This window comes from Manihot esculenta, chromosome 9, assembly GCF_001659605.2.
Source record: "Manihot esculenta cultivar AM560-2 chromosome 9, M.esculenta_v8, whole genome shotgun sequence".
NCBI classification, from domain to species: Eukaryota; Viridiplantae; Streptophyta; class Magnoliopsida; order Malpighiales; family Euphorbiaceae; genus Manihot; species Manihot esculenta.
In genome coordinates, this window is record NC_035169.2 from 29,684,674 (window position 1) to 29,756,584 (window position 71,911).

Consider the following 71,911-nt stretch of genomic DNA (forward strand, 5'->3'; position numbering starts at 1 on the left):
AATCGAACCACCCCTTTCATCGGAGACACCTTGAGCAATACTAGATCCCCCTCCTGAAACTCTACCTGTTTCCTGCGGATGTCTGCATAACTCTTCTGCCTGCTAGTAGCAGTCTTTATCCTTTCTCTGATCATGGGCACCACTCTGCTGGTGATCTCTACAAGCTCAGGCCCTGCTAAGGACCTCTCTCCAACCTCTTCCCAGCAAACAGGTGACCTGCACTTCCTCCCATACAAAGCTTCATATGGAGCCATCCCAATGCTAGCATGATAGCTGTTATTGTAGGCGAACTCCACCAAGGGTAGATGTTGCCTCCAAGAACCGCCAAAATCTAGCACACACATCCTGAGCATATCCTCTATTGTCTGGATGGTCCTCTCTGACTGTCCATCAGTCTGGGGGTGGAAGGCAGTACTAAAATCCAGCCTGGTACCCATAGCATTCTGCAGACTCCGCCAAAACCTGGAGGTGAACTGGGGCCCTCTATCTGACACTATAGAAACTGGGACCCCATGCAGCCTGACAACTTCATCAACATACACCTGCGCTAACTTATCCACAGAGTAATTGCTCCTAACAGGGATGAAGTGAGCAGATTTGGTGAGTCTGTCCACGATCACCCATATGGAGTCTAGTCTGTTGGATGTTGCCGGTAACCCCACTACAAAATCCATAGCGATATTCTCCCATTTCCACTCTGGAATCGGCAGTGGGTTAAGCATTCCAGCCGGCTTCTGATGTTCCAGCTTCACCCTCTGACATATTTCGCAGGCTGACACGAACTGTGCCACTTCCCTCTTCATAGCTGGCCACCAATACACTCCCTTCAGATCCTGGTACATCTTGGTGGCTCCAGGGTGAACACTGTACCTTGCATTATGAGCCTCTCTCATAATGTCTCCTTTTTGCCCGATGTCATCTGGTACACATAGTCTATTCCCATAGCGGAGGATCCCCTTACTATCGAACCTGAACTCACTGTTTTTGCCTGACTGAACAGTCCTGGCAATCTTCACTAACTCTGGGTCCTCGTGCTGTTTCTGAGCCACCTGCTCCAGAAACACGGGGGTTACTTTCATCTGTGCAATCAAAGCACCTGTACCAGACAACTCCATCTGTAGACCCTCCTCAATGAGCTTATAAAATTCCTTCACCACCGGTCTCCTCTCTGCCGTGATGTGGGATAGACTGCCAAGTGATTTCCGGCTTAAGGCATCAGCTACTACATTAGCCTTACCCGGATGGTACTGGATCTTGCAATCATAGTCACTCAACAGTTCTACCCATCTCCTCTGCCTCAAGTTCAGCTCTCTCTGGTTCAAGATGTGCTGTAGGCTCTTATGATCTGTGAAGATCTCACATTTTACCCCATAGAGGTAATGCCTCCACATCTTGAGGGCAAAGATAACTGCTGCCATTTCCAGGTCGTGTGTGGGGTAATTCAACTCATGCCTCTTCAGCTGTCTAGAAGCATAAGCGATCACCTTACCATTCTGCATCAACACACAACCCAGGCCTACTCTGGATGCATCACAGAACACTGTGAAATCCTCATTGCTGTTTGGCAGAGCTAACACTGGTGCTGAAGTCAACCTCTTCTTGAGCTCCTCAAAGCTTTCTTCACACTGATCGGTCCACTCGAATCTCTGATTCTTTCTGGTTAATCTGGTTAAAGGAGCTGCAATCTTAGAAAAGTCCTGAACGAACCTCCTGTAGTAGCCAGCCAAACCCAAGAAGCTTCTGATCTCTGTCACTGAGGTGGGTCTTGGCCAGTTAGTCACAGCTTCAACCTTCTTGGGGTCCACTTCTATCCCATTCTCTGACACTATATGCCCCAAGAATGATATGCTCCTTAACCAGAACTCACACTTGGAGAACTTGGCATACAAGCCATGTTCCCTCAAGGTCTGTAATATTATCCTCAGATGATGGGCATGCTCCTCTGCATTCCTGGAATACACTAGGATATCATCTATAAAGACAATAACGAAGTGATCCAGGCATGGTCTGAATACTCTGTTCATGAGGTCCATGAATGCTGCAGGGGCGTTAGTTAACCCAAACGGCATTACAAGGAACTCATAGTGCCCATATCTGGTCCTGAAAGCTGTCTTTGGTGTGTCTTCTTCCCTTATCCTCAGCTGATGGTACCCTGATCTCAGATCTATCTTGGAGAAACAACCCGCTCCTGCTAGCTGGTCGAATAGATCATCGATCCTTGGCAATGGGTACTTGTTCTTGGTAGTGACCTTGTTCAACTGCCTGTAGTCGATACAAAGTCTGAGGGATCCATCCTTCTTTCTCACAAAAAGCACTGGAGCACCCCAAGGTGAGGTACTCGGTCGGATGAAGCCCTTATCTACCAGATCTTGCAATTGTTCTTTCAGTTCCTTCAATTCTGCTGGTGCCATCCTGTAGGGAGGGATAGAGATTGGTCTAGTTCCAGGTATCAATTCAATCTCGAACTCTATCTCCCTGGCAGGTGGTAGTCCTGGAAGCTCTTCTGGAAAGACATCCAGAAATTCTCTGACAACTGGCACTGAGGCTGGCTCCCTGACCTGACTATCTAGCTCTCTCACGTGAGCTACATACCCCTGACATCCCTTCCTAAGCAGCCTACGAGCCTGTAGGGCCGATATCAGACCTCTAGGCGTACCCCTCTTGTCTCCTCTGAAGACAACCTCTGACCCGTTCTGATCTCTGAACCTGACTACCTTGTCCCTGCAGTCCAAGGTAGCACCATGGGTAGATAGCCAATCCATCCCTAGAATGACGTCAAAATCTGTCAAATCTAGAACCACAAGGTCGGCGGAGAGGCATCTTCCCTCAACAAACACTGGACAGTACCGGCAGACTGACTCTGCCGCCGTCGGGTCACACTTGGGTCCACTGACCCATAGGGGACACTCTAACCCAGAGACCATCAACCCTAGCCTCTCAACTGCCCTCGGAGAAATAAAGGAATGAGATGCACCCGGGTCCATTAATGCATACACATCAGAACACCCAATGATGAGATTACCTGACACCACGGTGTTGGATGTGTTCGCCTCCTGCTGAGTCATTGTGAAGATCCTGGCTGGAGCTGATGGACCTTCACCTCGAGAACCAGAAGAAGAGGCTGCCCCTCTCCCTCTACCTCTGCCACTGCCCTGTGTTGTGGCTGGAGCTGCTGGTTGTGCCACACTACCCGAAGCTGTCTGTTGGGGCTGGCCCATGAAAGGTGCTCTAGGACAATCCCGAGCTATGTGTCCCTCCTGGCCACATCTGAAACATGCATTGGTCCCCCATCGACACACTCCCTTGTGTGGCCTCCCACACCTTTGGCATTCTGCACCATCTGAGCCTGAACTCGAGCCACCGCCAAATCCTAGACCGGATTTCAGCTTGTTCCAGAACTTGTTCTTCTTGGGCTTCTTAGTGCTACTCCATCTCTTACTACCTGAACTCTGAGTAGAGGGTCCTGGCCCTCCTCTGCCTGGGGTCTTAACCCCAGAAGACTGGGTCACTGACTGCTTCACTGACCCCTCAACTATGGCACTGGCCTCCATTCTTCGAGCCATATCTACCACCGTGTGAAAACTCTCCCTCTCAGCTGATTGAATCAATGAGGAGTACCTGGACTGTAATTTCATGACATATCTCCTGGCCTTCTTCACATCTGTATCTAGAGCTTGCCCTGAGAAGGGTAACAGCTCCAGAAATCTGTCTGTGTACTCCTCTATGCTCATGTCTTCTGTCTGTCTCAGTTGTTCAAACTCAATCATCTTCAACTCTCTGGAACTATCTGGAAATGCCCATCCAGCAAACTCATTGGCAAATTCCTCCCATGTCATACTGTCTAGTCTCGGGTCCACATAGCACTTGAACCATTCCTTTGCCTTTTTGCACTTCAGGGTGAACCCTGCCATCTCAATGGCTCTTCTATCATCTGCCCCTAGCTCATCAGTGATCGTCTTCACTGCTCTCAGGTATTCAAAGGGATCATCCCCTGACTTATATTTAGGAGCATCCAGCTTAAGGTAAGCTGTCATTTTCACCTTACTCCCACTGGCTGAGCTAGGTCTAGGAGGTTGAGTAACTGGGGCTACTGGTTCTGTAGGAGGTGGAGGTGGGGATGCAGCATTCCCCGAAGTGGGGTTTGCTGGGTGAGGATGGAAGGATGAGGGTGGATAGGCTGGGTACTGTGGGTACGGTGGATAGAAAGGTGGATAAGGCATGTGAGTAGGGTAGGGATTAAAGCTGGAGTAATCCGACGTACTTCCCATCGGATACCCGGGACTCTGTGCATAGGGTGGGTAATAGGGTGGAAAACCATACCCCGAGGCCTGAGTGCCTCCTTGTGACTCCCCTGTCCCTTCTTCTGACATGCCAACATCCAGATTCCCATCCCTTCTCTGATCTTCTTCCATAACCTCCCTCACATCTGAAGAACTTCCTCCTCTTTCTGTCCCCCTTCTGCTAGTATCAAAAGACCTTCTAGGGTCCCTTGATACTCTTTCTCTGTTTGTTCTGCATGACATTGCCCTAGACAATGTGGGAGGACGGGCGCTCGTGCCCTCATCCTCTGGTGGGACTCCTGTCAATCGTGCAGATCGACGAGTTCCTCTCATTCTGTTTCTGAAAAACAGCACATAACTCGCAAGCATTAGCATCATATGGTTCACGTGGAGTCACATGAACCTACATCACATACATGGCAAACATAGCATATCATTTATGCGCATGCATATAGTCATGGCATATCACATCATCATAGCAAGACAGGACTCTACATCCTATCCTAGTGGACATGACCTTTCCTATTGTGCTTGACCTTCTATAACCTCTATGAGCCCGACACTGTAGGTCCGACCATATGAACCTAGGGCTCTGATACCACTCTGTAACGCCCCGGAAATCCGGGCCGCTACCGGCGCTAGGATCCAGATCGGCATAAGGCCGCCGGGACCCGTAGCAAGCCTAACATGTACCTGTAAACCTGTTTAATCCCATACATGATCAACCATCATACATAAAAATTAAAACTTTTCTTTTATACATGTGATCAATCACCAACTCAACCTGTGCATGCACTATGTTCATCATATACATAAACATTAATCCCTCTGTGGGATTTCATCAAAGCCTCAATGGGCAATATATAACCTGTGTTGAGTTGGTTCACATATACATCATGTGTTGAGTTAGTTTTGCATAAACATCATATCATAAGATCATGTACATAAAATAAAAGGGATTAGCGATACATTATGGTCAAGCACAACTCTATCCTCAATAACATAGTTACATAAACATAACTGTTCAAACTTTACTTCACATTCTTATCATTTGTCATGTCCACATACTCTAGCTATTACATACATATGACTTTTCTCTTCTTTTCTTCTCTATCAATCCCGTACCTGCAAACCTGGGGTTAGGGGAGAGGGGTGAGCTAGATGCCCAGTGAGTAGAACTATAAAAAAAAAATATTTAAAACATGCTATAATGAAATGCATCATTGCACAAACATTTCACATCATGGAAGGACCGACCCAAAAATCCCTCAGCTCCATGCCCGGCCCTATTATGGGCACCACAGGACTTCGTATTGCCCGGCCCTATTATGGGCACCACAGGACTTCGTATCGCCCGGCCCTATTATGGGCACCACAGGACTTCGTATATCGGAGCTATTGCCCGGCCCTATTATGGGCACCACAGGACTTCGTATACAGGACTAGAGAGTCGTGCAATGTCCCTCCTCATCAACCACAATATAATAATGCAATGTAGCATATTCGTGATTCTAATGCAAACATCCTATATTATAGTCATGATGCATGAAACATGATAAAATATTCACTTTCTTAATTTAAAAGATTAAGTATAGTTCCACTCACCTCTGGCTGACTCTGTCAAACTCTCAGCAGCTGGCTCACTGCTGGGGTCCTTGGTTCCTCGGGTCCGAACCTACACAGGTGGACTCCAATGAGGGACCAAACACATATAAACATATCTCTAATATATCCCCCAAAAACCCCCTAAAACATCATAAAAACATCACAGAAAATATGCATGAAATGGCTGAACAGGGCACCTTCGGCGGCCGAAAGTCCTGGACAGAGACGAAACTCAGCTAGGTTCGGCGGCACCTTCGGCGGCCGAAAGTGCCAGACAGAGACGAAAGTCTCTTTTCGGGGGCACCTTCGGCAGCCGAAAGCTGCCTTCACAAGAGGGGTTCGGCGGCCGAAACTCCCTTCGGCTGCCGAACCTGGTTTCTGCCAAACGGCAGAAACTTGGTTCAAATGAACCTCCTGCCTCCCAAAACCATAGATCATGCATATTTCTCAACCAAAACACACATACAAGTTCCTAGGGGTCTCAAACATGCATATACCCCATCTACAACACTTCATACACACACAATCAAGCTACATTGCTCAAACATCAACAAAACCCATAAACTCAACATATGTCCTAACATGCATTTCTACCCATAGATCTTACTTAAAACTTGTTTAAAACATAAAAAGGGTTCAAGATCAACCCTTACCTCTTGAAGAAACGAGAGGAAAGCGATCCTAGCTTGGAGATGGAGAGATCAAGCTCTTTGAACCTCCAAGCACTCAAAACTTGCTCAAAGCTCACAAATCTTCAAAACAAAGTTATAACTTGTTAAAACCATGAAAGATCTAGAGGAAACACTCAAGATCGAGGGAGGAACGGTGGAGACTCACCTTGGCCGACAATGGGAGAGAAAAAGCTCGCCCGTGCGGACCAAGGGGACCCTTTTATAGTGGCTGGCCAGGCCACGTTCGGGGGCCGAATGTGCCTCCGCATCCATGCAATGTTCGGCGGCCGAACATAAGGTTCGGCGGCCGAACCTGCACTTCCCTCATTTAGACTTTCGGGGGCCTAACGTGCCTCCCAAAGTCCATGCATGTTCGGCGGCCGAAAGTGAGTTTCGGCGGCCGAACCTGAGTTTTTCCTTAAAGAATTTTCATGCAAAAACCTATTTAAAATCATACTTAAAACATTAAAATACATGAAAACATTTTATAAAAACATGCTTTTACCCTTCTAGAGGTTTCCGACACCCAAATTCCACCGGACGGTAGGAATTCCGATACCGGAGTCTAGCCGGGTATTACAAAAGGAAAGGTTGAGACAAAAGATGAATCAGACGAGGCTCAAAAAAGCATCGACTAAAAGCTAGTACGAGCCGTGCAAAGGTATCAAAAGGAGCAGGAAGAAAATTTTGGCCTAGATGGTGCCTCGCCTCTCTCGGAAGAGATTTTAGCAGAAACTTTCCCAGCCAGGTTCAACCTGCCTAACTTGGACAAGTATGACGGAACAACAGATCCTATAAGACATTTGGCAATCTTCAGGATAACCATATAGTTTTTGGATGTCAATGACTTTGTATTATGCCAAGTGTTTCTATCAACACTCACAGGTTTGGATAAAAAATGATACTAACATCTGGGCCCAAGTTTGATCCAAAACTTTACACAGTTTGCTACATTATCGAAATCAAGATTTATAACTTGTATACCTCCTAAAAAACTTTCCTCCAACCTACAGAAGATCTGGCAAGGAGAGGGCAAGTCTTTAAGAAGTTTTATCTCACGGTTCAATGTTGAAGCCATACAAGTAGAAGAACTAAATCATGAGATAGCGTGTGAGGCATTGTAAAAAGGGACGTGCAACATCAAATTCATGGATTTCTTAATTAAGAATCTAACCGCTACATATCAACAGTTGATAGACAAAGCTCAAAAGTACATCAGGCTAGATGATGAAGTCCAAGTGTTAAAGGAAGACAAGAGAACAAATCAAAAGCAAAGTCAAAACCTTGAAAGGCGAGAACATGAAGGAGATAACAAGAGTTATCCCATCTCCCGAAAGAGGGAGGACCAAAGTAAGTATAAGAGTTATACTCTATTAAATGACTCATGGACTCGTATTTTGATGTAGATTGGAAAAAATGATAAAGAAATCAGGTGGTCACCCAAGCTCAACTCCGAGAAAACAGAGAAACGAGACAAGACCAAGTACTGTCATTTCCACGAAGATCACAGTCATACAATAGAAGAATATCGACAGCTAAAAGATGAGATCGAGAGGTTGATTAGGGACGACACTCTTTAAAAATTCACTAGGAAGGGCAGGGAAGAAATGAGACCTGAGCCCGAGGAAATAATTCCTGAAATCACCCTTGACCGAGAACCTGTAGGAGTCATACATGTAATAACAGAGGAAACTAGGGATGATCAAGAAAAATAAACTGATTGTAGATATAATTGCTAGTGTGGTAAGTTGGACAAGGTCTAAAAAAGGATCTTTTAAAGTTTCGAAGATCATTCAGAGATCACTCGCCCATAAATCATATCAGTCGATCAAACCAAAGGACCGAGTGATTCCCTACTCACGATATATTTGTAAATATTATCGTTAATAAAGTTAATGAGGTATTTTCACATGTTGTGTTCTTCAATAAATAGGATCGGTGAGATGGCATTCCTCATAAAGGAAAGAGATAAAAAAAAACACTAAAGAAGGCCACGAGGCAGGTTCCACCAGGCCAGGTCACAAGGCGAATTCTGCCAGACCATCCGAGCATTACTCTCACTTAACAAGACCACAAGGCGGGTTCTGTCAGGCCAGATCATAAGACGAGTTCTGCCAGATCATTCGAGCATTGGTCCCACTAAACAAGGTCACAATGTGAGTTTTGCCAGTCCAAGTCATAAGGCGGATTCTTCCAGACTATCCGAGCATTTGTCCCACTCAACAAGGCCACAAGACGGGTTCTGCCAAGGCAGGTCACAATGCGGGTTTCTCCAGACCATCCGGGCATTAGTTCCACTAAATAAGGCCACAAGGTAGATTCCGCTAGGCCAAGTCACAAAGCGAGTTCTACCAGACCATTCGGGCGTTGGTCCCATTAAACAAGGCCACAAGGCGGTTTCCACTAGGCCAGGTCACAAGGTGGGTTCCGCCAGACCATCTAGGCGATGGTCCCACTAAACAAGGTCACAGAGCGAGTTCCACTAGACCAGGTCATAAGGCAGGTTCTGCCAGACCATCTGAGCATTGGTTCCACTAAGCAAGGCCACAAGGCAGGTTCCGCTAGACCATTCAGGTGTTGGTCCCACTACCATCCGGACATTGGTCCCACGATCATCCAAGCTTTGATCTCACTAAACAAGACCATAAAGTGAGTTCCGCCAGGCCAGGTCACAAGGCGGGTTTCGTTAGACCATTCGGCATTGGTCTTACTAAATAAGGTCATAAGGTGGATTTGGCCAGGCGAGATCATAAGGCGAGTTCCGCCAAACCACATTCAGGGTGTTGGTCCCACTACTCAAGTCACCTTGACAGTCACGAAGTAGATATACCATCCATAAAAATCGAGGGTGTCAGATTATTAAGGTGAGTCTTATAATCAAAGTTGCAAGACAAATGACTGGGTGGAAATGCCATATTACAAAAATTTCTCAAGACAAGAATCCACCAGGCCACATGCCCAGGTAATAATCCTGTTTTACAAAATTTTTCAAATTATGTTATATCTATCAAAGCAAATGTGCCTTAGCCCCCTCTTTAGACAAAAAATGAAGGACACTAGATTTATAGTTTGGTTGAAAGGTAGTCCCATGGCTAATTGATTAAATCATTGATAACAAATAAATAAACGACTAAGAGTAGATATATAAAAGATCACAAGGAGGTAAGGTGGATTTCAGTAAAGTTTCTATTACATCAGAATATTTCAAAAGAAAAAGCATTAGCTGAGACCCGGTTGAGAGGGTTGTCTTCAGCCTCTCGACTTCATCCTCTAGGAAAATATGGTCTATCCAGAAAAATTCTCATAAAGGACCATTTCTCCAATCGTTTTCCTAGCTTGACCTTTGAAATCAATATTCCACAATCCAATCCCTCCCTAGGGTCGTGGAGCTGAAAGTCATTATAGTCAAACTGGCTGTAGTCTTTAGTGCTAAGCGGTATGCTTGTACCTTCATGAAGACCCGCCTTCAACTGCTTTTCGAAAACTATAATGATATCCTTCATACAGATCTGACTATTCTCACAAAAAGAAAAGAAAATACCTCATTCATATTTCCCATAGATAACAATCATAAATAAAAGGAGTAAGGAGGGTTCTTATACAATGGCATAACCGGCAAAACTTTAAATACGACTCAAAAAATAAGGCAAACATCGTGACCAAGGAAAGACAAAACGATGCAAGCAGTAAAGGCCAAATAAAAAAAATCAAAAAGACAAACTGTCACCTTCAAATATGAAGAATCAAATACCAGCGGGGGACTTCTAATATTACATAATAATCGCCTAAAATAAGCCATAAGCTGGCACCACAAAATAGGTCCACGTGGCAAGGGTCTGACAAGTAGGTAACGTGATCCAGTCTACGGAAAGGAAGACTTGGACACTGCAAACACTCGGTTAATCATCAAAAGCTCATTTTTCCCTCGACAGGGCGATTCTTGGTATCAAGTTACCATTAAGTAGGGGCAACGCAGCGTATCTTCATTACGTCTGTAATTGTGGGATTTTCCTTCCATCAGTAGGTGATGTTCACTATCAAACAACTGACCACATCACTACCAATTTATCAGCAAATACCATATTTATCTCTACTTTCTTACAGTGTAAAGAGGGAGGAATTATAGAGGTAAAGATACATTATTCTTCCACACAAATATTCTCAAATTCTTCATTTACTATTTTCTCCAGCTTACTGATTTAAACATCAAAGTGACTGTCGTGAGCACCCATCACCACCTCACATTTTCTTTTTTGCAGGTTTAGCTAATCACAACATAATTCCATTCCGTCCATGTGATCATTTTATTTCCAACAGTATGTTTCTTTAGACTTTTTTTTTCTGTTTAGAATTCAGCTTTTTGAATTGGGTCACCTTTACTTTTTTTTTTAATTGTATTTATGATGCATGATTTTATAGTTTATTATCTAAGTGTGGTCTTTGAAAATTTATGTGGTCTTTGAAAATTTTTCCATAAATTTTAAAATTATATTTTGTGTTATTAAATTTGGCTTAATGGTTTCCTAATCTGCCATTTTTAGCAAAATTAGAGTCATATAGTATGTTTTGAAGTTTTTAATTATCTTAATCTATTTCAAACTTTATCTATTTCTGTTTGTATGATGAGAACCTATTTTGAATTTAATTTCAGTTTATTTTACAGAAAATATTTATTATTAAAATATTTTTTAATTTTTTAATATTTCAAATACTCAAAAATTTTAATTTATAAAAAAAAATTTTCAAATATAATTTTTCTCAACAAACTAAGTTTTAGTGAAATAATAATCTGAAAATGACTAATATTTCTTTTGGGATGGCAGAAGAGGTAGCAAGTTCTTGTATTTTATTTATTTTTTCTTCATATTTTATTTCATTTGGTTTGTTTTTTTTTATTTAGTATTTGATTTATCACTTATTCATCTAATACAATTAGACAATTAATATTGAAATTAGGATTGACTTTGTTAAAAATTAAAGTTACATAATAGTGCATATTTAGTTCCCTTTAAATTATAATGACACATGGACCGACATTGAAAATTTTAGAAATAAATGAACTTGACTTAGTAAATTGAAAGGTAATGGTATTTTCGGAGATATTAAAATTAGAATTGCAGTAATGGTTATAAAATTTAGAGAGTACATGATAGACCTCTTCTAAAAAATGAAAGGGTATTTATATCCGGATTTATATATAATACACCTGTGATATGTTCTTTTTAAGGAGGATAAGAGCACTTTTAGACATTCTTTTCAAGCCATTCATTTATAATAAATAGTCCATTTAATGTAAACTTAAATTGAGTAATGTTTTTTCTTAATACACGCTATGTCAGAATTATGACCGCATATGTATTAGATAGTTTTATGATTATCGAAAGAGTATGTCCAAACTCTCTAATTTTGAGTTTTTTAAAGATTGAATTGATTAGATCTCTTTGAGTTCTAATGCAATAAAGTCAAATATTTTATTTATTTTGATATTGTGATTACTTTTTAGGCTAAATGAGGTATTCATGTGTCTTAATCTGATTTGAGTAAGAAGTACAATTCAAAGGTTATCGATAAATCGTGTCGATTTTCAATTCCATGTAATACCCATTTTAAAAAACTCTATAAAACTACCTTTAATTTCAGGAACTTAATTAGCAAGTTATATGAATATGAAGTTTTATTTGTTTATATAAATAAGGCGTGTATAATATTTAGTTTGCATAAACATACGTTAAGGAAATTAGTAAAAAAATAACAATAAGACACAATTTAGTAATCATTAAATAGAAGCTGACATTTATTTTAAGATAAATCTAGTGGGAGAGGATATTTAACACCTTTCATATTTCTGAAATAAGGAATAAATAATTAATTTTATTAAATAAATAAAATTGTAGAAAAAATAATTTTAATTTGAATAAAAAGGAGAATTAAATAAACTAGTACGTGATGGGTTGTTATTATCCAGTAGGGGGTACTCGTGGCAGTAAAATATTGGGAGTCAAGTGTAGGCCCCACTCGTCCTGCCGATTGTTTAACGTGGCGCGTATCTGCCGACATGACTATGGACCAAAAACAGAACTGGAAATGAAAGATTAGCAGAGGGAGAGAGAGAGAGAAACAAACTCTTTTTATTTTTATTTTTATTTTTTATTTTCCTTCCTTTTATTATTATTATTTTTGTCTTATAAATTGGTGAGTGACGGTTTCGTTTCTCTCTATACACACCAAACGCTCCATCTTCACGTGTCGCTCTCTGGCTTTTTCTGTCTTCTGCTTCTTCTTCTTCTTCTCCTCCTCATTGCTTAAGCTCTGTTTGTTTCGGCAAAACTTCTTACTTGCATCCCCGTGCTTTTTATCTTTGAGAGGTTGGTGCTGGTATTTGATTTCAGTGTATAAATACATACACACATATAAGTATTGCAAGAGAGATTGAGAGGTTTAAGGAAGGGTGAGAAATGGAGGAAAAGAAGCAGGTGGCCTCGTCTTCCTCCTTCACTTCTGAACTTTTTGGCTCCAAGGATTCTACATCTTCTACTGGGATTTTTGGCTCTATATTTGCACCTCCCTCTAAGGTATTAATTTAATCCTTTTTTTTCTTTGAATCTTCTAGGACTTGGAAGTTTTTTCTTTAAAGAAAAAGAAATTTCTTGCATTCTTTTGATTTTGGTGGCATGTTCTTCGTTTATTAATTTTCAATTGTAATAGAGATGAATTCTATAAATCATTTTTTGCTTGAATTTTTTTTTTTTTTGGGTTATTCTTTTGATTGCTATTAATTACTGAGGTTTATCTGGTCCTTGGTTAAGGAATGATCAGAGCAGCTGAAGATAAGTCTGATAATGAGATGTCACATGATTTTTACGTTCTATAAATGAATAGACTATTTCTTTGGTTTTCTTCCAATTTTTTTGTTCTGCTCAGCTGCCCAGCCACTCTGCTGTGTTATCTACCTTTGGGCTAGTTGTTTATTGTATGATAGAGAGGAAAACAGAGAGAGAGAGAGAGAGAGAGGGCTAAGGTCTGAAATTTCTCACGTTGATGTTGGTTCAGGTGTTGGGGAGAGGTTTGCTGCGATCTGAAGTGTTAGGAAAGAAGCAAGGTTCTGTTAATGAAGCTTGGAACACCAAACCTGGAACTCCAGGTTTGAATAGTAGATCTAGCTTATAACTTTGTTTTGTTTCCTTGTATCTTTATTGCTATTTCTAAGTTATAAATATATTGCTGATTCATTCACTAATCACTATTACTTCAGTATATTCGTGAAGGGAACTTTTTTCTTATATTCTCACTTGCAATTATATTAATGTCTAAGTTCACAGCTGTGGTATGCCACATTCGTTTTTTTTTTTTTATAATTAAATTATTCAGCACAAGGTAGTGCTATCGCTAATCCACCCTTTCAAGTCCAAAGAGTTCCTGCATGAAGGGAAGCATTAGGATATGCTTTGTATGATGACCGACTCTAGGCTTTTGGCATGAAGGGCATGGTACAAAGCATGTTATATCACTGCCTTCATTGTTAGAAGTTTAAGTTTATAGATTAAATTCTAATAATAATGGGATTATATGTTATTTCCTGTTTTAATCAGTATTTCATTAATAGATTTTGATTTATTTACTCCGATGAAGTGGAGAACACTTCAGCTTAAAACTGTGATCCTTACCTAATTTTAATCCCCAATATATGAACCACTTTATTGATGCACAGAGTATTTCCAATTGGTTCTTTTTTTTTCTTCCCTCTTGGTTTTGCATTAGGTAGCCTAGTTGGTGATTTATCTATCATATCACCTTATTATTAAGGGGAATTTTTCTTTCCAAGAATCAAACTTAACATAATTATCAGAGCCTACCAGACAAAGCCTTTTGCTGCTAAATTTATACTTGGGCTACTTGGCATTCTTTCTTTTGGAAAATAACTAACAATTATTACCATCTTTCTTTGTATTGCAAATTTCTAATATTGCCACAATTACAAATATATGAAAGAAAAAGGTATTGACAATAAACATTTTTTTTTCATCTTTTTTAAAAGATCTTCAGTTTAGTGTCTGAAATTCTCTTCTACTCATTCTGCTGTATTTTCAGATGACAGTTCTAAAAGCAATCATGGTGAAGGTCAGAACGTGCCAAGTAGAGATACAAATTCCTTCTATCAGGAGCAAAGAGTACAGCCATGCCACCTCAGTTCATCTATCTATTATGGTGGTCAAGACATTTATCATCATCCCCAGAACAGCCAGAACTCTAATATGACCTCAATGGTGAGTATAAATCAGCAGAAGCTAACTGTTTATAATATCATGAAACAATAGACTGGAAGCAACCTATGTGCCCAGCACAAGTCATCTTAATAAATGGATAACTGGAAAGCAGCTGTGCTTTTTCCTCTTAAGGAACTGCAAATGAAACTTTAGTTTGATTTTTTTTTTTCCTTTTTCACAAACATTATTCGAGATGCAAACTTTTTCTCATCTAGCAGAGATTTTATCATTTATTGTGTTTACTAATTGTGTAGATTAGTTTAACATCAGGCTAGATGTAGGCAAGAAACTTTGTAATTGGGAGCAACTATGCCTTTTTATACCTGGTACTGGTAGACGAGAAAGATTATTGGATGCATTGTTAATATTGGTCTGCTGAGCAATGTTGGCTCGTTGTCTTGAAACTGAGTAATTTTCTGATAGTTTCTATTCGTTCATCAGTTCAAGAAAGATGGGACAGAAGACGACTCTGGGAGTGCTTCAAGAGGAAACTGGTGGCAGGGTATGATTATGTGATTAGCATATAGCTATATGAAGAGGCAGTTAGAGGAAGTTCTTGTACTTACATCTTTGTTACGCTTTTTTATTTAATCTGCAGGGTCTCTCTATTATTAAGATCTCACCTGCCATGACATATACTCAACTAGGTATTTTTTTCTTCAGAGATTTTGAAAAAGGTCTGATTCTTCCTTTTCTTTTTATGTATGCATAGGGTACATTTACGCTTGAGATTCACATGTATAAGTAATGATGCTCCTCTTTTTTTGGCTTACTTTAGTTATAGAGATTGCATATTTAGAAGTTTTATTGAGTTCCTGTCATTGTTAGGACAGCTATATGCCTTTTATTTTTCCCCCTTTTAAATTATTGATGAACTTTATGATGATCTCTTACCATATTTCATTGGTTGGACTTTCCTAGAGTAACTGGTCCAACAATTCCTCCAGATCTAATACTCTGGTTTTGTTTAATCACTTGATTGCGCATGATTATTAACAAAATGGAAAAAGGGCAACTGATGAGGTAGTGTGATTTAGAGCACTAAGAAGCACATTGAATCCCATTGAGCATTTTTTTCTAATTTTATATATGAGATATTCTCTTCTTTAAACTAGTATATTTCCTATGGGATTTCATTAGCCCCTCTTCCATCCAATGTGTTGGATAAAATTTTCCATCTCTTCTTTGCAGGTAAATAGGCAACATATAGGGTAGCACCTCAGTCATATCTTTTTCTTATATGAAGAAATCAAGCATCAGGCGGATCATAGCAGATAGCAGTTTGTTTTCCTAAAGCTAAAGATATACTAGTATGAAAAATTAACATGCCTGTGTTTTGTAATATCTGAGACGTTTTGCTTCAGAGCTTATAAGGATGGATAAATTCTCTGCACTCCTCTTCTCACCCTTCTCTTGCTTGTTCTATAAGTAAGTATTACTTGAGATTTTGGATAGTTTAGTTGTGGTAACTTCTTATACATACACCTTCATAGTGAACTTAACTGTTCCTCTCCTCAGTTTCTTATATAGGAGGAACATCCATTTTCCAGTATGTCATTCAATAAGTTTCTTCTTATTGCAATAATCTTTTTAGCTCTTATATATCAGAAAGATATTTTCCTTAACTAGAGGTCTCAAGTTTAAGCCAGAATACAAAGGACCTTTAAATCTTGAGAGGTAATGCATTACCCCTTGTGCAGTGGAAAGATTTAGCTGGAATTGCATCAAATTAACAATTATACTCTTGCATATAGTTAATAATTGATTCATATTTGGTGCATTTACGCTCTTCCACGTACCCTTAGTACTCATCCATTGATTTGATGCAATTTTTATAGCCTTAGCCATCATGTGATGTGAGTGGTCAAACATTCTGGTCAGTAAGATATTCATCCATGAAAGCTCCCAATCTTCTTTTCACAAGGTCTGCCTCATTTCAGGGCCACCCATCAGGAACTGGTTAGGACTGGACAAGAACTTGACAAAGTGGGGTGTGGTCCAGTTATGTATCTTGCTACGTGTCACACTTTGTTTCGTCTTCAAACCGTAATGTCAACTTCTCATCCTAGCTTAACATCAAATGTCTTTGCATATATTCCCTATTCGAAAATGCGACCCACAGATTTTATTCAGTCCTTGTCCATGGTGTTGTGGATGATTCCTTTCTATGTTCGTTAGAGGCTTGGCAGTTAAACAAGATTTCTAAGCTGACTACAAAGATTCTGCAGTCACACTTCTGGTAAAGCTGAATCCGACTTCCACATTTTGCCAACACATATTAAGGGTTTAAATAAATTGGGTTGCCCCTCGTTAGATTTTTTCTCACACAAATCTCTCTCTTATTCATTCATGTAATTGAAATGTGCAAAAATCTCACTCCTATTCAATAATAAACTCCACAAATTAAAATAATTAAACTAACATATAACTAAACTAACATTTATTATCTATACATAATTTATTCATTAAAAAAAAATAACCGTTTCACTAGCATTTTATTGAGATACTTTATGAATAAACGAATTAACCGACAAGTACATAAATTATTCAGTTTTTTAGGCAAAACGCGTCTAGAAGTAATAATTTAAAATTCATATTTGGAAGCAAATTTATTAGAGCTCAACCAATTTAATAAACAATTCATAAAAACAGAAAAACTCTCTCAAGTAATATTTTATAAATTAAAAAAATAGAATTCAATTGAAAGTAGCTCTCTACATGCGTAGCTTGTGTTGCTTTTTCTATCTTTAGATAAAAATTAAAAAAGAAAAAGGACAACCTTATCCATTATTTAAGTTTTTTTATAAAAAATCTACACTCGCATATATTTTGGAAAAGAATTAAAATTAAATATATTAATTTCATGAATCGACATTTTTAGTATAATCCTTTAAAATATTCTTTTTTTACTTTGTTATAAATCTAACCTGATAAAAATGCACATCTCGACAAAAAAAAATGCATTACTAGATATTTTTTAGTTAGAATAATAATGTTATCTTCATTTATTTATCATTCAAATTAAGCTTTTATTAGGTACATTTAAGACTTACTGGAATTATTATTAAAAAAAATTTATTATTTAGTTTTTATTATTATTAACAATTCTACATTTTTAAAAATTTATTAAAATCATTCGTATTTTTTATTAACAAAATAATTATTCTATCTTTACCGGAAAAATTTTATTTTATTCTCAAAAAATTTTCTTATTTCTCAATATCACTATTATTACTAAATCAGTCTCTAAATTTTTATAAATTTATTAAAATATTTTTATCTTTTTTTTTCATCAATAAACTAAATTTTCTTTCAAGAAAATTTAAAAAAAAAGAATAATTTAATTTTTTTACTGTATTTTTAATAAATTTTTTGAGTAAATAATTTATTAATAATGATAATATTTAAAAAAAATTAAAAATAAAATAAAATTTATGTTGTTTAAAAATTATTCAAATAAATGAAATAATTTGAGAGAGCATGGTATCTTATAGTTATTAAATAAGAAATAGGAAATGTTATTTACAAATGCGTAATATTTGGGAGTAGTTTAAGTTTAGTCCCATCACCAAATTGTGTTGTTGTCTTTGTTTATAAGTGAGTAATATGTAGGGGTATCTTAGTCCATTCCTTGTTTAGTTGTGGGCTCAGTTTGTTGAGTTGGGGGAAATGGGCACTCCCAAAAACAAAATCACCATATAAATAAAGTGCACAGTAAAGCCAGGCTGATAGCTTTAATTTTATTGAAAGGACAACACTATTACACCATAACAGCAACCTAGTTGCTACTTCACATGCCACAACCGGCTATCAGCTACTTCTTCTTGGGCTTGTTCTGCAGTATGTCCGCTCATGGAAGTGTATAATCTGAAAAAAAAAAAAAATTTAAAAGAATTCATTCGTTGATATTGAGTAGGACTATGCGAGCAAAAAATTGAATACTAACCTCCACACTTGTAGCCGACGGGACGGTTAGGAATGTTGCATCGCTTGGGGATGGTAACGGCAATTTCAGGCTTGATTCCAGAAGCCTTGGCAGTGTTTGAAAGCATTACAGCACAAAGACAGCTTGGATTTTGGCCTATTTTCTTCACTTGAAGGCAGCAACTACTTGACACAGGAGCATTCTCATCTTGAGCTGCCTCTGCACAAGGAGCTAGCTTAAGTGCTTCATTGTCTGGAGAAGATTTTCCACATTCGCCTGCTCCATCAACCCCTGCAGCTATGATCACAACCACAACTAAACCCACAAAGGACAACAGCTTCAGTGGATTCTCCATTTATGTATGAGAATCCTCTATGCTAATTTGGAATGCAAAATACTCACTCCATTGATACCTTTTATACTGCAAGAAGAGCTTCAATGGTGCTTGCAACTTCTGCCCACTAATCATAATGGAGGGAGCACTAAAGAAGATGCATATATATTATTGCAGCACTTGCTTTAGAAAATTTGCAGTTGTGGTTTGGTCTTATCAAGGTTGGTGTATCCACTAAAAAAAACCATCCCATTCTTCCAATTTTATCCAGATGTCTTTGTGACAATGTGCAGTTTGAAAAAGCCAATTCTCGAGATCTATTTGCTTCTTTTAGGATAATTCTTGATTAAATTAGATCTATATGAACTCGTAATATAAATACAAATAGTAAATATTTGATGGCTCATTCCAATATGTCTCTGGATCATTACATGATACCTTTTACCAATTTGTTCAATCTTTTAATTGCTGATTTTAAAATTTTAAATGTCTTCTTTTCCCCTTTTTTTTTGAGTTCTAAATGAGCAATCGCTCAGATGAAATGTTCTATGTATTAAAAGTAAGGCCTATTACATCTGGGGATGCCATATTGCCATGTAGGAATATGAAGCAATCAACTCATTATGATTACAGACATCTCCTTACAGAGAACTAAAAACAACCTCCTAATTACCCATATATATCAGATAATCCAATCTCTGAAGCTCATTCCTCCACAGCTAAATCTTCTACTGGTGACCCAATTGAGCTTACTGCTTCCTTTATAAACTCCATTGATTCAACTACACTTTGAGATGCTGATGCTTTTCGACTCATGTAATCTGTTCCTTCAGCTGCATTGCGACAATCCTTGCCTTTTGCGTCGATACTCAGATAATCTGTCAAGACTTTCTTCACTCCCAGACCTCTTTGCTGAGGAATTTTTCTGCCAGTCATTGTGAAAGAAGATCTGTCTCCCTTTGCAGGGCTAACTAGATGCCCCGGTGAAAAGCTGGGCGTGGTGTATGCTGTTTTATATGGAGTGCTTGAGACTGGCACTGAGTATGGAATTGAAACACTTTTCTGAGCAATCACACTAACTTTAGAGATTGATGAGAATTGATCTGAATGCTTAGTCAAATCATCCACATATAGCAGATCATCGATCCGCGCGACAATGTTGAATGCCAAACTTTCCAAAACTCTCGAGTAGCTCTCCAAAATGGACTTTCCAACATCCTAGATGAAAGTAAACTTGGTTGATCAATTATGACATTCAAATTGTAAGCTATTCATAAAAATAAAAATTTTAAGGAATGGGACAGGGAATCCAGATTAACCTTGTTATATTGGATTTTGCTCATATCTAAAGTCGTCTGTGGAAGGCCAGGGAACCACTGCTTCAAGCAAAGCAGAAGGCTTTCCGCCCGATCAGCAAGCAATTCTCTCTTCTCTGCGTCCATCACAAGCTCCTTTACTAATTCCCACGATGACTTTGAAGCGGACCGAGTTGCGTTATTGGCAGGTTTAGCACTGGTTCTTTTGCGCCACACGTAGATCGAGGCCTCAACTCTGTTAGCAAGTTCTATAGCCTGATGTTCTGAGGATATATCGAGGCAATCAAACAGACATTCCGGAGAAAACTGATCCGATGAAATATATCGATAAATGAGGTCTCCTAAGCTGGCTTTTCCATTCTGAAACCAAGTTTGGGGCAAGAATGAATTTTAACAAGTATTATTTTATTATTGTAACACCAATCATGCATAATAAAGGGTGTGATTCATACCTTTGGAAGAGCCTCTAAGTATGGTTCTGGGACTTCCATATCGGCTAAAGCAATGTTGTTGATAGCCATTGCAGCTTTTAATATTTGGTTTGTGCAATCACGTTTATGCTGCAATTGCTTTCTTGAATTTTCATGAAGGCCACCGGGAGGGACTCGAGGCACTGGTAGCCACCACTTTTCTTCTTGGCGCTGAAAGGTTCTTCGGAAAGATGATGACCCATCAGCATCTGGGGCTAAGATACCTTGGTCAACATACCAGAACTCTGCATTATCAAAGCTGTCCAAAATCTCCTGCAAAAAAGAAATTACTGCATTCAGAACTGACTTCTAGTGTTATCAACCTTTTATGGACTATGTAATTAATGGCACAGAATCTTACAAGAAGCATGTTATCTAATTTTCGCAGAGCTGGGAGGTTTATGTAGAGATCTGACCGGGGTCTGCAGGTCATGACCTGGATCACAATGACAAAAGAAAACAAAAAAACATTCAAGAAATCATTCATCTACTTGAGCACCATGAGCATAAATTCTATTTTCTGCTTGTTGGCAGGAATTTTTTTTTTTACTGGTCCATAACCTATGTTCTGCATAAGATTCCAAGTTATTTCTGTTATCAGTTGAACAACCTTAGATGACTAGCATTCTCTCCGTTTTTCACCAACCCGAGCGAAGTTTTCCTCCATTTATCCTAGTAATAGAGAATTTGAATTTTTGCAATAAAATTTCAAATAAATGAACTGGGAAAATTCAATGTGCACATTTAATATTCAGATTGGACGAATTTTCAAAGAGTTGTAGCATTCCCTGACAATTATCCATGTAATGTAGACATTTTCCAACAGTTGTAATGGCTGGCCACAAACAGGCAGCAAGGAGCCATACCTCGAGCTTGCTTCCATCTGGAAATGTTTGCCAAGAGGGTATCAACTCGACAATGTGATCGCTTACACAAAGAAGCCATTCCATCTCTCTTCGCCACATTGCTTTCTTCTCAGCAGGTAAAGGCTCTAGCCTCCATAGCTGGCCAAACAGGGTAGCTACAAATATAAAACAACTGTCAAAGTTAAAACCATTGGCTAACAAATCAATCAAAGGAGTTTAACAATTAACGGAAATGCTCATACCACATAGATTAGTAATGGCATTGGAGATTGCCAATGCTGTGCAAACTCCATTTCCACAGCCTGACATGTCTTCTCCGAGCAGCAATTTTGAAAACCTTTCCTTCATCATCTCAGTCTCTATAACCCCATAAACCAGAGGCATTTCATCAAACATGTCGGCATGAACTTCAAGATTCATTAAAGAAATGTAGAAGGAAGATAAAATTAATACCTGAAATTGAAGACCCCTGTTTCTCTAACTTCCTATCGTCCAAGTGTAGCCTCTCTCCTTCCTCAGTAGCACCACAGGTTTTTTTGTAATCAGTTAGTTGTTTCTGTATAGGCCAACCCATTGAAGGAGGAGACGATGACTCTTCTTCAGAGCTAATATGGCTCTGCTCTTCAAGCCCTGTTGTTTCAGATGTCAAAAAATCAGAGCTTGAACTGCTATCTCTTCCCTTCCCTTCAATGAAACCCCCAAATGTCTGCACTTCATCGAATGTTTCTCTTATTTCTTGAACACCTTCATTGCTCTTCTCAATAAAACCCTCCATTGCTGCTTTCTCTTCTTCAAAAAACTGAGGTGAATCACAAAAAACAATATTGTTCACAACCATGCCGGTAAACTCTAACCTTTCCAAGGCAATCCCATTTGAGAAACAAGCTTTGTTATATAAGTTCCGCAGAGATTTTGAGATCCAAGTACCCAACAAAGAAAAAGAGTTGAGGTTGTTGGAGCTTCTAAGTTTGTGTAGGGGCACACAAAGCTTAAGCTGGTAATGTTGGTGTTGTTGTTGCAGTTGAGTTGTTTCTCTTTCTTGTTGTTGGGTGAAAGCTCTATCCATTCCATAAGGTCTCAACCATGTCTACTAATGTGGGCCAAAAGAGAGAAAACCGATGAAAAGAAAAAGTTCCTTTTGAAAAAAACAAATGGTTCTCTTGAGATGATCTTCGGAAGGGAATTGTGATGCTTATATTGTATAATGTGAGGGAGTCATGATTACTGAAACTTGCTCAAACACATGACATGAGAGAGACAGGAAAAGGCTCTTCTTTGAAGCTTCATGCTTTTATTGTATATAAGAGCTCCATTTTTAAGCAGACAGAGAAAAGGATTGCTTGTCTTGGCAATGCTTTGGTTTGCTTAAACAATGTTCATAAAAGCCTAAAACATTAGCCCATTAATATTACAACTAGGTTTGTAAAGTGGCTGCGATGGGATTGGGATTGGGATTGGGAGTCGTGTGAGCGATGGACCTGTGTTGACCTCCTATGACTCGCTGCACAGGATTACACTTCTCTTGTCTTGTATTCAGAGATAATCAGGATAAATTATATTTTCCGCACTCGATTATTTTAAAATTAATTGAAAAAATTATTAATTATTTTTTATGGTATATAGAAATTAATTAATTATTTTTTTTATACAAAATTAAACAATTTTATTCCTAATTAAATTAATTTATATTTTTAATTATTAGTTTGTTAGTACTAAAAGTTATACTATATTTTAAAAAAAATATGCAAAATTCACATTATTGCATAATTTTACTATTAATAAAAATTAAATTAAATTATTATTATTATATATCTAATTAAATCCAGAGATATTTAATTTTATTTCTTTCATTATTTTTTTTTAATTTTATATAATGTAATTTTTTTTTAAAATGGAGATCGAGAGATTAAAATAATAAAATTTGAGATTTTTCAAATTTATTCAGACCGGACTAAGTTTATGAATGCGTAAATATTTTTTTTTATACATAATTTTATGAATTTGTAATATATAATATTAAAAAAATGTTTGCATTACTAAATTTAAGAAAATTGATATAAATAAATAATAATATAATATAAAATAACGTCACATTCAATTATTTTTTTAATTATTATACAATTGCATTAGATCCCATAAACAATGATTTTTTTTTTTTTGAAACAGTATATTCGATAGATTTTTTTTTAATAAGAAAAAAGCGTATTTGGATCTAAAATCAGAATTATAAATAAAATAATGATTACCCTAAAGAAGAAGGTAAGGTGTATAAGGAGGAAAACATTTTCCTTCACCATTTCTTGAGTTTTCTTTTGCTTGAGCCTCTTGTCTAATCCATAGAAATTTCAAAGAAATTGTGAATGAAGAGCTACTTTCCAATCAAACCACAAACACATAAAGCAATATAGTATCCAATTAGAACCTTCAAAATCAATTTTACTATGACCACCACTTCTTCAAATCTCTATTCAACATAATCTGCTGCCTTTTTCCATTATGAAAAATAATAATGATAATGATAACAACTTTATTCCAAGAAAAAACACCGACTCAAGAGGGAGAAAAAAAAAGAAATTTTATTTTAGAAAATTCAATTTACGTAATATAATAAAATTAATTAATTAATCTATATTATTTTCAAGAATAATCCCTATGGAAATTAGGTATTTTGTCTGCCCTATCTGTCTCTCTATGTATTGCAAAGTTACCTTTCACATACTATATTACAATACCTTTCACATACTATATTTTATAATTGGGAGATTTATAATTTAATTTTTAAATATTGTCATTATTAACAAGTCAATCTTGTATTTTTAGAAATTTATTAAAACGTTTTCATTTTTTTTCTCTTATCAACGAAATAGTTTTTCGTCTATTATTACTGTTAAAAATACAGTAAAAAATTAAATTATTCCATTGGTTGGAACAATAAAACCATTGATTCACATTAGAGGTGCCGAGAATTCCAAACTTGCCTACCACTCTTCTCATTTTCAATACAAACAAAATATAAGAAATTAAACTCTAAATTTTATTAATAAACTAAATACAAATTAAATCCACAAAATCCTACAAACATCAAATGTATAAATAATTATAATTAAATTTCATCAAGCAATAATTCATCAATAAAGAAATCTCTGCAAACAACAAATCCATAAATTCAATATACATCTAAACTAAAAAACCCTAAATCCCTACAAACTCAAAATATTCATACTATCAACGATCGATCAAATTGTGAGCAGCCATCAACAAAGAAAGTGATTGTCGCCAAAGGGACATCTATCAGTTTGATTTTTTATTCATTTAAGTTAAGTTTCTAATTTTAAAATTTTAATTTTTTTAATTCAGTTTAATTTTAATTAGAAAAAAATTAAAAAAATCAAATCGAATCGATTAGTGATAATAATATATTATTTTTAATAATGTAGATGTAACGACCCGAAAATCGGACCGCTACCGGCGCTAGGATCCGGGTCGACTTAAGGCCGCCGGGACCCGTAGCAAGCCAAACATACATCCTGGAAACCTGTTTAATCCCATACATGATCAAGGAAAAACATAAAAATTTAAAACCTTTCTTTTATCATCCAACTCAACCTGAACATACATGTACATAGTCATGATCATAATCATGATCCCTCTGTGGGATCTCATCAATGCCCCAACGGGCGTTACAACATGAGATGAGTTGGCTAACATCTGTATCATCAAATGTCTAAGATCATGCATCAAAAGGGATTACAATACTCATAGGGTCAAGCACATCTATAACCTCAATATACCTCATTACATACATACTGAAATCTCTTACATTACATCATAATACAATTGTCATGTCCACAGTCTAACTATTACATAAGCATACTTCAAAACTCTGGCTAACCTCCTGGTTTACCCTGTACCTGCACATCTGGGGTTAGGGGAGAGGGGTGAGCTACAAAGCCCAGTGAGCAGAATAGAGAAAACATATATTAAAATTTCATGCCATTATGTAATGCAACACATCACAACAAATTACATCTCGGATGGTATTGTCACCAATAGTCCTCTACATAGTCCAACTGTGCCGGGACGTAGAATGGGTACAACCGGTCTTTCCCTTAACATAACATATCATACAGTCCAACTGTGCCAGGGACGTAGAATGGGTACAACCTGGACTTCCTCTTACATCGTGCCAGGGACGTAGAATGGGTACAACCTGGACTTCCATACCACATCATGCCATATTATCATCATATCATATGAGGACTAAAGGGTCATCCAATAACCAATCCACATCAATCATCATAAATGCAATGCAACATATTCGTGAATACTAATGCAAACAACCTACTATATCTCATGGCATTTATGATGCATGAATCATGCTCAAAATTCATATTTCATTTATTTTAAAACTTAAAGTTTATTCCACTCACCTCTGGCTAGCTCTGACAACTCTGTAGCAGCTGGCTCACTGCTGGGGTCCTCGGTTCCTCGGGTCCGAACCTACACAGGTGGACTCCAATGAGGGACCAAACATACATAAACATAACTCTAACATACTCCCCAAAAACCCCCTAAAACATCCTGAAAACATCACATAAAATCATGCAAGAAATGGCTGAACAGGGCACTTTCGGCGGCAGGTTCGGCGGCCGAAAGTCCCTCCAGAGCCGAAAGTCAGGCAGGTTCGGCGGCACCTTCGGCGGCCGAAACTCCCAGACAGAGACGAAAGTCTCCCTTTCGGGGGCAACTTCGGCAGCCGAAAGGCCTGCCTTCACAAAGGGGTTCGGCGGCCGAAACTCCCTTCGGCGGCCGAACCTGGTTTCTGCCAGAAGGGCAGAAACTTGGTTCACATGAACCCCTTGCCTCCCAAAACCTCAAATCATGCATAAACTTGTTCTAAAACATGCATAAACACCATATATCACACCTAGGGGTCTCAAACTATCATATACCCCAACTACAACACTTCAAACACACACAAACATGCCACATTGTTCAAAAATTCCATAAAACCTAACATTTACTTAAAAACTCATACAACCCTATACATGCCATTCTACCCCATAAAATCACTTAAAACTTACTTAAAACATACATGGGGCTTAAGATCGGCTCTTACCTCTTGAAGATCGAGAGGAAGACGACCTAAACTTGGAGATCCACGAAAATGAGCTCCTGAGTTCCCAAAGCTCCAAAACTTGTTTCAAAAGTTCAAAACCTTCAATGCAAGCTTAAAACTCAAGAAAAATGGTGGGGATTTGAAGGAAGAACACTAGATTTGGAAGAGGGAGGTCGGAAGCTAGCTGTGGCCGAAAATGGGAGAAAGCTCGCCCATTTCGGCTAAGTGCCCCTTTTATAGTAGCTGGCCAGACCACGTTCGGGGGCCGAACTTGCCTCCGCATGCATGCCATGTTCGGCTGCCGAACTTGGGTTTCGACGGCCGAACCTGAACTTCCCTCACTCATGCTTTCGGGGGCCTAACGTGCCTCCAAAACGCATGCATGTTCGGCGGCCGAACTTCACTTTCGGCGGCCGAACCTGGGTTTTCCTCCAAAGACTTTTCATGCAAAAACTCATTTAAAAACATACTTAAAATTATTAAAAACATGAAAACATATCATAAAAACATACTTTTACCCTTCTAGAGGTTTCCGACATCCGGGATTCCACCGGACGGTAGGAATTCCGATACCGGAGTCTAGCCGGGTATTACATTCTCCCCCCCTTAAGAACATTCGTCCCCGAATGTTCCTCAACTAACACACATAGCATGGCATAAAACATAACATACATACATAGCACATAGACACAAAGAGGATACAAACCTCTAAAAGAGATGGGGATATTGCTGGAGCATGGACTCCCGTGTCTCCCAAGTGCATTCTTCCAAGTTGTGGTGGTTCCACAGGACTTTCACCATCGGGATTTCCTTGTTTCTTAACTTTCTGATCTGGGTGTCTAGGATCCGTACTGGTTGTTCAACATAGGTGAGATCCTCTTGGACCTCCACATCAGGCTCACTAAGAACCTTGCTCGGATCTGACACAAACTTTCTCAGCATTGAAACATGGAAAACCGGATGGATTCTTTGCATTGAAGCAGGTAAATCCAGCTTGTACGACACATTCCCAATCTTTTGCAAGATTTCAAAGGGTCCGATGTATCGTGGGGCTAGTTTACCTTTCTTCCCGAAGCGAACCACTCCCTTCATTGGAGACACCTTGAGCAATACCAGATCCCCCTCCTGAAACTCTAACTGTCTCCTGCGGACGTCTGCATAGCTCTTCTGTCTGCTTGCAGCAGTCTTGATTCTTTCTCTGATTATGGGTACTACCCTGCTGGTGATCTCTACTAGCTCAGGCCCTGCTAAGGCCTTTTCTCCTACTTCCTCCCAGCAAACAGGTGATCTGCACTTCCTTCCGTACAAAGCTTCATATGGAGCCATCCCAATGCTAGCATGATGGTTGTTGTTGTAGGCAAACTCCACCAAAGGTAGATGCTGCCTCCAAGAACCGCCAAAGTCCAGCACACACATTCTGAGCATATCCTCTATGGTCTGGATGGTCCTTTCTGACTGTCCATCAGTCTGGGGGTGGAAGGCAGTACTGAAATCCAACCTAGTACCCATGGCACTCTGCAGACTCCGCCAAAACCTGGAGGTGAACTGGGGCCCTCTATCTGACACTATCGAAACAGGAACCCCATACAGCCTGACAATCTCATCCACATATACCTGCGCCAACTTGTCCACAGAGTAGCCACTCCTGACAGGAATGAAGTGAGCAGATTTGGTGAGTCTGTCCACAATCACCCATATGGAGTCCACTCTGTTGGACGCCACCGGTAACCCCACTACGAAGTCCATAGCTATATTTTCCCATTTCCATTCTGGAATAGGTAGCGGGTTAAGCATTCCAGCCGGCTTCTGATGTTCCAGCTTCACCCTCTGACACACTTCGCAGGCTGACACAAACTGTGCCACTTCTTTCTTCATCGCTGGCCACCAATAAACCTTCTTTAGATCTTGATACATCTTGGTGGCTCCGGGGTGAATGTTGTATCTTGCATTATGAGCCTCTCTCATAATGTCTCCTTTTAGCCCTATGTCATCTGGTACACATAGTCTGCTCCCATAGCGGAGGATCCCCTTGCTGTCGAATCTGAACTCACTATTATTGCCTGACTGAACAGTCCTGGCAATCTTCACTAACTCCGGGTCCTCATGCTGTTTCTGAGCCACCTGCTCCAGAAACACGGGTGCCACTCTCATCTGGGCCACCAAGGCACCTGTACCAGACAACTCCATCTGTAGACCTTCCTCAATAAGCTTGTAAAACTCCTTCACCACTGGCCTCCTCTCTGCCGATATGTGGGATAAACTGCCTAGTGACTTCCGGCTTAGGGCGTCTGCCACGACATTCGCCTTACCCGGATGGTACTGAATCTTGCAATCGTAGTCACTCAGCAGCTCTACCCATCTCCTCTGTCTCAAGTTCAAATCTCTTTGACTCAGGATGTACTGCAGGCTCTTATGATCTGTAAAGATCTCACATTTTACCCCGTAGAGGTAGTGCCTCCACATCTTGAGTGCAAAGATTACTGCTGCCATCTCTAGGTCATGCGTGGGGTAATTCAACTCATGCTTCTTCAGCTACCTAGAAGCATAAGCAATCACCCTCTCATTCTGCATCAGTACACAACCCAGTCCCACACGGGACGCATCACAAAAGACTGTAAAGTCCTCATCACTAGATGGCAGAGCTAACACTGGTGCTGAAGTCAACCTCTTCTTAAGCTCTTCAAAACTCTCTTCGCACTGGTCGGTCCACAGAAACTTCTGATTCTTCCTGGTTAGTCTGGTCAGAGGAGCTGCAATCTTAGAGAAGTCCTGAACGAACCTCCTGTAGTAACCTGCCAAACCCAAGAAACTTCTAATCTCTGTCGCTGAAGTGGGTCTAGGCCAGTTAGCCACAGTTTCTGTCTTCTTGGGGTCTACTTCTATACCATTCTCTGACACTACATGCCCCAAGAACGAAATGCTCCTCAGCCAGAACTCACATTTAGAGAACTTGGCATACAAGCCATGTTCCCTCAAAGTCTGCAAGACCAACCGCAGATGATGGGCATGCTCCTCTGCATTCCTGGAATACACTAGGATATCATCTATAAAGACGATAACGAAGTGATCCAGGTACTGGCTAAACACTCTGTTCATGAGATCCATGAATGCTGCAGGGGCGTTAGTTAACCCGAACGGCATTACAAGGAACTCAAAATGCCCATATCTGGTCCTGAAGGCTGTCTTCGGCACATCCTCATCCCTTATCCTTAGCTGATGGTACCCCGATCTTAGATCTATTTTGGAGAAACAACCCGCTCCGGCTAGCTGGTCGAATAGATCATCGATCCTTGGCAATGGGTACCTATTCTTGGTAGTGACTTTGTTCAACTGCCTGTAGTCGATACAAAGTCTAAGGGATCCATCCTTCTTTCTCACAAACAAGACTGGAGCACCCCAAGGTGAGGTACTCTGTCGGATGAAACCCTTTTCTACCAGCTCTTGCAACTGTTCTTCCAACTCCTTCAACTCGGCTGGGGCCATCCTGTAGGGAGGGATAGAGATCGGTCTAGCTCCAGGTACCAACTCTATCTCAAACTCTATCTCCCTAGCAGGTGGTAAACCTGGAAGCTCATCAGGAAAGACATCCTGAAACTCTCTGACAACTGGCACCGAGGCTGGCTCCCTGACCTGACTGTCTAGCTCTCTCACATGAGCTAAGTACCCCTGACATCCCTTCCTAAGCAACCTACGAGCCTGAAGAGCTGATATCAGACCTCTAGGTGTGCCCCTTTTGTCTCCCCTGAAGACGACCTCTGACCCGTTCTGATCTCTGAACCTGACTACCTTGTCCCTACAGTCCAAGGTAGCACCATGGGTAGATAGCCAATCCATCCCTAGAATGACGTCAAAGTCTGTCAAATCTAGAACCACAAGGTCGGCGAAGAGGCATCTTCCCTCAACATAAACTGGACTATACTGGCAGACTGACACTGCCACTGACGGGTCACACTTAGGTCCACTGACCCATAGGGGACACTCTAACCCAGAGACTATCAGACCTAACCTCTCAACGGCTCTCGGAGCAATAAATGAATGAGATGCACCCGGGTCCATTAATGCATACACATCAGAACACCCAATGACGAGATTACCTGACACCACGGTATTGGATGTGTTAGCCTCCTGCTGAGTCATGGTGAAGATCCTGGCTGGAGCTGATGGACCTTCACCTCGGGAACCAGAAGAAGAGGTTGCCCCTCTCCCTCTACCTCTGCCACTGCCCTGAGTTGTGGCTGGAACTGCTGGCTGTGCCACACTACCAGAAGCTGTCTGCTGGGGCTGGCCCATAAAAGGCGCTCTGGGACAATCCCGAGCTATGTGTCCCTCCTGTCCACATCTGAAACATGTATTGGTCCCAGCTCGACACACTCCCCTGTGCGGTCTTCCACATCTCTGGCATTCTGTACCATCTGAGCCTGAGCTAGAGCCACCGCCAAATCCCAGACCGGATTTCAACTTGTTCCAAAACTTATTCTTCTTCGACTTCCTGGTGGTGTTATCCCACCTCTTCTTACCTGAGCTCTGAGAAGAGAAACCTGGTCCTCCTCTGCCTGGGGTCTTAACCCCTGAAGACTGGGTCACTGACTGCTTCACTGACCCCTCAACTATAGCACTTGCCTACATTCTTCGAGCCATATCCACCACAGTGTGGAAACTTTCTCTCTCAGCTGACTGAACCAATCGGACCGCTACCGGCGCTAGGATCCGGGTCGACTTAAGGCCGCCGGGACCCGTAGCAAGCCAAACATACATCCTGGAAACCTGTTTAATCCCATACATGATCAAGGAAAAACATAAAAATTTAAAACCTTTCTTTTATCATCCAACTCAACCTGAACATACATGTACATAGTCATGATCATAATCATGATCCCTCTGTGGGATCTCATCAATGCCCCAACGGGCGTTACAACATGAGATGAGTTGGCTAACATCTGTATCATCAAATGTCTAAGATCATGCATCAAAAGGGATTACAATACTCATAGGGTCAAGCACATCTATAACCTCAATATACCTCATTACATACATACTGAAATCTCTTACATTACATCATAATACAATTGTCATGTCCACAGTCTAACTATTACATAAGCATACTTCAAAACTCTGGCTAACCTCCTGGTTTACCCTGTACCTGCACATCTGGGGTTAGGGGAGAGGGGTGAGCTACAAAGCCCAGTGAGCAGAATAGAGAAAACATATATTAAAATTTCATGCCATTATGTAATGCAACACATCACAACAAATCACATCTCGGATGGTATTGTCACCAATAGTCCTCTACATAGTCCAACTGTGCCGGGACGTAGAATGGGTACAACCGGTCTTTCCCTTAACATAACATATCATACAGTCCAACTGTGCCAGGGACGTAGAATGGGTACAACCTGGACTTCCTCTTACATCGTGCCAGGGACGTAGAATGGGTACAACCTGGACTTGCATACCACATCATGCCATAACATCATCATATCATATGAGGACTAAAGGGTCATCCAATAACCAATCCACATCAATCATCATAAATGCAATGCAACATATTCGTGAATACTAATGCAAACAACCTACTATATCTCATGGCATTTATGATGCATGAATCATGCTCAAAATTCATATTTCATTTATTTTAAAACTTAAAGTTTATTCCACTCACCTCTGGCTAGCTCTGACAACTCTGTAGCAGCTGGCTCACTGCTGGGGTCCTCGGTTCCTCGGGTCCGAACCTACACAGGTGGACTCCAATGAGGGACCAAACATACATAAACATAACTCTAACATACTCCCCAAAAACCCCCTAAAACATCCTGAAAACATCACATAAAATCATGCAAGAAATGGCTGAACAGGGCACTTTCGGCGGCAGGTTCGGCGGCCGAAAGTCCCTCCAGAGCCGAAAGTCAGGCAGGTTCGGCGGCACCTTCGGCGGCCGAAACTCCCAGACAGAGACGAAAGTCTCCCTTTCGGGGGCAACTTCGGCAGCCGAAAGGCCTGCCTTCACAAAGGGGTTCGGCGGCCGAAACTCCCTTCGGCGGCCGAACCTGGTTTCTGCCAGAAGGGCAGAAACTTGGTTCACATGAACCCCTTGCCTCCCAAAACCTCAAATCATGCATAAACTTGTTCTAAAACATGCATAAACACCATATATCACACCTAGGGGTCTCAAACTATCATATACCCCAACTACAACACTTCAAACACACACAAACATGCCACATTGTTCAAAAATTCCATAAAACCTAACATTTACTTAAAAACTCATACAACCCTATACATGTCATTCTACCCCATAAAATCACTTAAAACTTACTTAAAACATACATGGGGCTTAAGATCGGCTCTTACCTCTTGAAGATCGAGAGGAAGACGACCTAAACTTGGAGATCCACGAAAATGAGCTCCTGAGTTCCCAAAGCTCCAAAACTTGTTTCAAAAGTTCAAAACCTTCAATGCAAGCTTAAAACTCAAGAAAAATGGTGGGGATTTGAAGGAAGAACACTAGATTTGGAAGAGGGAGGTCGGAAGCTAGCTGTGGCCGAAAATGGGAGAAAGCTCGCCCATTTCGGCTAAGTGCCCCTTTTATAGTGGCTGGCCAGACCACGTTCGGGGGCTGAACTTGCCTCCGCATGCATGCCATGTTCGGCGGCCGAACTTGGGTTTCGGCGGCCGAACCTGAACTTCCCTCACTCATGCTTTCGGGGGCCTAACGTGCCTCCAAAACGCATGCATGTTCGGCGGCCGAACTTCACTTTCGGCGGCCGAACCTGGGTTTTCCTCCAAAGACTTTTCATGCAAAAACTCATTTAAAAACATACTTAAAATTATTAAAAACATGAAAACATATCATAAAAACATACTTTTACCCTTCTAGAGGTTTCCGACATCCGGGATTCCACCGGACGGTAGGAATTCCGATACCGGAGTCTAGCCGGGTATTACAGTAGAGAGATTAGGTATAATTAAAATAAAAATATTTTAATTAAATTTTAAAATATAAAAAATAAAAAATTTTATTAAAAATTTAAATTGATGAAATTAAATTAAATTGAATCGAATCAAATTAGTTGGATTTGATTTAATTTTTAACAAAATCAATTTACTTTTATTTTTATAAATATTAAAATATTAATTTTCTATTTATTAATTTAATTTAATTTTAAACCTAACACCTAATCCTATAAAAAAGCAAACAACAAATTTCTTAAAAAACAAAAACTTAAAATTTATGAACAAGAACATATTTATAGAAACACAGATCTATTCTAAAAGCATACAGATATAAAGATATTATTAAAAGACACAAAACAAATGTATAAATAACAAAAACAATAATAAAAAAATAATAAGTAATTAACTGATGGAATTTCAAAAGGCTCAAAAAGAATTAAAAATGGTAAACTTTTTATAAATAGATCAAATATGGATGAAATCATTTTATCACTTAATAAATTAATTCGATAATTAAAATATTTTAGTGGAGGAATAAATGTCATGTTATATTTATAGGTAAAATATTTTATTTATTGAAACTTAATTTATATATAAATAAATATTATTACATTTATTATATTCATGCAGTGGGAATAATATTACTTGAAAGACTCCCTTAATTTTCTAAAATATTACTCAAGTAGAACAAAATTTTTTAAAAATAATTATAATATAAATTAAGAAGAATATAATTTGTAAATCAATAAATAAAATAGATAACTGAAAAGAGAAGCCAAAATGATGAAAAAGACTTGCACTGAAATCAAAGATCATTAAAAGAATATAGTAAGACTTGTTTTTTTTTTTTTAGAAAATAACTTAAAATTAAAAAATATCTTTTTAAGAAAGGTTAGTGTAATTATGAATAGAATGGTGGGTGATGATATTGCCGGTAGTTCCAACTGAAAGTAACGATAGGCTCCTTCTAACGGCACCCAATTTGAAATTGATCATATGATGTTGACTGCTAATTTCAAAACCCATATAGAGGGAACACCAAATACTTCATCTTCAAGCTCTGCTAAGTAAAAGCTACGCCATTTCACTTTTACTTTTTCAATTCCTCCTCCTGTCTCTGCTTTCCATTTTCCCTCCGATTGAATTTTTTGAATGCCAAAACCATCGACGTATAGAAGGAGAGTCCTTGGTGGGTAGGGAATCCTTCGTGTTGCTTGTAAATTAATTTTGGGTAATAATTGTAGAACAAGCACAGGCTCTTGTGCCCAATGTCGTGAGTGAAGTAAATGGGATCAAAACATATGTGGGTTTGAAATTTGAATCGGTTCCCAAGTGTAGAATTTATTTTTTAAAAAGAAAATTAAAAAAACTAAATTAACATTTTAAATTCCTTTTATGAGTAGCATAGCATGTGTTTGGTGATGAGGAAAATAATCAATTTCCATAAGAAAACTATGCAAATGTTTGGCAATAAAAATATATGTGGGTATAATTTGAGATCCCATAATTGATGTCATTAACTTCTTTAAGACTGCAATCATACCCCTACCATATTAAAAACGAATTCCATGGTTTTCGTATGCAAGCAAGTTCGTCCATGGAAGGAAAGAAAGAATAATAAATAATTAAAAATAAAATAAATCATCCCATGTGCAATTTGATTATTAGATCAAAGCCCAATATAAAAATTAAAAATGTCCTAAATGGTACCTGCAATTCTCAAAGAAAAAAGAAAAATTGATTGGGCCGACAACAATTATTTGCAATGTTGTATTGGCCCATCAAAATTATTTTCTCATTTGTTAAATGATGGCCCAAGGGTTCCCAAAGTCCTTTCTTTTTAATTTTATTAAAAAAAAAAGTTAAATGTTTTTTTTAAAACTGTAAACAAAGAATTGAATTTTTTAAACTCTAAACAAAAAAATTGTTAAAAAAAATTCAAAGATTAGGAATGAATTGAAAAGTATTTCCCATTTAAAGTTTCTGTGTTTGATAAGTTAAACTTTTATTTTTAATATTTTAAAATTTAAGTAGAGTATTTTAATATTAATTAGAGTATCATATTTTTATATTATTAAAAATAATATGTTATTATCTCTGATCAATTTAATTTATTTTTATCAATTTTTTTATAAAAGTCGAATCAAATTAAATAAATTAATATTTAAACAAAAGATTAGGATTGAATGAATTGAAATATTAAACTAAATAAATTAATTTTTTTTTAAATAAAACTCAAATTATAAAAAATAAAAAAGTAAATTAAAATTTTAAATAAATTCGATTGTATCGCTTTTTTCATTTTAAAGTTTAATACTCCTCGCCCCTACTGCAAATAAATAAGACATAAAATTTTGAGGAAAAATTAAAATTCCACGGAAACTCTTATCTCAAATTCTCAAACCTTTAGGGTTTGTGATAAAATTATTATTTTAATATAATTAAAATAATAATTTGGTGATAATTTAAAAGTGTCATAAAAGAAAATTTTAATATTTTATTATATATAATTTTAATCATAACCGCCTTCTTGGAAATCCTGATTATTTTCTTGTTGATCCAGCAGAAGAAACCAACAAATCATGGTTGACCATCAAATCACAAAGAAAAAAAAACTAGGAATAATACACAAGCCGACCCATGCATAGCTTACCTGTTAAGTAATCTTGATCTGCCTCTTTATAAATAAGCATCAATTAAACCAACTAATACAGCAAACACCTGAGATATATTTTTAATCTGAATTTAGTATGGGTGAAGTAAAGCTGTTGGGATCATGGGGGAGCCCCTTCAGTCGAAGGGTGGAGATGGCTCTCAAACTTAAAGGCGTAGAGTACGAATACATAGAAGAGGATTTGGCTAACAAGAGCCCTTTGCTTCTCCACTACAATCCTGTCCACAAGAAGGTCCCTGTGCTGCTCCACAACGGCAAACCAATTGCTGAATCCGTTGTTATTCTTGAATACATCGATGAAACTTGGAAAACCAATCCCATCTTCCCTAAAAATCCCTATGAAAAAGCCATGGCACGATTCTGGGCTAAGTTCATAGACGAAAAGGTAAAACTAAATCCCATTTCATGGCTTCACTTGCTCTGTTTAATTAGTTTCTTTACAAAGTTGACTGTGTTTGTCTTCAGTGCAATCCTGCGGTGTGGCAGATCATATGGAGCAGAGACAATGAACGAGAGAAGGCCATAGAAGAAGCGATATTACAACTGAAAACACTTGAAGGTGAGCTGAAAGATAAGAAGTTCTTCGGTGGAGAGACAATTGGCGTAGTAGATATTGTTGCAAATTTAATAGGATTCTGGCTTGGAGCGATAGAGGAAGCTGCAGGATTTGAATTGGTGACGAGAGAGAGATTCCCTATTCTGAGCAACTGGATTGATGAGTACCTTAGCTGCAGCGTTATCAAAGAAAATCTTCCTCCCAGAGAAAAGCTGTTAGAGGCCTTCAGGTCCCGCTTTACCGCACCAGCTTGGAAGTATTAGCTGCTTATATTTCTGTTTTAATGTGGTTTCAGTTTACTGATAATTAAGAGGTTTGGTTTATGAAATAAAGTTATATATGTAGCACAGAAAAAAAAAAACAGTGGGTGTATAAACTGATCAGGAGGAGTGAATTTTCTTTCGAGAGTTAATTGTTACAACTACATAGTTACATTTTCTTCTGTCACGGATTAAGTAATTCGATAATTACTTTTTACCCGTGCGGCACTACTTAGTTTCACAAACTAAATTCACCCTTATTAATGGCTCAAAACAAGAGCGATTGGATAATCGTGGCAACAGAAGCTTGATTGTGGAGAAAGGGTATTAGATAAATATAAAGGAAAATGATGATGAAAGAAAAAAAACTGTATTGCTTTATAAGAAGGCTTTACAAGACTTCACTGTCACTTTGTATGAGTGCTTCTGTATCTCTCTTGTAATTTTATGTTGTTTACAAATGAATCAATCTCTAAATGTTTATTTATAGGCATCCCACCTTCACATGTGCTGGAGATACATTCTCTATTGTATGATTAGAAATGTCTCACTAGAACTTTTAGAGACTAAATTGTAATTTTTTACCCTGAGAGAATTCTAGATATGGTGGCCAAGATGTCTATGGACTCACTTGGTTGGATTAAATTTGCTGGCCAACCGGTTTTTAGAAGTTTCTGGGCTGTTCTGGCGAGTTGTTAGCTGACTTAGGTGAAATTGGCCAATTCTGAACCAATCTGGAACCTCCAATGGCCAACTAGGCTTCTCTGGCCCTTGCCCGCATATTAGAACCTCGTCTGGCGCAGCTCCGTAGACCAACCAGCAATTGCCCTACAGCTTCTCTCGCGTGCTCCCACTTGTACTCCCTGCGTGAAAGAAAGAAATAGTGGGGTATAAACTGATTATAAGACGCGAAAGAAAATATTTTCTTTCTGGAGAGTACATTTTCTTCTCCGGTTGTTTTCAACATTTCATAATCTTTTCCTTTTCCAGCCTTCTTACTTCAATTTAATGCTAATTGCTAAGATGTTTATGAAATAAATTTATGTAGTGGTGTGGAGTTATTCAAATGAATTTCTAATAACAAGCATTGTTCTCAACTCTTATCAATACTTTTCTTCTTCAGTTTGTTTTCAACATTTTATCATTTTTTAAATGTACGCACAAACAAATTTTGACGAAAAATATCAAAAACATAATCTTTAATTTTCACTTCAAAAATTATTTCACAATTTGAATTCATACGCTATATTTTCAAAGGTTATAATGAATTTTTCGTTATTAATCAAATAAAATTTATTGATAATACATTAATCATAAGATTCTTCATTATAAATCTCTTTCATAATTTGTATCAACAGATTTACTCACCGAGAGAAAATCCATTGGTAAACTCGAAGAGTTTTTTCAAAAAATAAAATTCATTAGTAAATTTAAAATTTGTTGATAAGCAGTTTGTAAATTTAAAAAACTTTTAATTAAGATGATAAATTTTATTATTATTTTAAAATTAATTTTGTAAGATTTTAAATTATTTTTTTTATTAGTATATTTTTATATTATATTTGATGCTCTGATATTTAGAGAATAGAATTTACAGTAGTAGGTTTACAGTAGTTGTGTAAACTTGACTGCAGAGGATAGTATTTCTTTTTTTTATTCTTTCCCTTTTGTCTATTAGCGACGCTTAACGACTTTTTTATTAAAGTGTCATCTGCTATTGTCACGTAGATCCATACGTATGAAAACGTTAGATGCTCTCTCCACGCCAGACAGTTATTTAATTCCCTCTGGCACGCTTGCAAGCAGGGCTGCGAAATGATTTAACCTGCTGTCCTTCCTCATATCACGTCAATCACCAGGCTGAACTTCTTCCCACTGAACTTGGATTTGTGAGTAATCCGGTCTGCTCCGCGTATCCAAATCAAGGATAAAAGTGTTGGATCGGTGTGTTGAGAAATTTTCATGGGTTTTTGACAATACTGCCTTCTTGGCCCAGTCTCATCCTAGGGGAGTGAAGTCGGGGATCATCAATATCAATAATATATATATATATATATATATATAATGAGTGAAAAATAAAGATAAAAAATGATAAATAAGAAAACTATAAAAACTAAAAAAAATTAAAATGATGAGAATAAAAAATAACTGAAAATTAAAAAAATTAAGGAGGAAAGAGAAAGAAAGAAAAAAATAAAGGGTAAACTGTAGTTTAGTCCTTCAAGTTTAAAAAAATGTTTACTTTAGTTCTTATAATTTTAAAAATTTACAATTTAATTCTTCACATTTGAAAGAAACTATAATTTAATCTCTATCATTAGTATTAAAGTTAACTTGTTAATTTTTATGAAAATGACTCTTAGTCCCTACCATTAGAATTGGAGAAAACTAGGAAGACTATACTCCTAAATGTTGAATTTATTGAATACCGTAGAATTGGGTTCACGATTAACACTGAATACCATTATCGTGACCCAACTAACGACCGAACCTGATGGTGGGCCACATCAACGTTCATTGTCGTCGCGCGACGATCGATGACATGGTTTGGCCGGACATTGGTAGACACTAAAAATTGAGTAATTCTTCTATTTCGTCAGTAACCATTCTTTTTTATTGACAAGAATCGAGAGGACATCAATTCTTCTCATTTTCATCGATTAAGCGTTTGCTTGTGAGTCGACGACACCCTTATTATAAACATTATCAATGACGAGAACACTATAATAAAAGGACGAGTGAATCTGGAAATTGAATTGATATATATATAAAAGAAATTAATAAAATATTATGAAAAAAAAACTTTGACATCATTGAGAATATATTGAATCTCTAATGGAGCAGGATTAATCTCGCCAATTAAACAACGAATAAGAACTTAATAGCCTCCTTCAAATACCACCTTTTGAAAACCTTTGGAGACGACTATAAAAACTCTCTAGCAAGAGCCTTAATCGTCAAAGATCTGAAAATGGCAGAGAACTTCCTGACGTTATCCACCAAAACGTATAATTCATATATACTGAACCCACTCATCACAATGTAGGCCTGCCACTGACCCCACTCACATAATCGTGGCTCTACAGTAATACATATATTGACCCCACTCATCACAATGGGGCCCATGCCCTTGCCCACTGACTTGCCAAGTATTCTTGATACTATCTTCTTATAAATGACGATTACTACGAGAAAACTGCCATCTGAAATTTTTTGAATCTCAGCATAGTATGGGTGAAGTAAAATTGTTGGCATCATGGTCGAGCCCCTTCAGTCGAAGAGTGGAGATGGCTCTCAAAATCAAAGGCATAGACTATGAATACATAGAACAAGATCTGTCTAACAAGAGCCCTTTGCTTCTCCAGTCCAATCCTGTTCACAAGAAGGTTCCTGTGCTGATCCACAACGGCAAACCAATTGCCGAGTCCCTTGTCATTCTCGAATACATCGACGAAACTTGGGAAACCAATCCCATCTTCCCTAAAGATCCCTATGAAAAAGCCATGGCACGATTCTGGGCTAAGTTCATAGACGAACAGGTAACAATAAATATCCCATTTCATGGCTTCTCTGATCACTCTCTTGTTTAGTTTTTTCACAAAGTTTGTCCTCTTGTTTTCAGTGCAATCATGCAGTTTGGCAGATCACATGCAGCAAGGACAAGGAAAAAGAGAAGGCCGTAGAAGAATCGATTGGACACCTGAAAACGCTTGAAAATGAGCTGAAAGATAAGAAATTCTTCGGAGGAGAGACAATTGGGGTGGTGGATATTGTTGCAAACATAATAGGGTTCTGGCTTGAAGCTTTGCAGGAAGCTTTAAGGATTGAATTGCTGACGAGAGAGAGATTCCCTATTCTGAGCAAATGGATTGATGAGTATGTGAGCTGCAACATTGTCAAAGAAAATCTTCCTCCCAGAGATAAGCTGGTCGCTGCGTTCAGGGCAATCTTAAATGCACCAGCTTGAATGGGCCGATTAAATTATGGACAATGCTAAATTGTATTCCTGTTATAGTGTGGTTTCAGTTTTATTGCAGACAGGTAAAGTTATGTAATCTATGAGTGTTTCTGAAGTTGATATCAAATAATAAACATTGTCCTCAAATCTTATCAATATTTTTCTTCTTCTGTTTTTCTTTTTTATATAAGGGATTGGTTTCAATTATCACTAAAAAACTTACATTTTCAAGCTTTAATGAGACAAATTACAATGGTTTGCAAAGTGATTGGTTTATTGACCTTATCAATTCCGTTACTTCTTCGAAATTTTTTTTTCCTTTTAAAATCCGTTACTTTTTCTCCCTTAATTTGGTGAGTGACATAAGAAGTTCACCATAAATGGAGGTGGGGAGAGCTGAGCTGCCGTTGAAATTGCTTAAAAATGGCAGCATAGGTTATTTAATTACTAATCTTCATTTCAAAAGTCACCTGACAATTTCATTTTATTCAACCGTTGGAATGATTATTCAGCCGTCACCCTCCAATAAATTTCAAGCATAAAACGGAATGCAACTAAAAGTGAAATTACGAAGTTGCTTTAATGCAACATCAACAACTAAAAGATGTGCACAGCTGCATAATCATTGGCATCTCCATCACTTGTCCTTCACAATGGTCACTGGGCAAGGAGCATGGTTCATCACATACGTACTCACACTTCCCAGAATTATCCTGTTTTTAACTCACAGATCAATCAATATTTACCTTCAAAATCAAATTATTACTTACATAATCAATCAAAATTCTTGATTACCTTTGGACAGTGCCATGTCCTCTGCTACCCATCACCAAACAGTTCAACTTCAGATCCTCAATTGCTTCCAGGAGTTTATCTCTTGCGTCTCCTCCCCAGTACAGTTTTGTAATCACTTGCACCTAAAAATAATTAAAATCCCATTAACTCTTTGAAAAAACTGACATTTTTGTCATAAGATAGACAGCAGAATTACATCTTTCTGTCTTGAAATGGTGTCTAGCATATCGAGAACTTCGATGTCGATCTTCATATCGTAAGTTTTCATAATCTCAGGTTCTCTGAACTCAGACAGAGGAATAAGAGCTGCAAAATAAACCCCAGATTATATCAGATAAAAATCAGAACTAGCATAGATCAATGATGAAATCAACTACAAGACTACTCACGAGAACCAGATTTGGCCGAGAGTTTTCTACGAGAGTCGTCGAGAGAGTTGTGATTTACATGGACGATATAGAGAGAATCCCCTTCATCTGCCAAGTTATCGATGGCCCATTGCAGAGCTTTCTTGCTGCCCTGCGAGAAGTCCATGGCTACACCGATCCTTCTATCGCCAGCCATTCTCTTTCTATCTCTCATTCACTCTCTCTCCCTCCTGTCAGCTACTTAGTTCTTAAGGCATTTGCTTTTAATTTCTCTCTCTACAGTTAGCTACTTAACTGTTAAGGAATTTGCGTTTGATTTTGGTTCAATCAAAAAATAAGTGTGAATGGATTAGATATGTCCAGGCCTAAGTTTGAGCCATTGCGTTTTGTCCACAGGATTGAATTGGAGAAAAAAGACCATCCAAAGCTTGGGCCCAACACCAAGAACCCAATTGCAAGAGTTGCATTATTAGCTGTACTGTGTTGGAGAAAGTGTCAAACAATGACAAAATAGCAGTTGAAGCTATAAACTAATTGTGTCATAAAATTAACAAATCCATTTGATATTCTTTCTGTTAGTTGCTGACTTAAGAAGTTGTAATTGAGTTGAAACGCATGGGAGGTAAAACTAAACGACAATAAAGATGAGCAGTCAGTCAGCCATGTTCTATGTTATTTCATTATTGAAATAATAACCTTGTTTATAATTGGGTTAAAGAATTATAAATCTAATCATTGTACTCACTGTTTGGTAACAAACTTTGATCTTCTTTCCAACCCCACCCCTGTTTCCATCAAAGAGAGACACCCATGTTTTCCTTATTTTCTTTCTATCCAAACATAGTGTTAATGTAAATTATGCAATAAATCTAATAATTGCTAGGTTAGATATTATGTAAAAATTAATTAAATTATGTGATAAATATACAAATGAAAATGTAAATGTTTAATTTAATAATTACTAAATAAATTTCATAAACTTAAACTCTATTTCTAAGATTAATTTTTAACATGAAAAAAATGATTTAATGTAATAATTATAAGAAGAGGAATGTATGTGTATGGTAAGCGAAATCATGGAGTGAGAAACGCAGATTGATTGAATTTGGAAGGAGGGGAAATAGTCAAAGCTGGAAGAAGGAGACAGATGGTCAAAAGAATCTACGAAATTCTTCTATAGACACTCTTATTAGAAAGGAAACGACAAGCTTCAGACACTAACCCTATTGCTTCCCCGCTAATCAAGGTGACATGTTCCTCGATATTCTCCATATCCCCATGCTCCCAACTCCTTAACTTTTTTTGTTTTTTAACAATTTTCATCATCATCAATGTCCTTTTTACGTTAATTAAGCATAATAAAGATTAAAATAGTATTAGTTGCAGTTTCTTGCACAGCTGGTCTCCACCAGGCGCCAACTCACTGTCAGTACTGTTCTCGAAAACGGCTGCCTGCGAAGTTGTGTGCCGCTGCTAATGTTTTAGGGTTTTAGTATTTTGATTTAGGTCAATAAGCAAAGAGTTTTTGCAGAAAATCCATGATGTAAAAGATTTTTATTATGACAATGCAAAGCGAAGCGTAGAAATTCCTTAGCCACAAAGAGACAGATGAAGGTTGGAGGAGGCACATGGGCCGTCCTTTCAACAAGTGGGCGGTGACGGTGCCGGTGCCCCTCGTCCTCTATTTTGGCGTGCATTTTCATTTTTCCTTTCTCCAAGTACTCAACGCGTGGTGTGGGAGCTCCAAAAAGCTTCATTAGTGATAAGATCAAGTTCCTTTTCCATAAAGAAAAAATAAAGAATCGTCTACATTACTAGATAATAGAGAGGCCTGCCTTTAATTTTTTTTTAATTTACTTTTTAAACATATAGTTTAATATATAAAAATTAAAATTTATTTATTAATTATACTTGGGTTTGCCCAAATGTCATCCTGCTCTCCAGTTGTGCTTTACTGTGATGATTCAGTTTTGATTGCATGATCTTCTTTTATTCTATACAGAAAATGTCATTGACACTTAACAACCAAATTAAATAACTAATCAAATCTAAAAAAAAAAGAAAAAAAAGTCCAAAAGAACACATCCATGTGAAACATAATTAAATGTACTTATTCCTCAGGATATTATTCGTATGATCCTAAGCATGTGAATACGTGAATCCACACACACTTGCTATTTTCGGCAACACTTTAGACCCACGGAAAATATATATCCCCATCACAAAATAATTTGATGTTATATTTAAAATTAAAATTAAATATTTATTAATTCGATTCATTTGAATTCGCTATAAATAAACTCATTTAAATTTTATTAATTCGATTGATTTGAATTCGTCACAAATAAATTCATTAAAAAGAGTATATTATTTTTTTTTAATTCGAATTCTGCTATAATCAATGATTTTTATAGAAGAAAGGTTTATAATTTAATTCATAAACATTATTATTATTAATAAATTAATTTTAAAAATTAATTTATTAATAATAATAATATTTATGAATTAAATCGTAATTCTTCCATTGTATAAAGCAATACTCAACTATAGCTATTATGGAGAATTTAAGTGGACCATGGTCCTACGTAAAAAAAATTCAAGGAGGTTGCCCTAGAATAATAGGGCATAAAAGCATGAGCTGGATGTGGAAGCTGACCTACCATTAAAGTGGGCAGCAGCAAGAAAAAGGGGGAAAAAAGAAAAAGAAAGAGAAATAGAAATGGGAACAATTCGAACAAGCTTAAAGATTACTCATGAAACACTCCAAATAATTAGGGTTACAGTTCTAAGCATGTGATATCGGTTAAGAAAAACCCTAGTAGAGAGCCACGTGGCCACCTGGACACTCAGATCAGTCACCGCCACTTACGCCTTCTATTATCAAACACACTCACTATGGCATCCCATGCCCATGCATCTCATCATTCTTAATTATTATACCCTCATCTTACTCTTACCCAAATCACATCTCTCTTTTTCTTTTTTCTTTTTCTTTTTTCTTTTTTCTTTTTTTGAATGATTTTTTATTTAATAATAATAATTTCCACCGATAAATAATACTTTTATTAGAGAAAATAATCTTTTTACAGTTCTCTAGATTGCTATTTATTATGACTATTCTTATTTACTTTACTAACGAATTTTTTCTTTAGTAATTTAATAAAAATATATAGATTAGCGAATTACAAAGGAAATAGATTTACTAATAAATTTTTTATTATTATTATCCATAAATTTAAAATTTATAAAAAATAAAAAATCATATTATTTATTCATAAAATATATTAATGAATATAAAATTTTTTGGCTAATAAATTATTAAAGGATTGTATGGAAAAAAGTAAAAAATAATTATTATTTTAATTAAAATAATAAAATTTATTATGATAATATTATTTTTTATTAATTTATTAAGATTTAAAATTGTATTATTAATTTATGTTTAATATTTATTAAAATATAATTATATTTAAAAAAAGCGTATATAAAAAAGTGAGAAAAGTAGAAAATGAAAGTGAAAATGGAAATAAGAGAAAAATAAATAATGAGCAAAATGAATAAAAAATAAATAAAAATAAAAAAAAGATAGAAAAATTATAAAAAATGATAAAAAAATAAAAATTACATATGCAGGAGAAGGAAGACATGTGAGAAGTGGAGAAATGATTAGATAAACAAGAGAAAAAGAAAGAAATGATTATAGAAGAAAGTGAATCTGAGATAAAAAAAAATAGAAAGAAAAATTATAAAGAAAAAAGGAAAATGAAAATGATTGGAGAAAAAATGGGAGAAATTAATATAAATAAAAATTATAGAAAAAATAAAGAAAATAAGAGAAAAGAGAAAAAATGATAAAAGAAAATAAAAGGAAGAAAAATTATAGAGAAAAGAAAAAAGCAAATAAAAGCTAATGTGAGGAAAAGAATAATAGAAGAAAGGTAAACGATAAAAAATAGAAGAGAAAAAATTATGAAATAAGAAAATTAAATATAAAATAAAAAAATAATAAAATAATAATAAAATATATGAATGTTAATAAAAGGAGAAGAGATGATATTATATTTAAAAACGTAAATTAATATTGGATAATTTATAATAGAATTTGCTGGGTTTTCATACAGATGGAATGTAGAAAAAAATAGGAAAAACAAAATTTTTATATAAATAACGTTTAAATAAATAAAGTAATAAAAAATTGAAAAAATAAGTATATTTTATTTTTTTTATAATAAAATATTTACTTTAATTAGATTATTGTAAATTATATACTGTGTACAAGCATATACGCAGAATAGAAATTGAAAAACTGTATACTTTTTCATGTAAATTTTGGAAACTTACTCAGAAGTTTATCTGAGAGTATAAACTATTATACTATATTCTTTTATATTATAATTCTAATATTTCAGTATATTAATATTTATTTATTTATTTATTTAAATAAATAAATTATAATTCTATCATGTAATTTTAAAAAATAAATCATATAAATTTTAAATAATTTTAATTAAGTTCATATTTAATTAATTAAATTAAAATTTTAATCTTTTCAAATTATAATTTTATTTTAATGTTATAAAATTTATATGTAATTAAATTCTATTTGATTTGGCTACTATTATGAAAATTTATATATAATTAAATTCTACTTGATTTAGCTATCGTGACAAATAAAATATGAGTTAATGTGAATATAATTATTCTCCACATCACTGAATGTACAAGAATATATATATATATATATATATATATATAACTGAAGGAAATTAATAGATTTGCTTTATCTGCAATTTACGGACAACTAATACAACTAATTAACTTAATTAATTGTAATTAACTAATTTAATTAACTAAATCTCTATTGTTTGTATGTCGAGTTTCGGTCATAGTCTTGGACAAGATAGAATTAACTTCTTTTAATGCTGAATAGTCTTGATACTCCCCCTCACATTGAACATATATATTTTTTATGTTCAACTTGTTCAATAAAAATTTAAACTGTGAAGGGTGCAATACCTTTGTAAAGATATATGTTGTCTGTTTTTTAGAGCACAGGTATTCTGGTTTGATTATCTCTTCTACGACCTTTTCTCTTATGAAATTGCAGTCAATCTCAATGTGTTTGGTCCTCTCATGAAGAATTGAATTTTTCGAGATATGTATTGCATACATACTGCCAATAAACAATGATATTGGCTCTGATATTTTTACTTGTAAATTGCTTAAGAAAGTGATTAACCACAGAATTTCTGCAACTGTTGTTGCCATGGATTTATAGTCTGCCTCAGTTGAACTTCTTGATACTATGGGTTGTTTCTTGGATTTCCAACTGATTAAGAATTTTCTAAGAAATATGCAAAAACCAGTCAAGAACCTTTTGGTTTCTTGACAACCTGCCCAATCACTGTCAGTGTATGTTACTAGTTTCATTTCTAATTGAAAATAGAAACAAGCCTTATTCTGAAGATATCTTTAAGTACTTGAGCACTTTGTATGTTACATTTAGATGAATTTGTGTTGGTTTATCCATGAATTGCGACAAAACATGAATACCATATGCTATATCAGGTCTGGTCAAGGTGACATACATAAGTTTTCCCACAAGCTGCCTATAAATGTTGGGGTGTGCAAGAAGACCATCCTCAGTATGAATAAGCTTTGCATTGACTTCAACTAGAACTAAGCTTGGTTTGGCTCTAAGTCCTCCATATTCTTCTAGCATTTCTAATATGGATTTTCTTTGTGCAACTACAACGCCTTTGGGCTACCAGGCTATTTCTAGTTCAAGAAAGTATTTAAGTTTATCTAGATCCTTCAATTTGAAAGTTGCACTTAATGTTATCTTGAATTGATTTATTAGATCTTGACTCTTGCTACCAATAAGAATGTCATCTTCATATACCAGAACCGCAATAAATCCTTCTTTTAATTAACTTATGAAAAGAGAATAGTCAACTTTGGATTGAATAAATCCATATTGTAACAGACATTCAATAAACTTGAGATTCTATTGCCTTGGGGTTTGTTTTAGCCCATGCAATGATCTTTTTAAGTTTGCAGACTAGCCTTCCTGTTTTTCCTTGATACTCCGCCTTCATGTCATAACCCAATGGAATATCCATGTATACCTCTTCATGTAGATCTCCATTGAGAAATACATTTTGATGTCTCTGTTGTGCTAATTTCCATTCATGAGCAACTGCAAGGGCTAGGAAAGATCTTACACTAGTGTGTTTAGCTATTGGGCTAAAAGTCTCTTGAAAATCAAACCAGCTCTTTGAGTGTATCCCTTGGTAACTAACCTTACTTCATATCTTTCAATAATACCACTTGCATTGAACTTGACCCTAAATATCCATTTGCGTCCTACAGTTTTTGCACCTTTAGGTAAGGTGGTAATAGTCCAAGTTTGATTGGATTCCAGTGCATTAATCTCATTTCTCATGGCCTCCTTCTAGTGATCAAATTGAGCAGCTTGATGGAAGGTTTGAGTTTCATATATGGAGGAAACATTGAGAATAAAAGACTTATAAGTTGAGGATAGCCTATCATAAGAGAGATACTCATGTATTGGACTTATAAGTTGAGGATAGCCTATCATAAGAGAGATACTCATGTATTGGATGAGAAGTGATGCATGAAGCTGAAGAGGCTGCTACATTTGTTTTGAGTTTACTGTGGTAATCATGAAGATAAACAGGTAATTTTATGGTCTTGTAACTTCTTTTGATAGAATCAAGAACAAACTGTACATGATCAACTGTCTCAAATTGTAAGAGATTCACTGTTTGAGCAGGTATAGGATTACCTGATTCAGATTGCATTAAATTCTCCATAGGTCCAAGAGGTGACTCATCGACTCCAATATAGTTAGATGGATTAGAATTTTGATCATCAGGAAAATAATTTTGAAAAACAGCATTACGACTAGGTACAACAAGTAATACAAGATAGGCACATAAATGTGATTACTAGGTACCTCAATTTGTGATTCTTGAAATGAAAAAATATTCTCATGAAAAACTATATCTCTAGAAATAAGAGAGGTATGAGTGTCCATATCATATTAGATATATCATTTGATGTTAGCAACATAACCAATGAATATACATTATCTTACTCTTGAAGTAAACTTAGTTTTGTGAACTGTGAGGTTAGAAGCAAAACAAAGACAATCAAAACTTCTTATATGACCATAACTAGGAACCTTATTGAATAACAACTCAAATGGTGTTTTACTATTGTGAGTGACCATGAGTATTCTATTGATTAAGTATGTAGTAGTTAGTACAGCATATCCCCAGAATTTAATTGGTAATACAAAGTGAAATAGCAAAGCTCTTGATATGTTTAAGAGATGTCGGTGTTTCCTCTCAACCACCCAATTTTATTAGGGTGTGTAAGTGCAGCTTTTCTGATGCAGGGTTCCATTGGAAAAAAAAAAGGACTCCAATTTGAACTCAGTTCCATTATCTATTCTAATTTGCTTGATATCCATTTTAAATTGTGTGTGTATGAGTTTGTGAAATTGAGGAATAATGATAAACACTTCATATTTAGATTTCATGAGATAAGTCTATACACATCTAGAACAATCATCTACTATTGTCAAAAAATAATGATTGTTATAATGTCCTTTTGTGAGTAAGGTCCTCATACATCCATATAGACTAATTCAAAAGGTCTTGAGCTAACAGTATTGCTATGAGGAAAAACTAACCTTTTTTGTTTAGCTCTAGGACAAATAAGACAAGAATTATTATTTTTGCTAAGATGTAGCTCATGTTTTCAAAATAGAAGACTTTCATCTGCAAGATGTCCTAAACGATGATGCCACAGGTCAAAAGAGTTCGAAGATGCAACAACAAAGCAAATATTGGAATTCATGTGATTATATTGCTCAATGTAAAACAAACCATTTCTTTCCTTAGCCTTCCCAATCATCATCCATGTTGACAGCTCCTGGATGAAACACTGATTAGGCATAAAGACAATACATACATATTGTTCAGTGATAAGCTTACTTACTGATAACATATTGAACTTAAAACTGGAAATGAAAAGAACATTCTGTGACAAAATCTTGGAATTAAGTTGCACAGAATCAATAGCTTTAACTTGAACCTTTTATCCATTACGCAATGACACAAAGGAATTTAAGATAGATAAAGATTTATCAAATAAAGAAGGATTGCAAATGATATAATCAATTGCACTAGTGTCTAAGATCCATTTGGACAAGGGTTCAAGAATCGATTTTGAATAAGAAGAAAAGAAATTGGAATTGTATGTACTTATCATATTGACTTATGGATAGACATTATCGATTCCTTGATCACTTAAAAGAGCCATCAGTCTTTGTATTTGATCAGAATTTCCTCTACCACCGTTAGAATTATCCTTAGATCTTGTAAACTTGAAGTCAGCAGGAAAACCAATAATCTTATAACATTGAGCCTTTTCATGTCCAGTTTTGCCACAGTGGAAACATCCAATGTCTGCTTTAACCTTTTTAATTGTCATTGTAGCCATTCGAAAAATTTTGAGTTTGCAGCATTAATGATCTTTGTGTTTCTTCTCTTAAGACCATATTATATGTCTCATCTAAAGTAGAAAAGGGTTTCATATTGATCACTTGTGAACGCAAGCCTTGATAGGTGTGATTCAATCCATTTAAAAACTTGAATACATAATCCTTTTGTTGAATTTCAATGAACTTGTGAAAACAATCATAATTACATTTTCCACGATTGCAAGAATGTAAAGGTCTAAAGATTCTCATCACTTCCCATATTCCATTTAGTTTAGTGAAATATGCGTCAATAGATTTGATACCTTGAATGGTAGTGCACAACAATTATTGAAGATGACAGACTCTTGAATCATCTGATTCTAAAAATCTTTGGTGTAATTTATTTCAAATTTACTGCAATTTATAGAAAATTGACATATCTATTTATCTTAATTAACTATAGCTAACTAATTTAACTAGTTAAATATTTACTGTTTATCTGTCGGAGTTTAGGTTACAACTTTGGACAATGACTTCCTTTAATACCGAATAATCTTGATAACTGCATATCAAAATACACTCTTTCTCCTTTTCAAACACTTATTTATTCTATAATAAGACAAATAATCATCTTTTCTTATTAAGATTATTTATTAATATTGAGATTTGATTTTAAATTTTCTTTAAAATATTTAAATAGCATCACAGCTACTAGAAATTAAAAGGCAGGCATATGAAGTGGAGTAAATAATTTCTCCACAGACCAATCATTTACGTTGGAGAAATTTTTTAATCAAATTATTCTAAAATATATGATATTTATTATTTTCTTCTCATAAATTTGACTTGAATTCTTTCATCTGTAAATCATTATTCACATGAAATGATGGCATTTTATAGTAAAACTTTGTTATAATGAAGAACATAAATTCACCAATTAAAACCACTGGTAATTTAGCAGTAATAAATCTATCAAATAAAATTTAGTAATCATGTCTGTAATGATACATTGAATCGAAATTGATGAAATTCAAAAGTAAAATTTTAATTTCATATTTTAAATTTCTATTTTAAATCGCATATATGTAATATATGTAAAAATTATAATTTAATTAAATTTAATTCGTTTAAACTTATTTATTAAATAAATTCAATTTAAACTTTTTAATACTCGAATCAAATTTAAAATAAGTAAAATTACATAACAAATAAAATTTTATATATTTATTTTTATTTTAAATTTCATTTTACTATTAATAAAATTCAAGAAAAAACTTATCTGTACATTAAGTTCATATGAATTTAGATCAGCTTATCTCTATAAAAATTCAATTTATAAATTAGGTTCAAACTAAATTTAGATCACCTTGTCGCTATACATCCAACACCAAACTCAATGTTAAGTAAAGAAATCTAAAATAACATTAAAAACAAAACCAACTTATGCCAACTTAAAAGGTCAGATCATGTAAAACGGTGGCTATTTTAAATAAAATATTATTTAATTTTTTTATTTTAAAAAATATATTAAAATATTTTTACTATCTAAAAAATTTACTAATTAATTATTTTATTAATTTTAATAGTTAAATATTATAAAAAAATTAAAATACTCAAAAAATTAATTAGTAAATTTTTTAGAATTTTAAAAAAAATTAATTAATAAATTTTTTAAAATATTAAAAATATTTTAATATATTTTTTAAATTAAAAAAATTAAAAAAATATAATAATTAAATAATAATTTTCTCTTCAATTTATATAGATTACTTTAGATAAGAATTTCTCGATGATAGACTTTAAAAAGTATTTCAGCCGCCTAATCATTGCTAATATATACATCTCTGTCTTCGAATTCGCATTCGCATGTAGACCCATTGGAAAAATGATTATGAATATTTTCTTTCTTTTAAAAGTCATACGCATTTTCTTAAAATATAAACTACTACATTTCCAGAATACTAAAGAAATTTATTATTTTTCCTTTCCTTCCCTAAGCTTTTTTTTTTTTTTACTTAATGCAACTGATATTATATTTTTACAAAGACTCAACAGATTAATCACAATATATAATTAATCATAATCGATTAGTTTTCTTAATTCAGGAATAAGGACGGATCCACAAAAAGGCCACAGATCCAAAGTCCGTCAGACCATACGCTCGAAAGACAGCCCAATTTCACGAGCCCGGGACCAGCAACTCAGGGCAATTCAAATCCGATATGAGCACAAGCCTAATAGGGAAACAAGCCCAATCACTCACCAACGCTGTTCGCATGCGTGATAAGGAGAATTAAATAGCCGCTTGGGGTGGAGAAGGGGTCTGACACGTTCGTACGTACGGGCCTGAGTGACATAGACAGGTAGTACTATAGACGTAGGGGGTCTTCTCTTTCCGATGAGGTTTTTTGGCTTCTTCCTTAGCTCCATATATTTTTTATTTCCTTTGCAATTCGGACATATACTACGCTAGTTCATGAATCTGAGTTGAACGTCGGAGGGTCTCCACCGGGGCATCCCCGGTAAGCCCCTGACCATTTTTCCTTATTTTGCAGGCTCTTTCATCAAATAGAACATTGAGAGACCCATCTGATGGACCCGTACGATGAACCAAGAAGAAAACCAGATCTATCAAATGGAGTAGGAGGACAAAAAGATTTATCAATTAAAATCACATAAAAAAATTAGTTTGAATTCGAAAAAGAAAAGGAGTTTAAACCCAAAGTAAAATAAACTCAGCCAAACACACCCTAATTCACAAGACTGCTGGACCCTCTTGCATCGCAGCAACATCACTGGGATGCCAACTGAAATTACCGCACCAACGCCATATTTGTCAAACCCTTGAGTGGGTAGGCTTGAGTTTGGGAAAAGTTGGGTCTTAATTTCAGCATAACTGGGTATGTTCAGGGGCACATTTGATTGGTAAGGCTGTGTGCTTGGGCAGACTGGAGTACTGTTGGGTGCAAGGACTGGATTTTAAGTGTCAGTTCAGTCCATCATGTGGGGAAGTTGCTACAGTAGGGTGAAAGTTGCTGAAGGCAAAGGAGAGGCCTACAAACGTGGGGAAGTTATGTTGGAATGGGGCATTTTCTTCCATGACGGCTAGTGGGTGGTGACAACTCCCATGATGAGTAGTGGGTGGTTATTTCTCCCAAGTGGTTGGGAGTGTCAACCACAACTTCTTGTAACTATTGTTGTATCCTATATATACTCATACATATATAAATATGGGAAGTTCCGTGAGAGGAGTCCCTTGTATTGTTTCCTTCTAATGAATAAAAGGTTAGGAAAGTTTTTTCATATAAATATTGTTGTGTTGCACTTCGTTGGTTTGAGAATCTGTGCCTTTCGAACCTCACTTTGTGAGAGAGTGTGGTTGAGCCAAGTGGGATTTCTCGGTTGCCTAGCAGATTTCTAAGTGATTGTTTGCTGCTGCGTGTGTTTTGACTTAGACCCTGTGACAATTTGGTATCAGAGCAAAGGTTGCTTTAGACGATTACATTGACTACTATGGCTAGAGGTGGAACTAAGAAACTGTTCGAGAGAGGGTGGCACGGTTAGAATCTATTATTGGCCCAATTGATGCTGATAGTGTGGAAAGTATTTCTACATTGATTGATGACCTTCATGAGTCCATCCAGCGTCTAGAGACCATGATCAACGAGTTCTCTGCGGAGATGAGAGCAAGGGTCGGTATGCTGGAGGCAGAAGTGACGTTGGTGAAATGGATGGTTGTGGAGACCCCTGCGGAGGGAGACAGTTTCTGCTGGGAAGATGAAGGTGCCAGAACCGAAAGCATTCAATGGTGCCTGAAGTGCAAAGGAATTAGAGAATTTCCTATGGGACATGAAACAGTATTTTGCTACCGCTAGAATCCCTGATATAGAGCAAGTAACAATTGCTAGCATGTACTTGTTTAGGGATGCCAAGTTGTGGTGGCGAACCCGTATGTCCGATGATGCCAGTGCTGGCAGGCCGGGGATTGACTCTTGGGAGAGATTAAAGAAGGAAATGAAGGATCAATTCCTACCTTACAATGCCTCTTGGGTTGCAAGGGATTTTTTAAAGCGGCTGAGACAATCGGGTACGGTGAGGGATTATGTCAAAAAATTCAGTTCTTTGATGTTGGATATTCAGAATATGTCCAAGGAAGACAAGCTATTCAATTTTTTGTTCGGTCTTCAACTATGGGCACAAATAGAGTTGAGAAGGCAAAACGTGAAAGATTTGCCTAGTGCCTTTGCTACTGCTCATGGCTTAGTGAATTTCAAGCTCAGTAAAGATGTTGGCCTGAGTAAGGGAAAGGGCAAAGGGTTGGAGAAGAAGGGTGGCAAGAAGAATGGTGGTGACTACAAGAAAGATAGTTAGAAAGGGAAGGCTGATGGTCAGAGTTCGAGGAGCAAGTTCTTTAAGGGAAGCCAGGATTGTTTCTTATGCAATAGGCCCCATCGTGCAAAACATTGTCCGAAGAGGGAGAAGCTGACTGCTCTTGTGGCTGATGATGACCATGCCCCTATAATTGCTGATTTTGGAAATTCTTCTGTTATGAATCCAATGCAATTGGTGAATGCTATTTCAAAGGTGAGTCATTTGAAAGGATTGTTGTATGTGAACATATGATTGAATAGTGCAGGAGTATTGGCTATGGTCGATACTGGTGCTTCACATAATTTCTTGGCCAAGAGGATGTCCAAAACTTTGGGTTTGGAAGTGACCAAGAGCTCCAACCGCATAAAGGCAGTAAATTCGGCAGTTAGGGATGTGATAGGCATGGCTGCTAATGTTGTTTGTACTGTTGGGAATTGGGCTGGATATGTGAATTTATTGATTGTTCCTTTAGATGATTTTGATTTGATTTTGGGGAATGATTTCTTTATGCAGGCTAAAGTTGTTGTTGTTCCTCTTTGAGTGGGTTGTTTATTTTAGATAAATTGCAAACCTGTTATGTCCAAGGAAAGTTTACTCTTAAGGATGAATGTAATGATTTTAGCAAGGTGAATTGTATGTTGAGTGCTACACGGGTTGAGAATGGGTTAAGGAGAGGTGAGGAGACCTTCCTTGCTGCGTTGCTGGAAGTCAAGCCTGACAGGACTGTGGAAGTTCCAAATCAAGTTGTTGAGTTGCTGAGATAATTTGCAGATGTGATGCCTCCTGAATTGCCAAAGGAATTGCCTTTTAGACGTGCAATTGATCATAAAGTAGAATTGGTGCCAGGATCTCAACCTCCTGCACATGCTCCATATCGGATGTCTCCTCTTGAGCTTGCTGAGTTGAGGAAGTAGTTGAATGAGTTGTTGGAAGCAGGGTACATTCAACCTTCAAAAGCCCTTTATGGTTTGTCAGATTTTGTTCCAGAGAAAACAAGATGGTAGTTTAAGGATGTGTGTAGATTATCATGCTTTGAATAAAGTGACGATAAAGAACAAGTATCTTGTGCCTCTTATCCAGGATCTGATAGACAAATTGAGTGGAGCTTGCTGGTTTACGAAGCTGGATCTACGGGCTGGGTATTGGCAGGTTCAAGTTGTTGAAGGGGATGAAGTGAAGACTACCTATGTCACTCGTTATGGAGCCTATGAATTCTTAGTCATGCCTTTTAGTTTGACAAATGCTCCTGTCATATTTTGTAATCTCATGAATAATGTTTTATATGACTGTCTTAATGATTTTATTGTGGTGTACTTAAATGATATAGTCATCTATAGCAGGAACCTTGATGAGCATTTGATGCACCTAGGGTTGGTGTTGGAAAGGCTGCGGATGTACAAATTGTACGTCAAAATGGAGAAATGCGAGTTCACAAGGCAGAAAGTTATGTTCCTGGGTCATCTTGTAAGCCAGGGGATGGTGAAGATGGACCCAAGGAAGGTAGATGCCATTGTGGAGTGGCCTGCAAACTATTACCAACCAAAGTCTCGGAGTTGCGATCATTTCTTGGGCTTGCAAACTATTACAAGAAGTTTGTTGCTGGGTACTCCAAAAAAGCTGTACCGTTGATGGATATTCTGAGGAAGAATGAGAAATGGCAATGAGGGAGTCATTGCCAAAGTGCATTTGAGAAGTTAAAAGCTGCTATTTCTTCAAAACCTGTGCTGAAGTTGTTTGATTTTTATGCACCTTTTGAAGTGCATAATGATGCTTCTGACAAAGCTATTGGATGGGTGCTGGTCCAAGGGGGACATCTTGTTGCCTTTAAGAGCAGGAAGCTAAATGAAGCTGAACAAAATTATTCTACCCATGAGAAGGAGATGGTTGTTGTTGTTCATTATCTTCATGTGTGGAGAGTGTACTTGTTGGGTATGAAGTTTGTTGTTAAAACCGATAATGTTGCTAGCACTTTCTTCAGGACTCAGAAGAAGCTATCTCCCAAGCAGGCTCGTTGGCAGGAGTTCCTGGCTGAATATGATTTTGTGTTGGAGCATGTAACGACCCCAAAATGGACCGTCACCGGTGCTAGGATCCAGATCGGCTTAAGGCCGCCAGAACCCGTAGCAAGCCTGCTATACTCTCTGTGTACCTGTAAAATCTCATACATGGTCATACATTTTCTTTGAAAATAAAACTTTTCTCTGGACCAAGACTTAACCTGTGCATGCACTATCTCTGTACTCTGTACCCCTGGCTAGAGCTTGCTCTAGATGGGTTAATTCATACCTGTTAAGCCTGGTTTTTCACATACTCTGTACGACAGTTATATAAACAGACCATGTATACAAAAGATTTACAACACAAACATAACTAAGTCAAGCACAATTCTAACTTTATACACAACTGTTACATCTCTTTAGTATTACATGTCCACACGATTCTATTACAATATTCTTCTCTCTTCCTGAACTCTGCTGGACTGCCCCTGTACACTGTACACTGAACCTGCAAGACTGGGGTTAAGGGAGTGGGATGAGCTCTATAGCCCAGTGAGTAGAACAGTAAAACAGGTCATTAACACATGATCTTATGGAATGCATCATATCACAGCCAATTCACATCAAGGGTAAACCTGTCACCACATAGTCCCAGTAACTGTTCCGTGCCAGGCCGTAGACTGGGGTCCTGGTCTTCCTGTACTGTATATGTATATGTGTATATAACACCTGTACTTACCATTTGCCAGGGCGTAGACTGGGCACCTGGTCTTTCCTATACCTGCCAGGCCGTAGAATGGAGTCCTGGACTTTTCTATACTTGCCAGGCCGTAGAATGGGGTCCTGGACTTCCTGTCTGGAACTATTGGATCATTCAGCATTCACCCACATCAACAAATAACTATGCAATGCAACATATTCGTGGATTCTAATGCAAACAACCTATTGCATACTCATGATGCATGAATGATGCTAAAAGCATGTCATTTCTCAATTAAAAGAAGTAAGTTTAGTTCCACTCACTTCTGGCTTTCTGGACTGACTCTGCAGGCTCTGTAGCAGTACTCACTGCTGCTCTCTCTGGTTCCTCTGGTCTGTGCCTACACAGATGGACTCAAATGAGGGACCAAACTAGCTTATGAATAACTCTATTAGACTCCCCAAGAATCCCCGTAAACGCACGCAAACATCCATGCAAAGCATGCAAAGGAAGGCTGGACAGGACACTTTCGGCGGTAGGTTTGGCGGCCGAAAGTCCTCTCCAGAGCCGAAACTCAAGCACCTTCGGCGGCCGAATCTCTACTTTCGGCGGCCGAATCTCTACTTTCGGCAGCCGAACCCTTTCGGGGGCAAGTTTCGGGGGCTGAAAGGCACTCCAGAGACGAAAGTCTCTAACCTTCGGCGGCCGAATCTCCCCTCCAGAGCCGAAAGTCCAAAGGCTCGGGGGCAAGCTTAGGCAACCGAAGCCACCTCCTCAGCACATTCGGCGGCCGAACCATTCTTCGGTGGCCGAAGCTGGGTTCATCAGCAAGGCAGAACCTTGCTCTGCCTCACTCCAAAAAGCACCAATCTTCCTCCAACTCAAATACATCAACTCCTCAACATGTATACACCCAAGTATATGCTCAAAGGGGTCAGAAACTACCTTACAACCCCAACAACACAAAACAAATAACACATATACAAGCTTTTCTCACAAAAATATCAAAAACACTCTCTTTTACCCTCATCATGCAACTCTCCCCCAAAACCTCAAAAATCTTCCATAAATCATAAAAACAAGTTCAGGATCTTCACTTACCTCTTGAAACCAAGAAGATGAACGATCCTAACGTAGAGTTTTGGAGCAACTCTCCTTCCAACTCTCCAAACGTCAAAATCTCAAGTGTCTAGGTCAAAACCTTCAAAATAACATAAAAAGCAATCAAACCTTTGCATGATTTGATGAAAACATGAAGAAAACTGAAGAAGGAAAGGGTCTCACCTCAGAAAGTGAAAGAAGACGGCAATACTTATCCTTTCAACCGACTGAGGGCCTTTTATAGGTGGCTGGCCAGACCACCTTCGGCGGCCACACGTGAAACCGAAAGCCATGCATGTTCGGCGGCCGAATGTCACCTTCGGCGGCCGAACCTGACTTTTCTGCCTTGGTTCTTTTCTTTCAAACACTTAGTTCCATTTACTTTGAAAACATTAAAATATACTATATGACTTTAGAAAAACATACATCTTACCCTTCTAAAGATTCTGACATCCTGGATTCCACCGGACGACAGGAATTCCGATGCCGGACTCGAGCCGGGTATTACATTCTCCCCCCCTTACGACCATTCGTCCTCGAATGTTCCTAAACAAATAAACACATAAAAAGGAGGAAACTCACCTCAAAATAGATATGGATACTGCTGGAGCATCGACTCCCGCGTCTCCCAGGTGCACTCTTCGAGATTATGGTGGTTCCACAGAACTTTCACCATCGGAATTTCCTTGTTTCTTAACTGTCTGATCTGTGTGTCCAGAATCCGTACTGGCTGCTCTACATAGGTGAGATCTCCAAGAATCTCCATATCAGGCTCACTCAGAACCTGATTCGGATCTGACACAAACTGCCGTAGCATAGAAACATGAAATACCGGGTGAATTCTTTCCATAGAAACAGGTAAATCCAGCTTATACGACACATTCCCGATCCTCTGTAAGATCTCAAAGGGTTCAATGTACCGTGGAGCTAATTTACCCTTTCTTCCGAAACGAACCACTCCTTTCATTGGAGACACCTTCAGCAACACCATACTACCCTCTTGAAACTCTATCTGCTTTCTGCGTACGTCTGTATAGCTTTTCTGTCGACTCTGAGCTGTTCTGATCCTCTCTCTGATCATAGGTACTGTTCTACTGGTAATCTCTACTAACTCTGGCCCTGCAAGAGCCTTCTCTCCTACCTCTTCCCAGCAAACAGGTGATCTGCACTTCCTCCCATACAACGCTTCATAAGGAGCCATCCCGATGCTAGCATGATGGCTGTTATTATAGGCAAACTCCACTAGAGGTAGATGTTGCCTCCAAGAACCACCAAAGTCTAACACACACATTCTGAGCATATCCTCAATGGTCTGGATGGTCCTCTCTGACTGTCCATCAGTCTGCGGATGGAAAGCAGTGCTAAAATCCAACCTCGTGCCCATCGCACTTTGTAGACTTCGCCAAAATCTGGAGGTGAACTGAGGTCCTCTGTCTGAAACTATAGATACTGGAACTCCATGTAATCTCACTATTTCATCCAGATATACCTGTGCCAACTTATCCACAGAATAGTTACTCCTAACTGGAATAAAATGAGCAGATTTCGTGAGTCTGTCCACAATCACCCATATGGAGTCTATCCTATTGGACGCTGCCGGTAAGCCCACTACAAAATCCATAGCTATATTCTCCCATTTCCATTCTGGAATCGGCAGCGGGTTAAGCATTCCAGCCGGCTTCTGATGTTCCAGTTTCACCCGCTGACAAACCTCACAGGCTGTCACGAACTGCGCCACTTCTTTCTTCATGGCTGGCCACCAATATACCCTCTTCAGATCCTGATACATCTTGGTGGCTCCTGGGTGAACACTATACTGCGCATTATGAGCTGCTCTCATAATATCTTCCTTCAGACTGCTACTAGCTGGTACACAAAGTCGACTCCCATAACGAAGGATCCCTTTGCTGTCAAATCTGAACTCTGCACTGTTGCCTGACTGAACAGTCCTGGCAATTTTCATCAACTCTGGGTCCTCGTGCTGTTTCTGAGCTATCTGCTCCAGAAACACAGGTGTCACTCTCATCTGTGCGATCAATGCACCCGTACCAGACAACTCTAGCTGTAACCCTTCCTCAATGAGCTTATAAAGCTCCATCACTATTGGTCTCCGCTCTGCTGCTATATGGGATAAACTGCCTAGTGACTTCCGGCTTAGGGCGTCTGCCACCACATTCGCCTTACCCGGATGATACTGGATCTTACAATCATAATCACTGAGCAATTCTACCCATCTTCTCTACCTCAAATTCAGCTCTCTCTGGCTCAAGATGTACTGTAAACTCTTATGATCAGTGAAGATCTCGCATTTAACCCCATAGAGGTAATGCCTCCACATCTTGAGTGCAAAGATAACTGCTGCCATCTCTAGATCATGGGTGGGGTAATTCAACTCGTGCTTCTTCAACTGTCTCGAAGCATAAGCAATCACCCTATCTTGCTGCATCAAAACACAACCCAATCCCACTCGAGACGCATCACAGAACACTGTGAAATCCTCGTTACTAACAAGTAGAGCTAACACTGGGGCTGATGTCAATCTCCTCTTGAGCTCCTCAAAGCTCTCTTCACACTGGTCTGACCAGATAAATTTATGGTTCTTCTAGGTCAGTTTGGTCATAAGAGCAGCTATCTTCGAGAAGTCCTGAGCGAACCTCCTGTAGTAACCTGCCAGTCCCAAAAAGCTTTTAATCTCAGTCACTGTAGTGGGTCTGGGCCAGTTCGCTACAGCCTCTATCTTCTTGGGGTTTACCTCAATCCCTTCTGCTGATACCACGTGTTCCAAGAAGGAAATGCTCCGCAACCAAAACTCACACTTAGAGAACTTGACATACAAACCATGCTCTCTCAGTATCTGCAGAACTATCCTCAGATGCTGGGCATGCTCCTCTGCATCTCTGGAATACACTAAGATATCATCGATGAAAACAATGACAAAGTGATCCAGAAACTCGCTGAAAACTCTGTTCATGAGATCCATGAATGCTGCAGAGGCGTTAGTTAACCCGAACGACATCACTAAGAACTCATAATGCCCGTATCTGGTCCTAAAAGCTGTCTTTGGCACATCTGCCTCTCTGACTCTCAACTGATGATACCCGGATCGCAGATCTATTTTAGAGAAACAACCTGCTCCAGCTAGCTGGTCGAATAGATCATCAATCCTCGGTAAAGGATACCTATTCTTGGTAGTGACCTTGTTCAACTGTCTGTAGTCGATACAAGGTCTGAGGGATCCATCCTTCTTTCTGACAAAGAGCACTGGAGCACCCCACGGTGAGGCACTAGGGCGGATGAAACCCTTATCTACCAAATCCTGCAACTGCTTTTTCAACTCTTGTAATTCTGCTGGTGCCATCCTGTAGGGAGGAATAGAGATAGGTCTGGTATCAGGCAGCAATTCAATTTCAAACTCTATCTCCCTATTAGCTGGTAGTCCTGCTAAGTCGTCTGGGAACACATCTGTAAATTCTCGAACTACTGGTACTGCGGCTGGTTCCTTAACCTATCTGTCTAGCTCTCTCACATGAGCTAGAAACCCCTGACAACCCCTCCTAAGCAAACGACGAGCTTGAAGGGCTGAAATCAAACCTCTGGGTGTACCTCTCCTGTCTCCTCTGAAGACACACTCTGACCCATCCTGGTCTCTGAGACTCACTACCTTCTCTCTATAGTCCAAAGTCGCACTATATGCAGATAACCAATCCATCCCTAGAATGACATCAAAATCTGTCAAGTCTAGAATCACAAGGTCAGCTGGAAGGTATCTACTCTCTATGAACACTGGATTGAAACGACAGACTGACGCTGCCATTGATGGGTCACACTTGGGTCCACTGACCCAGAGAGGATACTCTAACTCAGAACTCAGCAAACCCAACCTCTCTATGGCTCTCGAAGCAATAAAGGAATGAGAAGCACCGGGGTCCATCAAAGCATACACATCTGAACACCCTATGATGAGATTACCTGACACCACTGTGTTCGACGTGTTAGCCTCCTCCTGTGTCACAGTGAAAATCCGTGCTGGGCTACCGGATTTCCACCTCGGAAACCTGCTGCTGAAGTAGAGGCTGCCCCTCTCCCTCTACCTCTGCCACTACTCTGCGGTACGGCTGGAGCTGCTGGCTGTGATACACTGCCTGAACTCATCTGCTGGGATGGTGCAAACGTCACCTGAGGACAATCCCGAGCAAAATGCCCTTCCTGTCCACACCTATAACAGGCTGAAGATCCCAACTGACAAGCTCCCTTGTGTGGTCTCCCACATCTTCTACATACTGAACTGCTTACGCCAGAGCTTGCGCCACTACCTATTCCCAAACCAGACTTGACTTTATTCTAGAACTTACTCTTTGTTCCTTTTGCCTTTTCCCATCTTTTGCTACCTGAAGTTGCTGCACTGGGGGCCTTAGAACCCGAAGCGTGTGCCCTTGACTGTCTCTGACTATTGGCACTTACTTCCATTTTCCTGGCTGCATCCACGATAGAGTGGAAACTCTCTTTCTCTGCTGGAAGAATCAAGGAAGAATACCTGGGATGCAGTCTCATAGTATATCTCCTTGCCTTCTTTTGATCAGTATCATAGGCTTGACCCACATACTGAAGCAAATCCAGGAACTTATCTATAAATTCATCAACACTCATCTCATCTGTCTGTCTCAACTGCTCAAATTCTATGCTTTTCATCTCAATAGAGCTATCAGGAAAAGCCCACCTTGCAAACTCATTGGCGAACTCTCCCCATGACATATTGTCCACCCTGGGCTCCATATAATTCTTGAACCATTCTCGAGCTTTCTTACACTTAAGTGTAAACCCCGCCATTTCTATGGCTCTACTATCATCAGCTCCCAATTCACGGGTTATCATCCTAACTGATCTGAGGTATTCAAATGGATCATCTCCTGGATTGAATTTAGGAGCATCCAATTTCAAGTACTCTGTCATTTGCACCTTACCTCCAGATGAGCTAGGTTGATGTCTTTCAACAACAGGGGCTACTGGTTCTGGTTGTGGTGGTGGAGGTACTGGTTCATTTAGCTCTGGGTGTGCTGCACTTGGATGGGTAGGGGAAGGTGGATACATAGGATATGGTGGGTAATAATGAGGATAAGGCATATATGGCATGTAAGTAGGATATGGGACAAAACTAGAGTACTCCGACATACCTCCAATCGGATACCCTGGGTCCTGAGGAAAGGATAGATAGTCAAAACCTGAGGCTTGAGCGCCTCCCTGCGACTCTCCCATACCTTCTTCAGATCTGCCTACACTCATGCTTTCATCTATAAACTGGTCACTCTCCATAGCCTCCCTCACTTCCTCTGATCTTCCACCACGAACTGTACCTCTTCTACTCTTGTCGACAGAACTTCTAGGGTCTATTGACGTACCTTCCCTGCTAGATCTCTGAGACCTTGCCCTTGGCAATGCAGGAGGATGAGCATCTATTCTTTCACTCTCTGGTGGGACTCCAGTCAATCGAGCTGATCGACGAGTTCCTCGCATTTTAACTCTGGAAAACAACACATAACATAGCATAGCAGCATATATTGAACTCAGATATCTCAATAATGCATATGCATATCATGGCATGTCATAGCATCAAATAGACAGGACTCAACATCCTATCCTAGTGGACATGATTTCCTAGTGTGCTTGACTTCCTCGAATCTCTATGAGCCCGACACTTTCTCTATAGGTCCGATCATATGAACCTAGGGCTCTGATACCAATCTGTAACGACCCCAAAATGGACCGTCACCGGCGCTAGGATTCAGATCGGCTTAAGGCCGCCAGAACCCGTAGCAAGCCTGCTATACTCTCTGTGTACCTGTAAAATCTCATACATGGTCATACATTTTCTGTGAAAATAAAACTTTTCTCTGGACCAAGACTTAACCTGTGCATGCACTATCTCTGTACTCTGTACCCCTGGCTAGAGCTTGCTCTAGATGGGTTAATTCATACCTGTTAAGCCTGGTTTTTCACATACTCTGTACGACAGTTATATAAACAGACCATGTATACAAAAGATTTACAACATAAACATAACTAAGTCAAGCACAATTCTAACTTTATACACAACTGTTACATCTCTTTAGTATTACATGTCCACACGATTCTATTACAATATTCTTCTCTCTTCCTGAACTCTGCTGGACTGCCCCTGTACACTATACACTGAACCTGCAAGACTGGGGTTAAGGGAGTGGGATGAGCTCTATAGCCCAGTGAGTAGAACAGTAAAACAGGTCATTAACACATGATCTTATGGAATGCATCATATCACAGCCAATTCACATCAAGGGTAAACCTGTCACCACATAGTCCCAGTAACTGTTCCGTGCCAGGCCGTAGACTGGGATCCTGGTCTTCCTGTACTGTATATGTATATGTGTATATAACACCTGTACTTACCATTTGCCAGGGCGTAGACTGGGCACCTGGTCTTTCCTATACCTGCCAGGCCGTAGAATGGGGTCCTGGACTTTTCTATACTTGCCAGGCCGTAGAATGGGGTCCTGGACTTCCTGTCTAGAACTATTGGATCATTCAGCATTCACCCACATCAACAAATAACTATGCAATGCAACATATTCGTGGATTCTAATGCAAACAACCTATTGCATACTCATGATGCATGAATGATGCTAAAAGCATGTCATTTCTCAATTAAAAGAAGTAAGTTTAGTTCCACTCACCTCTGGCTTTCTGGACTGACTCTGCAGGCTCTGTAGCAGTACTCACTGCTGCTCTCTCTGGTTCCTCTGGTCTGTGCCTACACAGATGGACTCAAATGAGGGACCAAACTAGCTTATGAATAACTCTATTAGACTCCCCAAGAATCCCCGTAAATGCACGCAAACATCCATGCAAAGCATGCAAAGGAAGGCTGGACAGGACACTTTCGGCGGCAGGTTCGGCGGCCGAAAGTTCTCTCCAGAGCCGAAACTCATGCACCTTCGGCGGCCGAATCTCTACTTTCGGCAGCCGAACCCTTTCGGGGGCAAGTTTCGGAGGCTGAAAGGCACTCCAGAGACGAAAGTCTCTAACCTTCGGCGGCCGAATCTCCTTTCCAGAGCCAAAAGTCCAAAGGCTCGGGGGCAAGCTTAGGCAACCGAAGCCACCTCCTCAGCACATTCGGCGGCCGAAGCTGGGTTCATCAGCAAGGCAGAACCTTGCTCTGCCTCACGCCAAAAAGCACCAATCTTCCTCCAACTCAAATACCTCAACTCCTCAACATGCATACACCCAAGTATATGCTCAAAGGGGTCAGAAACTACCTTACAACCCCAACAACACAAAACATATAACACATATACAAGCTTTTCTCACAAAAATATCAAAAACACTCTCTTTTACCCTCATCATGCAACTCTCCCCCAAAACCTCAAAAATCTTCCATAAATCATAAAAACAAGTTCATGATCTTCACTTACCTCTTGAAACCAAGAAGATGAACGATCCTAACGTAGAGTTTTGGAGCAACTCTCCTTCCAACTCTCCAAACGTCAAAATCTCAAGTGTCTAGGTCAAAACCTTCAAAATAACATAAAAAGCAATCAAACCTTTGCATGATTTGATGAAAACATGAAGAAAACTGAAGAAGGAAAGGGTCTCACCTCAGAAAGTGAAAGAAGACGGCAATACTTATCCTTTCAACCGACTGAGGGCCTTTTATAGGTGGCTGGCCAGACCACCTTCGGCGGCCACACGTGAAACCGAAAGCCATGCATGTTCGGCGGCCGAATGTCACCTTCGGCGGCCGAACCTGACTTTTCTGCCTTGGTTCTTTTCTTTCAAACACTTAGTTCCATTTACTTTGAAAACATTAAAATATACTATATGACTTTAGAAAAACATACATCTTACCCTTCTAAAGATTCCGACATCCTGGATTCCACCGGACGACAGGAATTCCGATGCCGGACTCGAGCCGGGTATTACAGAGCACAAGCCAGGCAGGCACAATCAGGTTGCTGATGCCTTAAGCAGAAGAGAGTTAGTTGTTGCGTTGTACAACACTACTTATGTCCAGTCTAATATGATGGACAAGATTGTGGCCATGGCATGGAGGATGCTGGTTATAAGTTAAAATTGCCCGAGAGATTGAAAGTTCACCCAACTTTCCATGGTAGTTTCCTCAAGAAGTTTCACGAAGATGTTGCTGAATCTTCAAGGAGCCAAGCGAAGAAAGTTCCGCCGGTTGTGAGGAAACAGTTCGATGATCATATTGAGCAGATTCTGAATCATAAGACATTGGGGAAAAGCAAAAAGAATAGAAGGACGGAGTTCCTTATTCGGTGGAAAGACAAGCCAGTCACAGAGGCTACTTGGGAGAGAGATACGATACTGTGGCAATTTGAAGAGCAAATAGAGGATTATTTGCGAGCCCTACCAACAAGGACGTTGGCTCCTTCTGGTGGGGGTGGTTTATCAGACCCTTGAGTGGGTAGGCTTGAGTTGGAGTAAAGTTGGGCCTTGATTTCACTACAATCGAGTGTATGCAGGGGTGCACTTGATTGGCAAGGCTGTGTGCTTAGGCAGGCTGGAGTACTACTGGGTGTAAGAGTTAGACTTTGGGTGTCAGTTCAGTCCATCATGTGGGGAAGTTGTTACAGTGGGATGGAAGTTGCTGAAGGCAAAGGAGAGGCCTATAAACGTGGGAAAGTTATGCTGGAGTGGGGCATTTTCTTCCATGACGGATAGTGAGTGGTTATAACTCCCATGAAGAGTAGTGGACGGTTATTTCTCCTAAGTGGTTGGGGGTGTCAACCACAATTTCTTGTAACTATTGTTGTATCCTAACACATGTAAATATGGGAAGTTCCATGAGAGGAGTCCCTTGTATTGTTTCCTTTTAGTGAATGAAAGGTTAGGAAAGTTTTTTCCTATAAATACCGTTATATTGCACTTCGTTGGTTTGAGAATCTGTGTCTTTTGAACCTCACTTTGTGAGAGAATGTGGCTAAGCCAAGTGGGATTTCTTGGTTGTCTAGCAGGTTTTTAAGTAATTGTTTGCCGCTGCGTGTGTTTTGACTTAGATTCCTGTAATAATATTCACCACAACAACCCCAATAAGTACATCCTGAAGTTTAACAGTGAGGCAATAAGCAACCCAATCAGTTTTGAGACTACCAAAATAATATCATAAAAGGAAACAGAAATAAAGACTTACACGAGCTCGTTCCCGTTTCGGCCATTCCTTGCGGAGCAACAAACATGTAGTTAAAGCTCCTATTACATTTGTACCAATAATAGTCGGAAAGAAAGTTGGCATATGTTCAGTTTAATATAGTCATGGAATTACCTTTAGAAATAAGATCATAATCCTGATACCGAAACACATTTAGATATAAAACCATAATTTTAAGACAAGACAAATTCCAACTACACAGATAAGTAGGGCTGAGCATAATTCGGTTTAAACCGAAAAAACCGATCGAACCGAACCGATTTGAAATTTTGGTTCGGTTTTTTATATATTTCGGTTCGGTTTTTAATTTTAGAAATTTCGGTTATTTCGGTTCAGTTCGATTTTAGATTCAAAAATTTCGATTAAACCGAACCGAACCGAAATCACCTATACTACGTCGTTTTGAAATATACCCTTATAAGCATTTGCCCTAAATCTAAAAGATGTGCCATTGAGAGTAGAGACGCAGATTCCACGCCGCCTCACCCCTCCCGTCACACCTGTGCCTCTTCTCTGAGCACTGAGGAGCTCCACCACTTCCAGCGGGTCCACCGTCCACCGTCCAACCTTCACTCTCCTCCCGACATCGACCGATTAACCATCGCGGCTAACTCGGGTCATCGATCTTCACTTGCAACGCTGAGTCGCCGACTGTCGTCGCTCTCCACTGTAGCTCTCTATTCTCTCTCTCCAGTCTCCACACAATCGTCGGTCGTCGCTCTCCACGCAATCTTCGGCCGTCGCTCTCCAGTCCATCGGCTCTCGCTCTCCAGTCCATCGGCTCTCAACGCTGTCAGCAACTTGGTTGTCCTCAATTCTCTGTCTTCCTCAGTTCTCAGTCTTTCTCAGTTCTCAGTCCTCGCCTCCTCGGTCCTCATCAGCAACTGTAAAAGGTAAGTAAATTTTTTTTACACTATTCAGAAAATTGTTGGCTGTTCATCTTTGTGCTTGGTTGTTTAATCTTCCTACTGTGGAAATAGAGAGCAGCAGTACAAATTTTGTTGCTTACTGGTGTTGTCATTGCATACTTAGTTTCAATTTACTATTTTATGGTTAGTATTATTTTACTGTTATTGCTCTATTTTGTATTCTTGAGTTCAGATTTTATCTTCCCAATCTGTACATCCGAATCCGATGACACACTGCTTTTTGAATTGAGTATTGGGGCATTTCAGCTGGGGTTCGCATGAATATATTTGCATTTATATTAATTGATGATAAATTGTCCGGGTGAAATTTTAATTTTTATATTGTTTTATGATTATTATTGATTTTTTATTTGTAAAAGTTAAAATTAAAATATTTTAATAGAATTTTAGAATGAATTTTAAAAAAAAATAAAATTTGAAAATCGGTTCAACCGATCGAACCGACTAAACCGAATCAAATCGGTTCGGTTCGATTCGATTATTCCTCTTATTCGATTCGATTCGATTTTTATAAAATCCTACAATTTGGTTTTTGATTTTTTCGGTTCGGTTCGGTTTTAAACCGAATCGAGTAAAACCGAACCGACCGAATGATCACCCCTACAGATAAAGCACTAAACTAAACACATTTTAAATAGCAACTGAAAAACTAGAACAAACAAAAGCTGGAAGAATAAAACAACCAAAGATTAACACACACACAAAAAGTGATCGGACTCTCATCGCCGGAATAACGAGATCGGCTCATCCCATGACATTTCCCTGATCTCTACTTTCACTGCATTGACAAATTCACACCATCCACGCATGCTCACATGCTGCGATTGAGCAAAAATCACGCGCCTTCCATGCACGTAGTCCACACGAAACAATCCTCATTCCAGTTTCTAATTTTTCTGCCGAAAGTTGATTAAATGAATAAACAAATCAAATTAATCAAGGCGCGAGTATCGTTGTTTTTGCAACAATAGTGTGTGGATGTATGGAATTCTTTTTATCCCTCTTTACCTGCTGTGCTGTCCGTCTCAGCAGCTAACCAGTAAGCATGTCCCAAGTAGTCCCCTACTCTGCGTCATTCTTTCGTCCTTCCTTTCTTTTTAGAATATTATAAATATTTTTAATGAATTTTTTTAAATTAATAAACTTTTTTATAATACTAAAATAAATAATAATTTTTTAAAAAAATATAAATACTTAATTTTTACAGATATCAAATGTAATGCATGGAGGAAGTATTTAACAAAATAAAATTGCATGTAGTAGTGATGCGATTGATGTTGCTTGGTATCCTCTAAAGGAGGGGCGGTGGAAGTTGAATGTTGATGGGACATTGAAAGGCAACCCTAAACATGGTGGTGATGACTTGTTACCATATCATCTTGCTCAATTGAAAGGGGGGCTTTGGTCAAGTTAGGAATATGCAACTCCATCAATATGAAACTTTGAATCTCTTTTCATTGTTTTTTATAAGACCGTAAATGAATTAAATCGTTCGTAATATTTATTTTAAAATTATAATAATTAAATATAATTAATTATATTATTAATAATTTATTTAAAATAAAAATAATAATTTATAAAAAAATAAAAATTAATGACATGTATTATTTATTTTATCTTAATTTTACTTTTTTTTTCAATACACAAATATTTAATAAAATTTTTAGTGGTATATAAATTTATGTATACACACACTTACAGTCAATATAAAAAATATTTTTGTATTTTATAATTATAAAATTATTGCATTTTTTATTTTATTTTTTATTTAAAAGAGCCACAAACATTAAATATAATTGATACAATATATTAAGTGAAGTAGTCTTCTCCCTTAATGTATTATAATTAATTATTCAATTTTCACAATGTAAATTGTATTAAAAGTATTCATATTTATTTTGATAATGATTTAATAATTTTATTGATATTAATAAAATGTTTATTAATTGAAGAAAATAAATACAACTAAAATCATTAATTCTCAAATAAAAACCATAATTTATTTATTCAGCAGAATTATTATATATCAACAATATATTTTTAAATATTAATTATAAAAAATCATTATAATGAATTATCATAATAAAATTATTATATATGGCATGATTATTTTCTCTGTCCTATCTGCCGTCTTGCGAGTCTCCCTCCCATCCCCATATTTAGCCCAACTGTATTACAGTTAGCCTCCACCACGACAAGACAAAGGACTCTTCAAATATTTATTAATAGAGCTAATGAGTTTAATGAAATATTTATTACTTTTATTCTCATTTTGTTTTATTTATTTATTATAGAATCGGATTCACTTTACCATTCAAATGGATTTGATCAAATTTTAATAAAAAATATTGTTTGAAATTCAAATAAAAAGCTGATGAATTTTTACGAAGAAAATTAAGTTTAGTAATTACACTAAAATAAATACTAAAATTCAATGAGTGCGGATAAAAATTATCCCATAAGAAAAAACAAGTTTCAGAAGATGGTACACAGATGAGCAGACGCCAGGGTGAAAATGGGGAAGAAAATGTTGGTTGCAAATGAAAATTTTGACATGGACGTATCTACTGCAAAAAGATTTTGGCACTGAAGAAGGCATGATTTGGCTACAGCCTTTATTGTTTTAACTGAAAATAGACGCTGTCACCATATCACCAATACCACCCATTTTCACATCAAACCTCCTT

The 71,911-nt window shown here is 37.9% G+C and overlaps 6 protein-coding genes across 7 annotated transcripts; 3 read left to right on the plus strand and 3 right to left on the minus strand.

The window, feature by feature from the left end:
• The first annotated feature begins 12,752 nt into the window (after positions 1-12,752).
• LOC110623140 lies at positions 12,753-16,952 on the plus strand. Of its 2 annotated transcripts, none has more exons than XR_002489240.2 (6): positions 12,753-13,128; positions 13,607-13,697; positions 14,645-14,820; positions 15,262-15,322; positions 15,419-15,497; positions 16,012-16,952. XR_002489240.2 is itself a non-coding variant. In XM_021768043.2 (6 exons), exons 1-5 carry the CDS (start codon positions 13,012-13,014, stop codon positions 15,433-15,435), a joined length of 462 nt encoding a protein of 153 aa, XP_021623735.1. In that variant the 5' UTR covers positions 12,753-13,011; the 3' UTR covers positions 15,436-15,467; positions 16,012-16,952. The 2 variants fall into 2 exon arrangements, 1 of the variants encoding a protein (XP_021623735.1); XM_021768043.2 differs by having other exon boundaries at positions 15,419-15,467.
• Positions 16,953-18,528: 1,576 nt separating this feature from the next.
• On the minus strand, positions 18,529-19,142 carry LOC110622035 (putative lipid-transfer protein DIR1). The gene is made up of 2 exons (XM_021766380.2): positions 18,767-19,142; positions 18,529-18,687 (listed from the first exon to the last, which is right to left on the minus strand). The coding sequence occupies exons 1-2, from the start codon at positions 19,098-19,100 to the stop codon at positions 18,671-18,673; spliced, it is 351 nt and encodes a 116-aa protein (XP_021622072.1). The 5' UTR covers positions 19,101-19,142; the 3' UTR covers positions 18,529-18,670.
• A 469-nt stretch (positions 19,143-19,611) lies between these two features.
• LOC110622034 (rop guanine nucleotide exchange factor 7) lies at positions 19,612-23,110 on the minus strand. The gene is made up of 7 exons (XM_021766379.2): positions 22,185-23,110; positions 21,974-22,090; positions 21,732-21,886; positions 21,227-21,301; positions 20,848-21,138; positions 20,399-20,755; positions 19,612-20,297 (listed from the first exon to the last, which is right to left on the minus strand). Exons 1-7 carry the CDS (start codon positions 22,795-22,797, stop codon positions 19,785-19,787), a joined length of 2,121 nt encoding a protein of 706 aa, XP_021622071.1. The 5' UTR covers positions 22,798-23,110; the 3' UTR covers positions 19,612-19,784.
• Positions 23,111-36,502: 13,392 nt separating this feature from the next.
• LOC110623479 (probable glutathione S-transferase) lies at positions 36,503-37,443 on the plus strand. Its single transcript, XM_021768440.2, has 2 exons — positions 36,503-36,860; positions 36,941-37,443. Exons 1-2 carry the CDS (start codon positions 36,552-36,554, stop codon positions 37,292-37,294), a joined length of 663 nt encoding a protein of 220 aa, XP_021624132.1. The 5' UTR covers positions 36,503-36,551; the 3' UTR covers positions 37,295-37,443.
• Positions 37,444-40,484: 3,041 nt separating this feature from the next.
• On the plus strand, positions 40,485-41,407 carry LOC110623480 (probable glutathione S-transferase). Its single transcript, XM_021768441.2, has 2 exons — positions 40,485-40,830; positions 40,914-41,407. The coding sequence occupies exons 1-2, from the start codon at positions 40,522-40,524 to the stop codon at positions 41,256-41,258; spliced, it is 654 nt and encodes a 217-aa protein (XP_021624133.1). The 5' UTR covers positions 40,485-40,521; the 3' UTR covers positions 41,259-41,407.
• A 278-nt stretch (positions 41,408-41,685) lies between these two features.
• LOC110623481 (universal stress protein PHOS32) lies at positions 41,686-42,767 on the minus strand. The gene is made up of 4 exons (XM_021768443.2): positions 42,434-42,767; positions 42,241-42,350; positions 42,045-42,166; positions 41,686-41,962 (listed from the first exon to the last, which is right to left on the minus strand). The coding sequence occupies exons 1-4, from the start codon at positions 42,624-42,626 to the stop codon at positions 41,887-41,889; spliced, it is 501 nt and encodes a 166-aa protein (XP_021624135.1). The 5' UTR covers positions 42,627-42,767; the 3' UTR covers positions 41,686-41,886.
• Between the last annotated feature and the right edge of the window lie 29,144 nt (positions 42,768-71,911).

Excerpts from the sequence above, each read along its gene's own strand:
- LOC110623140 (XM_021768043.2), top strand. The coding sequence starts at position 13,012 with ATGGAGGAAAAGAAGCAGGTGGCCTCGTCTTCCTCCTTCACTTCTGAA. Across the intron at positions 13,129-13,606 it reads TATTTGCACCTCCCTCTAAG|GTGTTGGGGAGAGGTTTGCT; the intron begins GTATTAATTTAA and ends ATGTTGGTTCAG. Across the intron at positions 14,821-15,261 it reads ACTCTAATATGACCTCAATG|TTCAAGAAAGATGGGACAGA; the intron begins GTGAGTATAAAT and ends TTCGTTCATCAG.
- LOC110622035 (XM_021766380.2), bottom strand. The coding sequence starts at position 19,100 with ATGGAGAATCCACTGAAGCTGTTGTCCTTTGTGGGTTTAGTTGTGGTT.
- LOC110622034 (XM_021766379.2), bottom strand. The coding sequence starts at position 22,797 with ATGGATAGAGCTTTCACCCAACAACAAGAAAGAGAAACAACTCAACTG. Across the intron at positions 21,887-21,973 it reads TGCCATTACTAATCTATGTG|CTACCCTGTTTGGCCAGCTA; the intron begins GTATGAGCATTT and ends TTATATTTGTAG. Across the intron at positions 21,302-21,731 it reads CAGATGGAAGCAAGCTCGAG|GTCATGACCTGCAGACCCCG; the intron begins GTATGGCTCCTT and ends ATTGTGATCCAG.
- LOC110623479 (XM_021768440.2), top strand. The coding sequence starts at position 36,552 with ATGGGTGAAGTAAAGCTGTTGGGATCATGGGGGAGCCCCTTCAGTCGA. Across the intron at positions 36,861-36,940 it reads CTAAGTTCATAGACGAAAAG|TGCAATCCTGCGGTGTGGCA; the intron begins GTAAAACTAAAT and ends GTTTGTCTTCAG.
- LOC110623480 (XM_021768441.2), top strand. The coding sequence starts at position 40,522 with ATGGGTGAAGTAAAATTGTTGGCATCATGGTCGAGCCCCTTCAGTCGA. Across the intron at positions 40,831-40,913 it reads CTAAGTTCATAGACGAACAG|TGCAATCATGCAGTTTGGCA; the intron begins GTAACAATAAAT and ends TCTTGTTTTCAG.
- LOC110623481 (XM_021768443.2), bottom strand. The coding sequence starts at position 42,626 with ATGAGAGATAGAAAGAGAATGGCTGGCGATAGAAGGATCGGTGTAGCC. Across the intron at positions 42,167-42,240 it reads CCATTTCAAGACAGAAAGAT|GTGCAAGTGATTACAAAACT; the intron begins GTAATTCTGCTG and ends AATTATTTTTAG. Across the intron at positions 41,963-42,044 it reads GGACATGGCACTGTCCAAAG|GATAATTCTGGGAAGTGTGA; the intron begins GTAATCAAGAAT and ends AGTTAAAAACAG.